General features: G+C 29.9%; 4 protein-coding genes and 1 long non-coding RNA gene across 10 annotated transcripts in view; 3 read left to right on the forward strand and 2 right to left on the reverse strand.

Annotated features, from left to right (window-relative positions):
- LOC118044483 (probable WRKY transcription factor 47) overlaps nucleotides 1-3,117 on the forward strand; it is a 3,533-nt gene extending 416 nt beyond the window's left edge. The window contains exons 2-6 of the mRNA XM_035052771.2: nucleotides 121-195; nucleotides 303-455; nucleotides 1,208-1,543; nucleotides 1,666-1,779; nucleotides 2,151-3,117. Of these exons, the coding sequence (XP_034908662.1) occupies nucleotides 121-195; nucleotides 303-455; nucleotides 1,208-1,543; nucleotides 1,666-1,779; nucleotides 2,151-2,762 (1,290 nt within the window). The 3' untranslated portion in view covers nucleotides 2,763-3,117. The remainder of the gene's footprint in view (nucleotides 1-120; nucleotides 196-302; nucleotides 456-1,207; nucleotides 1,544-1,665; nucleotides 1,780-2,150) is intronic.
- Nucleotides 3,118-21,090: 17,973 nt separating this feature from the next.
- On the forward strand, nucleotides 21,091-30,267 carry LOC118044484 (uncharacterized). Its single transcript, XR_004686793.2, has 4 exons — nucleotides 21,091-21,487; nucleotides 21,585-21,665; nucleotides 22,345-22,448; nucleotides 24,115-30,267. It is a non-coding gene; the product is annotated as an uncharacterized lncRNA (long non-coding RNA).
- A 3,290-nt stretch (nucleotides 30,268-33,557) lies between these two features.
- LOC118044485 (protein S-acyltransferase 18) lies at nucleotides 33,558-37,221 on the forward strand. Its single transcript, XM_035052772.2, has 9 exons — nucleotides 33,558-34,097; nucleotides 34,429-34,542; nucleotides 34,638-34,964; nucleotides 35,055-35,123; nucleotides 35,210-35,281; nucleotides 35,385-35,513; nucleotides 35,613-35,693; nucleotides 36,340-36,498; nucleotides 36,583-37,221. The coding sequence occupies exons 1-9, from the start codon at nucleotides 34,041-34,043 to the stop codon at nucleotides 37,093-37,095; spliced, it is 1,521 nt and encodes a 506-aa protein (XP_034908663.1). The 5' UTR covers nucleotides 33,558-34,040; the 3' UTR covers nucleotides 37,096-37,221.
- A 408-nt stretch (nucleotides 37,222-37,629) lies between these two features.
- LOC118044486 (probable polygalacturonase) lies at nucleotides 37,630-41,780 on the reverse strand. 4 transcript variants are annotated; one of them, XM_035052776.2, is made up of 7 exons: nucleotides 41,248-41,780; nucleotides 40,899-40,969; nucleotides 39,881-40,198; nucleotides 39,393-39,513; nucleotides 39,115-39,289; nucleotides 38,901-38,971; nucleotides 37,630-38,622 (listed from the first exon to the last, which is right to left on the reverse strand). In XM_035052776.2, exons 2-7 carry the CDS (start codon nucleotides 40,914-40,916, stop codon nucleotides 37,928-37,930), a joined length of 1,398 nt encoding a protein of 465 aa, XP_034908667.1. In that variant the 5' UTR covers nucleotides 40,917-40,969; nucleotides 41,248-41,780; the 3' UTR covers nucleotides 37,630-37,927. The 4 variants fall into 4 exon arrangements, with proteins under 4 accessions (XP_034908667.1, XP_034908666.1, XP_034908668.1 ...); XM_035052775.2 differs by having other exon boundaries at nucleotides 41,150-41,780; XM_035052777.2 differs by having other exon boundaries at nucleotides 41,656-41,740.
- Nucleotides 41,781-55,339: 13,559 nt separating this feature from the next.
- LOC118044487 (proline--tRNA ligase, cytoplasmic) lies at nucleotides 55,340-60,339 on the reverse strand. 3 transcript variants are annotated; one of them, XM_035052780.2, is made up of 12 exons: nucleotides 60,146-60,339; nucleotides 59,748-59,863; nucleotides 59,466-59,558; nucleotides 59,055-59,171; nucleotides 58,501-58,688; nucleotides 58,174-58,240; nucleotides 57,551-57,673; nucleotides 57,289-57,441; nucleotides 56,778-57,062; nucleotides 56,415-56,633; nucleotides 55,861-55,954; nucleotides 55,340-55,687 (listed from the first exon to the last, which is right to left on the reverse strand). In XM_035052780.2, the coding sequence occupies exons 2-12, from the start codon at nucleotides 59,838-59,840 to the stop codon at nucleotides 55,623-55,625; spliced, it is 1,497 nt and encodes a 498-aa protein (XP_034908671.1). In that variant the 5' UTR covers nucleotides 59,841-59,863; nucleotides 60,146-60,339; the 3' UTR covers nucleotides 55,340-55,622. The 3 variants fall into 3 exon arrangements, with proteins under 3 accessions (XP_034908671.1, XP_034908669.1, XP_034908670.1); XM_035052778.2 differs by having other exon boundaries at nucleotides 59,748-59,874; nucleotides 60,146-60,338; XM_035052779.2 differs by lacking the exon at nucleotides 60,146-60,339 and adding an exon at nucleotides 59,967-60,118 and having other exon boundaries at nucleotides 59,748-59,874.
- Between the last annotated feature and the right edge of the window lie 3,127 nt (nucleotides 60,340-63,466).

Here is a 63,466-nt window from a genome sequence, read left to right on the forward strand (position 1 = left end):
CATTTGTGAAAGGTTAGGTTTTAAGGGCATGGCCATGACGATACTGTATCTAACAATATATGAGCATAGTAGGTACGTATTTGTGTTTGCTTGTTACTGACTTAATTTCATGTGTTACAGACTGGATTGAATCTGTCAACTTCAAGTTCTGGGATTTCAATAATAGCAAATGCCAAAGAACCAAATGATAATGAAGTGAGTTTTCACGTTGGTACTTAATTAGAGTCTTTGGAGTTTCCGATGCTATTAATTCACATGCTTTTTTATTTTATTTTTTAAAGTAAGAGGATTTGATTTTGCAGCTGAGAGTACTACGAGGAGAGTTGGGGAGACAGCATGATGAGAATAAGAAGCTGAGAAGCTCGTTGGATCAGATTACCAAGAATTACAAGGACCTGCAAGCTCAACTACTCGTGGCAATGCAAAAACAGACACAGGGATGTCGGGTTCAGCAGGTGATTCATCGTTTGAGTTGCTTAACTGATCAGTTACCTCTCCACTATAGTATATATGTGTGTCTAGTGTTGGTCGGAGATAGATGGATTTTCATTCACCCTTACCAATCATACGAATTTCTTGAATAAATGGTCATGGTGTAATATAGCTACGGTAATTTGAAATATTTTAGTAATTAAGAAATGAGTAACGTGCTTCCCTGAAATTGGAAAGTGCGATTACTCGGCTCATTTTTACTTTTTCAATACCTTAATACACATTTTTGAGGCCTTTTCAGTTCCAAATCCACCAAGACAGATGACGGGAAAGTCCCGAGTTTGTATAATTTGAATAAGTAATTTCTATTTGACCACCATAGAGCTTGCTTCCATAGGATCTCGTGTTTGCAGGAGTGCTACTGCTTAACAAAGATTTGTCCCAAGTTTTTTGATGCAGGGATCACCAGCCTAGCTAAGCCTGCAATATCTCCTAGCTATTGCAATAGATCGTACAAGGTGTTCCATTATCAATACCTATAAAGAGAGCATATGCTACTATTCCTTTTTTTCTCTCTCTAGTTACGAAGCACGGCATTCATTGAATGTAATCAGATGGTCCAAAACTTGAATATTTCATTTAGATATTGAATTTATCTTCAATAGGATACGAAGGGATATGAGGATCAATTTTTTTTTTTTTTTTAATAAACGGTTGGCGGAACTCTTTGGTGTCTTTTTCACTGTATGGAATCTCATTTTAATGTTTGATGCAGAGAGGGGAGCTAAATGACACACCAACTCCAGTAATGTCAGCTCCACTCTTAATGGACCCACAGCCATCTGCAAGATTAGATGCCAATATTGAACCTTCGGTATCCGACGACAAGGCGCAAGAAATGCTGGTCTCTCCAACAAATACAATGGAAACAAAGTCTCAGATATTAGGGAAACGAGCTTCAATTGAGGATAGTAATATTGATCTAACATCCCAGAGTTTGGGCTTTCCAAAAAGTCCAAGATTAGAAGAAGAAAAGCCTAACGAGCAAGTCCCTGAGGTCCCTTTCAGGAAGGCTAGAGTGTCCGTTCGAGCAAGATCGGAGGCTCCTTTGGTGAGCATTAATTTACATGGATTAAAAAGAAAAACCACTGCACTTCTGTGCTGCAAGAGAATAATAATAATTTAAATGAATTAATGGCCGGATCAGTGAATTTCTTGTGTTTAATTTATTAGATAAGCGATGGATGCCAGTGGAGGAAGTATGGTCAAAAGATGGCCAAAGGTAACCCTTGTCCTCGTGCCTACTATCGGTGCTCCATGACTGTTGGATGCCCAGTTCGCAAGCAGGTAAAGAGTCAAGTGTCAATAACAAATACTACGCCTTTCAACTCTCAATATGTAATCTAATGTGATGATGGTGCTGGTTACTTCATGTTCACTTGTTAGTCAATAAATATTAATGGTCGGTATCGTTCAACTTCTTCTTTTTTTTATTATAAGATAAATTACAAACTTGTAGAAGTTTAATTAATCAAGCATGGGATCTTATTTTTTACATTTCCTTTGAAATTAAACAGATCAAGAGGTGAAGAGTACAATGATTTTTTTTTTTTTTTTTGAGGTCTATATGTATTCTGACTTCAAATTAATATTGACCAACCGTATACTTAGGTTTGATTGCTGGTTTACTGACATTTTTCATGTTTTTGTTTTAACAGGTGCAAAGATGTGCAGAAGACAAGACCATTCTCGTTACCACATATGAAGGAAATCACAACCACCCTCTTCCCCCAGCTGCTACGGTTATGGCTAATACTACCTCATCTGCAGCAACAATGCTCTTATCAGGTTCAACCTCTAGCAGAGAAGGCCTATCCTCAAGTAGTTGCTTCTACCCTTCTTTGCCCTATGCATCAACAATGGCTACCATATCTGCTTCTGCACCATTTCCCACTGTAACCCTGGACTTGACACACGGCCCAAACACTACAATGCCATTCCCCTGCACTTCTCCTTCTCCAGTCACATTCCCTCTTCCTATGCATGGCTGCCCACAATTCCCAGGGAATCCGATGTATGTCGCTTCTAAGTTACCTGCAATTCCATCAGTGCAATTAGGGCAGCGCCACGGTTCAATGGTTGAGACAGTTACTGCGGCCATTGCTTCTGACCCAAATCTCACTGCAGCCTTAGCAGCAGCTATCTCCACATTTATGGGTACACCAAGGAGCAGAGATGGGTCTAACGACCTTAGTACACCTAGTGTAATACCTGGATTGCCCGGATCTCCACAGATTCCTCAATCTTGCACCACTTTTTCCACCAACTAGGGCTGCGACCGTCTGGGGCTCTGGTCTTCATCAATAAGGTGCCTAGTCTGTTATTTCACTTTTTTCGCGAAAGCTAATTATGATTTATTGTTGGCTTTTGAGAGAGTTTGAAGAAACAGCGCTGAAGATGTTAAAAAGGAAGCTTGAAATCATGGGCTGTCCAAGGATGATGTTTTCCAGCAATCTTGGATATGTGCATTTTGAGTAGCTTCTAGCTATGGTTAAGGTATCGCTGATTCAGCTTGTTTGGAGTGTTATTATTACTCCTATGTAACTACAATTTGGGCTCAGAGATAAATTTTGACATTTACAGTTAAGCTGATAAAGGAGTTAAATATATATACACACATAAACAAAAATAAAACTCTAAAAATAGATAAAGTTTGTGATGAAGTATTAAAGAATAATATAAATTATATTTTAAGATTTTATTTAATAGCTTAAAGTTTTAGGTTAAGATGGTTCTGATCAAGTAGTCATGAATTCAAATCTTACTATCCTTATTTATTTGATAAAAATTCAGCATAATATAATGTGAATTCATGTAATTGTCAGGTTTAAAGGATATTTATTTAAGAGATATATTAAAAAATAATATAAATTATATTTTAAAATTTTATTTAATAATTTAAATTTTTAAATTGAGGTAATTATTTAATATGAAAAGAGATTCCATAATTGAATTTGAACTGCAGGCTAAGTCATTACAGCTTTTCAAAAAATGCTCTTGCGTTTAATTATGTCATAAGCACTAACCAGCTCAGTATATAATATTAAGGTAATAAAAAATTGTAAAAGATATATTACCGTGAATGATGATCTTTAATATTTTTTTAAGATATTGTATCAAAATAAACCTACCTGCCGAGTGCCGAAAAATCACAAAGTCAAGTTTTATGAGTTATTTTGATAGTTTTTCTACAATGTGCTAATTAAATAGCATTAATTGAACAATGACTTGCCATCCTTCCCTTTCAAGCACTTTAATTTATACAGAAACACAAAATCGCTACATTACTCTGAAAATTAGTGTAAAAAATAACTTTTAAATCTATATCTTATCTAATAAATATATTTAGGTGTTTTATTGAGAAAAATGATTTTCTCTCCACATATAGTTTCTAAAAAAAATAATAACTTAGCTTAAGTAATTATAATCTTACCGGTTTTTTTATTTTAACTATTTCCTTTTGGATTAAATTTTAGAAGCTTTGATCATATCCAAATTTCCGTTATAACAAAAACCTCAGCTACAAATTTAATTAATATAATTCCAGATAGTGCGTGGGCATGTTTTATTTTAATTTATTTTCTATTTTTAAGCCATGTTAATACTAATTACATAAGTTTGATTCTATTTTATACACATATATTAAATTGTTATTATAAATTAGTTTATAATTGATAATTTGATGTTTTAGGTTAGTTAACTATTTTACAAGGCAATAGTATTTATTGAGCCCGTTGAAGAAAAATATTAGGTCAGGAATTTATGGTTCTACTCACTTTCCTTTGATCAATTTGTTGGAAGTTTGGGGTTGATAGCAAAACTTATTGAATTAATATCGAGTACTTCATCTCTTGGGAGTTTAAGGGACCAGAACTTAATTAAGAGACAGTCAATGCTGAGAGCCAAATCGAAAGCCATCTCTAAGGGTATAGGTGTGGACCAGCTTCCCAAATTTCTTCTTGATTTAATTATGTACGTAGTCTCCTAATACATTAGGTGAGACGAGTATAAAAGAAATGAGAGAGGGTTAACTAATAAAAAAAAATGATATGGGAGAAGAATATCCTGTTATGGTGTTAGTGGCGTGCTTCCAAAACACAAAAAATAAATAAATCATGCACTTCGTTGAACCTTGTCTTTTCTATAATATTCAACATGAAAGATTTTTTAATTGGAATTTGATTTTTAATGGTTAAAGTACGAGTACTCAAGAAATATATATATATATATATATATATATATATATATATATATATATATATAAAATAAAAAGTTAAAGGGTGTGAAAAATTCACTGCTCATCCACATCAAATATACTGTGAATTACACTAGTAATCCACAATGTATTCCTTTTCTTTTTCTTTTTCTTTTTTTTTTCACTTTTGATTTTTGCACCTTTTCTTTTACTCTTTTCCTTTTTTTTCTTTGTTTTTTGGTTTTTTTGTCACTTTTTTATTTTTTTTTTTACCTTTATTTTGCACCTTTTCTTTTCATTTCCCCTTTCTTCTTTTTTCTTTTGTTTTTTTTTTCTAAAATTATCTTTATTAATTTTATTTTTTTAATATTGAGCAAGTTAAAAATTTTTCTTTGTAATTTTTTTCCTATAAAATACTGTGGATTGCTACGGTGTTTTCCCACATGGTTTTTTTTTTTTTTTTAAATTATATTTGTTGATTTTTTTTTTTAATATTAAGCTGATTGAGAATTTAGTTTTGTAATTTTTTCTTTAAAACATTGTTAATTGCTACAATGTTTCTCTATATAGTTTTTTTTTTTAATAATTTTATCCAAAATTATCTTTTTATATTTTATATTTTAATATTGAGTTGGTTAAGAATAACTGTTATAATATGTGAGGGAAACACTGTAGCTTTCCTTGCAAATTACTGTGGATTGCTATGATGTTTTTTCCCACATAGTTTTTTTTTATGTTTTTTTTTTCTAAAATTATCTTTGTCAATTTTATTTTTAAATATTAAGCTAGTTAAGAATTACAATTACAAGTAAATATAAAGTTAAATCATGTGAGGAAAACACTATAACTTTCCATACAAAATACTATGGATTGATATAATTTTTCCTCATATGGTTTTTTTACATTTTCTTTTATGTTTTCTTTTTTTGTAATATTTTTTTTCAAAATTATCTTTGTCGAGTAAGGTTAAATCATGTGGGAAAAACATTATAACTTTCCTCGCAAAATACTATAGATTGATACAATTTTTCCTCACGTTTTTTTTTACAGTTTCCTTGTGTTTTCCTTTTTGTAATTTTTTTTAAATTATCTTTGTCAATGATATTTTCATAATATTGAGCTGGTTAGAATTTAACTTTGTAATAAAGCTTAATCATGTGGGGAAAACACTGTAACTTTCCTCACAAAGCACTGTGGATTGCTATAGTGTCTCTTCATATAGTTTTTTTTTCTTATAATTTTTTTAAAATTATCTTTGTCAATTTTATTCTTTTTTAATATTGAGCTGGTTGAGAATTACAATTATAAGTCATTACAAATAAGGCTAAATCATGGGGAGAAGTACTGTAGCTTTCATCACAAAACACTATGAATTACTACAGTGTTTCCAGCATGGTTTTTTTGTCCCTATTTTTTTTGTGTTTTTTTTTTTCAAAAATTATCTTTGTTAATTTTATTTTTTTAATATTGAGCTGATTGAGAATTTAGCTTTGTAATTTTGTTTCTTTAAAACACTGTGAATTGCTGTAGTGTTTCCCACATGATTTATTTTATGATTTTTTCCAAAATTATCTTTGTCGATTTTTTTTTAATATTGAGTTGGTTAAAAATTATAATTACAATAAAACTAAATCATATGTGAAAAGTGTTGTTCTTTTCCTCACAAAACACTATAAATTACCATAGTATTTCTCTAAATATATATATATATATTCTTTCTAAAATTATCTTTGTCAATTGTATTGGGAAAAACACTATAGTTTTCCTCACAAAACATTGTCAATTGCTACAATGTTTTTTCTCATGGGTTTTTTGGCTTCCAAAATTATCTTTATCATTTTTTTTTAATATTAAGTTGGTAGAGAATTTAGCTTTGTATTTTTTTTTTCTTTTTATTAATGGACAAGCTAAATCATGTCGCAAAAGCATTGTATCTTTTCTCACAAAACACTATGAATTACTACAAATCATTTTGTTTAGTCTCTAAGTTTTTGATCACCAACACAACTTTTTTTTTTCTATCATGAAATATTTGATTCATCATACATTTAATTCCTATTACTTATATAGCACTGGTTCACAATTATAACACTATCAAGTATATTTATTTTATAAGTCCTATAGCAGTGCGCGGACATGCCATCTTGTATATAAATAAAGTATGTAGAACATTAATGTTTTCTTTAACACACACACACACATGCATATATTATACTATTTTATTTTTATATTAAATAATATATAGTATTCAAGTAATAGATATTATATGGATACTTGAAACTCAATAAATGCATATATCTAAATTTCTTATGAATATGTTGAAATCTAATCGATGGTTTTTCATTATTATCCAAACATGAAATGCACCTAATTTGTAATTTATGAATAATTTTATTAAAAAAGTATCATTATATATCGAAGTGATTTGTAAATAACTTCATGTGAATTTTAATGTAACAACTCTATTGTGCACACTTTATAAATATATTCCTGTATTTAACAATCTATCTATCTATTTTATATATTAAAATTATAGCATTTTCTTAATGCATCAAAAATTGATATTTTATTAAAAAAAATATTTTTAATGTCAATTATACAATTTTCTATCATCCTTCATTACCCCATATAAGCTTATCAAAATGAATGCAATTCAAAGTATTGCTATGATTATAACATGTGAATTGTTAATGTGTTAATATTTTTAAATTTTAATCAATAAAATTTTGACATCTACAAAAATACTAAATACACACTTGATACATTTTGCAAGGTATACAAATAAAAAAATATTGATAAAAATTTGAAAAGAGAGCAAATATGAGGAAATCTTTTAAATAAATATTTTGAATTATAATTTCTTAACATATTTTTAATGTAGGTTCTTTTTTTTAACCAATATAAATATCTTACAATAAGTTTTAGTTTAAGACGCATATTAAGTATTTTTAGTAAGATATAAAAGAAAAATCAAGAAACTCATCTTGTATGCTAAATCAATGTATATCAAGTCCTTTCAAATTGTTTAAAAGTATATGATAGTATATAATTTCACCTATATCATTTTATTTTTATTATATTTCAATTGACTATTTTTTTAATTAAAAAACTACATAATTAAATGTTACAATACTGGTTTTTTTTTTTTAATTGAGAATAATTGAAAATCTAATTTTTTTATGGATTGAGAAAATAAAATATGTTATATAGGTTTTTTAAAAAAAATTTAGGATATAGATTTTCAAAATTTATCTTCAATAAAAAAAAAGTTTAGAAATGAATACCAAGATGACATAGACAAAAGTAACACGAGAAAAACAACATGCACATAAACATACAATTATACCAAATGTGGATCACATAAAAACCTTAATTCAAAATTTTCTTTTATTTTCAAGTAGTCTATCTCTTTAAAAGGTTTGCAACTCAAATAAACCCAAAAACCAATCTAAATAAATTAGGCAGCTTGAAAATAAAAGAAAAGTAATAAAAGTCTTAAACAATCTAGGAAAAACATCTTAAATAAAGCTAGAAAAATAAAAAAAAAATTCTAAACTAAATAGTAAAAAGAATCCTAAATCAATTAGAAAAATATAATAAATCTCAAACAATAATTTTTGGGCATTATCGATAGACTTTTCCGATATTCGATTGTTGTAGAATTTGAACTCTATAGGAAACAAGGTCAATAGAATCTCTTAGAAGAATTTCAATTTGATCCAATTGTCGGATACAAAATTATGCTTAATAACATAAAACTACGTTTTAAGAAAAAATCTTGTGCATTGGTATTTCTAGGTTGGAAAGAACTCGTTCTCAGTGTTCTTTTCTCATTCCCATGCCATTAAAGACTATTCAACCTTTTTTTCTTTATTCTCTCCAAGTATATAACAATTTTAAACATTAACTTTAGTCTTATCATTTCTTCAATATATGTCATGTTCATATAACCCTTGAGTACATGTACCTTCATAATAACATTAACCTTGAAATCAAAAGGATAACATAGTTTAAATCAATATTTTTTTTTTTGTTGAGCACCTTTCGTGTTTTCTTTGCACTCAATCTTTATCTTATCAACAAGAACACCATCAATGATATCATCATCATTATTATTATAATTTATGATATCATTATTAGAATAATCACCATAGATTAGTGGAGAATACAAATCAACATATATCTCACCATAAACAGAATCACTAAAATCTCTATAATACTCACCCCAATCAAAAAGCTATATCATTTGTTCATACTTCTGAAAAGGGTTTTTCATAACTAGCCATGGATCCGTGATCACTCTTCTTATAATACTTCAAAATTATCCTTTTCATCTCCATCAATTAATAGGATAATTCTTCAATTTGTCTTCGCATGTTTATTGTTTTTATTCAATGAGTTTGTTGTACATATGCGGTGTTGCGATGATCATCCCTTTAGATCATAATCGTTAGGAATGATGTAGGTGGAAAGGACAATGAATTCTTGTTCTTCATTAGTAAAAAAGAAGATAGTATTTTGGTCATTAGAAACCCTAATTGATCTCAGAATCTGGATAAATGAACTGATTGCATAAAGAAAAGATAGTAACATCCTTAATACGTCTTACCTAAGTTAAATTGTATTATTTATTTGTCTGATGTAACTAAACTAATATTGTGTTTTCTAGTCATTGGTCTATCTAGGGTTTAAGAAAAATCGTTTTAGGTAATGAGGTCTTTATTTTATCAGGTTAACATCCTAACCATTCTAATGTTAGCATAAAAAAATAAAATTGTCTATTTATTTAATATCAAGAATATGTCTTAAGTATAAGTTTATAATCCTGTATATTAAAAAAATAAAAAACAATGACTTTTTTTATTTTATATCAGGAATATATCTTACGTATAAGTTCATATTCCCCATATTAAAGGAACCTTTTTTTTGTTATTTTGGAAATATAGGCCAAAATCCTTTGGAATTTTATGAACTTGTTATAAAATCGAAGCAATATTTTTTTTAAAAACATGTCAAAGTATTTTATTTATAAAAAATGCTTAAATAACTTTAGGATTTTTAGCCATATGCAAATATATATATATATATATATATATATATATAGGCTTTGCTTGGTAAAAAATTCATTTTTCTTTGTAATAAAACTATTAGAAAAATAGGATTAAGGGTGTTTGCAAAGCACAACCTTAAACCAAAACAACCTTTTAACAAAAAAAATATAGCAAACCAAACAGGGTTTTAAATCCTTTGATCAAACCCGATCAAGTTGACCAATCTGAGTTGACCTGAAATCTTTTGTTTGACCATAAACCAGTAAAAAATCATGGTTTGACCTGAAAAAAATTCATAAATAAAAAATAGATTAAACACCTAAGAATACCAAAAACTCAAAAAACCTTAAAGAAAATGGTTCAAATGTCAAAATAAATGAAGAACACTAAGAACAATCAAGAACACTAAAATGAACCTAGCAACATCAAACCCAAAATAGACAATATTTGATCAAAATAAAGGCACTTACATGTTGGAAATCATGCAAGGATCAATAATCTAGAATTCATTCACTTCAATTATCACTTATACATCACATTTTTGTTAAAATGAGTTTTGGTTCTAAACTAAAATCCTATGATTAAAAATCATTAAAATCATGTTATTCATGCAAATAAGCACTATATTATTTGTTAATCATGCATAATGAAGGGTTTTATGCCAAGAAATAAATCAAAATTGATTCAAATCTAGGGGTTATAGGAATGTTCTTCCCAATAATATAAAGAACATTGCCTAAAAACCCAAAAAAATTCTCAGCTAATACAACCTCAACCAAACCCAGAAATAGGTATTTTTGGATTCTAAACCATATATTTGTTTTTATCCCAACAAGTCATCATATCATACACAAACATGTTTGAACAAAAAACCCAACAAAAATTTAAAGCATCAAAATCAAGCATGAGATATCAAAAAGTTATCAACTTAAAACAACATATATGTTCATGCAACATGAATTCAAAACTGATTTTCTGAACCTATTTTGTGCATGAACATGCTTAACAAACCCGAGGTAAACATTTTCACTTTAACATGCATAGCTTTAGTTAAACAAAAACTAAAACAACATTAAATATTAAAAACAAACTGAAACAACAACTTTAATGTATCAAAAATATCAAATTAACTTCATTAAATAAAAATCACACCAACAAATTGGTGAATGCAACATCATTTGTTAAACATTTCAAACCTCTTTTCTATGCATGTAAACATCTATATATAAACAACAACAAAAGCAGGCAAAAAAAAAGACCTACTTTTGGATCAACAATGTATACCTAGGATAGCCACTCTCTCTTGGCTTTCATTTGAAATTTTTTGTCTCTCACAAACTTTTGATATTGAGATAAGTGTTATAAACCCTCAATAAGAACCTATTGAGGAGCCTTTATGTATGAACACGCGAAAACCAAATTGGTTATTGCATAATGGTTGCACTATCAAGGTTGACTGAGTTGTCCACTTTTGAGGTCTTGTCAGAGCAATTTTGACATCATCGTCGCCTGAAACCACTTGAAGTTGGTAGAAGAGGTACACACCTTTCATTTAGATCCAACTTTTCTCAATTTGAAAGTCAGTAACACTACATTCATTCGTTGTGAAGTTGCCAATTCATTTAACCAAAATTGTTAAAACAAAGATGTAAGCTGACAAATGACGAGTCATTCACCTTCTCTGCTTTAAGTGTAAAAAACACATCATTTAGGGTTTTTAATTTGGAATTTGTAAAACTTCAATTAAGTCCCTATTCTTTCAATTACTTTTAATTATACTTATAATTGCCTCTAAACTTTTAATTTCATGCAATTTCACCCTTGTCCAACTCAATTGTTTGTCCTAAAGTTGACCGTTATTTTCATTATAGTCTTTGGTTCTGAATTTATGCATTTTGACCCTTAATTTACCAACAAACTTTCAATTTATTTAATTTGGCCCCTAATTTGGTCAATTTCAACCCTTACATTCATTTGGCTTTTCGAATTTGGTCCTTAGTTTTGAATTTCTTAAATCAAGTCCTTAATTGCCCGCCAAACTTCGATATTTATGCAATTAAGCCCTTGATTTGATCAAATTAACTCTTAAAAATTGCAATTCGACCTCTAGACTTTAATTTCTTCAAATTAAAGCCTAAATTGACATAAAAAATCTGTTTTGAATTGGAATTAAGCTCTTAATAAATTCAATTAAACCTTGAAAAAAAATCCAATCGAGTCCTTAAACATTTAATTTTGAATTTTCATCCTTAGATTGAAATTTATTTGTCAATAAGGTTGTCATCAATTAAAGATACACTGCTAAATTTTTCAATCTTGTATATTTTGATATTTCTCAACCAATCTTCTACAATTTCCTAGGTGTTCTGGTATATTCTTCTCACAAATATTTTTTTTATCTTCTTTTTTTCTCATTTTTTAATGTGGGGCTCCAAAATGGGTAACAACATAGTTAATTTTATAACTTGTCTTTACATGTCTTCTATAAACTACTCCTAAAGGTTTCTCTTTAAAGAGAGAACCTTCTCATTCCCTCTTACTTAAACACATTCTACTCTACTACCTCTTCTAATCATGGTTATCCCAACACATAATAAGCAAATAACATGTGATTTGCAACACACAACAAGAAAAGAACTGGGAATCATTGAGCTCTAATATCAACTAATATAGATGGAAGCAATACAAGAAAGCCAATAAGCACAATAACCTAAAATTATACTGAATAGGGATCACAAAAAAACTCTAATTCAAAATTTTACTACTACATATTTTCTCTTCAAGTAGTCTATCTTTCTAAGATGTTTATAACTCCTTAAATAAATCCAAAAACTAACCTAAACATATTGTGTAACCTAAAAATAAATGAAAAGTAATAAATACCTAAACAAACTAGGAAAAAAAATACTCAATAAAGCTAAAAAAATAATTAAAGAGTTCTAAAAAAAATAGTATAAAAAATCTTAAACCAACTAGAAAAATATAACAAATCGTAAATAGTAATTTTTAGGCAATATCGAAAGACCTTTCCAATAACTAATTGTTGTGAAAGCTTAACCCTATAGGAAACAGGGTCTCTAGGATCTCTTGGAAAAATTACAATCTAATCCAACTGTCAAATAAAGAATTATGTTCAATAACTTAAAACTACACATTAGAAAAAAAATCTCCTAGATCACAAGATTTAAAAATAAAATTATATGAATTTTGGGTTAAATATTTATATGAGTATGAGATCTATTAATATTTTTATTCAAATACAAATGATTATAATGACTACAATAACATACAAACAAGATTATAATAATAAAGCCAAATTACTAAATAATTGATTATATATACATAATCAAATAACTAAAATACGAGATATATTATTAGTATAATGTTTTAGCAAATATAATTGTATTGTAAATGATATTTCTTTTCTTTTTTTTCTCTTAGGGTCATATAAATATAATTTTAAAAAGCTCAAACTTAGTGGTGTTTGTGATAAGGTAATGAAACTTTAATTATTTAATTAATGATTAAATTGTTTGAATGTATATAGTAAATCAGATGTATTTGGAGTATTTAAATGAATATTTTTTTTTTCTCATAAAAATATATTGTTAATTTTCTAGAATACAAAATTTAAAATTAGGTTTCATTTATATTAGGAATGGACTTTCTACTCATTAACATCTACAAATGAACTTGAGCAAACTTACGACAATGTTTGGCTCCCTAACTTTTTTAAAATTTTAATGATTTAATTTGCTTTAATGCAACTCATAAAAAAAGTATTTGATAAAGATTTTAAAAACCAACCATGGAACTTTTGAGATTGAAATATATTGTTTTTTTTAAAATAGATTAAATGTGTATTAGGTTTTCTACTCAAAACATATAGGAAGTTATGTTTTTTTTAGATGAAAGACTATTTATTTTATTATAAAAAATAACCTTAAATATTTTAAAAATAAAATAAACTTAATATTTTTTTATACATACCAATTAACTAATATTTAATTACATAGTTAGTAACCTTAAGTATTTGAAAACTAACTAAGCTCAATTACTTTATTTTAAGTACATTATCTCTTAGCTTTATGGATCCTAATTAAATTATTTACTATTTCTAATTACTAAAAAATACCTTCTAATATTTTCATTATTGTTTTTTTTTTCTTATGCTATTTTAATATACATGTGTCTTTCAAAGATATAATTTATTTTATATGTAATTATTTAGTTTTGTAAAGAAAATATTTAATTATTTTTAAGAAAAAAATTATGTAAAGCTATTTTCTTAATGATAGTTTTAATTTAGGTAATTTTGCTATCAACATAATAAAATAATTCATTACCAAAAATTTAATATGTTTAATCTTACAACACAACACAACAAACAACAATACAATATAACAAGAACAAGAAAGCACAACAAACATAATATGGTCCCAATAGTTTATAAATCGATTTCAACTTCAACAACCTATTAAGCAACTTAAGTACTTGTTAGAGAAAAAAAAATCGGTAATCAATCCTTGATTAATTTTTTATTTTAATGCCCAATCTTCAATTTTATTACCTTGAATTTTTCATGGAGAAGTCTCCATTAACCTTTATTATGCCTCCAAGTCCCTGCGACCAATTTTCTTCATGTCCTGATGACTAATTTTCTCTAGGTCCTTGTGACCAACTATCTTCAAGTCCTTATGACTATTGTCTCCAAAAGGATCATGAATCTCTCTCTATAAAACATTGACAATATATCTCATAAATTCAAAAAATAGGCAAACATTCAAATGCATGCTCACACAAGTAACATTTTTATGCAATCATATACTATAAGCATTTGTTTTCCCTTTCTAACTGGATAAAGTCTTCCAAATATGTATACTTACAAGACATCAAGGGAAAATTATAATAATAATACTAATAAAAGACATGTTAACGCTTGGTTTGGCATCCCACCCAAGACTCACCTCGACCTCAATTTGTTTATACTCCAACCAAGCTATTTTGTCTCAATTATGCCATGACCCAACCAAGCTCCACAAAGCTTGTCAAGTCAGGGCCTAACCAAGCTCGAGTTTTGGTCTGATCGAACTAGCTTATCTTAGTTTACTATACATGAATAGTATTTTTTTCACCAGCATTTCTCCATATATATTTTTATATATATTTTATAGATATTTTTCAAGATTATATATTCTCAGGTTTTGAGAAAGATAAGAGGGATTAATCTTAACAACACTACATAAAGATAACACTCAACGAGCTAAAGAACATATAAGGAAAGTTTATTTTTGAATTTCTTACATGCTTGCCACTTGATCAAACAATCTCAAATGTTGACTTAAGAATCAAAGCGCGTCGCATTCATTCCATGAGGGACTTGCTTTGAAGGATCAACATAAGCCTAAAACTCATCAATTAGGGAAAGTCCAATTGTATATAAACTTCTTCCATGACTTAATCACCACAGCTTGTAATTTATAGCTTGTATTTAGAGCTTGGAATAATGTATGGCTCCAATAACTTTAGAAAATTTAGTTATTTGCAAAAGTCAGATTTGGCAAATGGATTGGATTAGGTGGTTTCTTATTATGTTGTCTCAAATTAGGTTGTTAAGAATTTAGATTGTATTTGGGTTTGGGTTATCATGCATTTTACTAGTTGACCTTAATCCTAACCTATCGAGTTTACGAATGTTTGCGTTAATTCATGGGTTTGATAATTAGTGTAAAAATTTAATAAAATAACATACGAAATATATTTTTTATATTAATCTTTCTTTAAATAAAATAACTTTTTTTTTTAAGAAAATGAGAGAGAAAAAAAAAACCATGTCAGGTTTGTTGGCCAGGGTGGCCTAATGTTTTTTTTTTTTACCAAACAATGTGCCATCTGCCTAGTTTTGTTTTAAGAATAAGATGATGTGCTATCTGCTATTTTTGTTACAACAGACACGTTATATTTAGTTCATTCAAGCCTTCAAGTGGTCAAAAATTGGGCTTCCAACTTCTTAGACAAAAAACTCATTTTCAAGTTTTTTTTTCCACCTGAAAACATTTAAGAAACACTTCAAAGACCATAAAAACTCATTTATGGTCTTAAATATATAAACAAATAATTTCAAAATAAAAAATCAACCTGAATCTAAAAATTAACTTGAAAAATCAATTTCTTTTTCAAGCAAGATGAAGGCCAATGAACATCTCAATGGAACTCCTCTCTTCAAAAAGAACCTGTTGACTTCAAGAATGACTTTTTTATGGCTAAAATGGAGCCAACTAACAACTATCTCTCTCTTGTACTATTTTCAAATTACTCTCTCTCTCTCCCTCCCTCTCCCTCTCCCCTCTCAAACCAAGAATTAGGATATGAAAAAAAATCATTAAATAAAATGTTTGGTCTTTGAACTTAGGGACTTATAGTATATGGACGCGTAACGTCAGGGGGTTATGGGAGTCACCACCTAGTTATTTGGTTTAAGGTCATTAGAAAACTCAGGTATACCGGTTTTATTAGAGATTTCAAGGTTACGGGAATGGTTGCAGCTAGGGAAGGTATTAGCACTCTTAGCACACCCTACCTAAAATAAGCTGCACTGCGTGGTTTGAATGTGGTTTAAAGGTTTTGATAGATTTATAACCGGTAGTTAATCTATGGCTTAGGGTAAACATTCATTCATGTCAATAAATCTGGCTTTAAAAATTCATTATAGGCTGGCGTGCCTTGACATAGTTGACCTATCCTGGAAGACGAGAGTGTTTTCCACAACTAATGTGTTATGGTGAGAAGTACTCCCAATTAAAATTGGTGAACACTCAAAATAATTCTGAGAATTTTCAGGGCAGTTCCTGATATTTAAATATCAACCTACTTGTAGGTCCAATATTTATACCAAAATATTAATCATTAATTCTTATGAATTAAAATCTTAGTGAAGTGATTATTGGAATATTGATCAAATTCTTATGGATTCAATAAACTGATTATTAAATCCAAAATAAATGCTAAAAAAAACATACCATGCATTTTATTTTTTAAACAAGATATTATTTTTGTGTTTTTGAGAGACTCAGCTGTATATAATTAAAACAGTTGGATAAATTAAAATCCTTTTATTTTTTTATATTTTCTATCACAAAAAAATAAGTAATAAAAAAATGCAACACACACACACATTCTCCTTTTTTTTTGCTATATTTTACTCACACACACCCACAATTACACTTTTTACAAATCATCAAAATTCAAAACTTAACAATAATTTAAACCACACATTAAACATCTAAGAATTGCAAAATGAAACTTTTAAAGGTCAAAAATAGGTTGGGGAGATTGCTGGGAACTCAAGAAGCACACGGGGGATGAGGAACAATGATGGCACGTTTGCTTGACATGTTGCCACCATAGACAAAACCTAAAAAATAGGTGAATCTAAAGTGGTTTCCCTTCTTCTTACTCCCTATGTCAGTGATGACTTTCACTGGGAACTGAAGAAGAAATAAATCGTAACAAACAATTGATTTTATCTTTCTTTTTTTCATAGATCTGCTTTTCTATTACTCTTCATACAAATTTCTCAAGCTAGAATTGGGCTTTATTATTGATGGTGGAGGTTATTGGTTCTTATCGTTATGAAGAAGAGATGATAAGTAGTGAATTTGATAATGAGAGAGGTTAGTTTGTGAGGGTTCAGGCAGCTAACTTTGTTGAAGGAAATGGGGAGCTACTGTTGTCGTTCGTGGCTGTTGGGGTTATTGGACTAAGAGGTGTTGGTAGGGTAGGTAAGCTTGGGGGAACTCACCATCGTTAGTAGTGATGAGGGAGAAAGAGATGGGGTTGTCTCGTGTTGATAGCGGCTGAAGCAAAAGGGTCTAGAGTTTTGAGGGGGTCTATAACAGTGTTGACCTTGGACAATGAATGAGAAATGGGTGAAGGCTTTGGTTTTGTTTATATGTGTTTCAAGTAAAAGAGAGATTGGTGGTTTTCTTTTGTTTTAGAAAGGGAGAGGTTGTGGTCGATGATGTTGTTGATGGTGATAAGGAAGAGTTGTTAGTCAAAGCTCTATTGGGAGTGGTGGCAGATGGTGTGAAGGCTGATGGGAACTATAATTTTAGTGGTTCCTGGTGATTCAGTGGCTAATGGCTATAGACATAGGACTGTGATTTGGTATGTGTTTTAGTGGTGTAAAAGGTTGAGGTGGGTATAAGAGAAGCATGACTTGATTTATAAAAAAATGGTGACTGAGCTTCGGGTGGTTGTTAATAGGTGGATAAGAAAAACTATTTAATTATTATGGTGAGAAGGGATAAACCGATTGTGGAGAGGAGGTAAACTTTGATAATTGATAGTGAGGAAAATGGTTGTCATGGGTTGATGAAAGTGTTGTGATTTGGTGGATTCCTTTGATAACGGTGGCTGGAGGAAAAGAGGGAAGTTGGTGTGCAGGGAGGGAGGCTGGACTATAGTAATTGTTAGTGTGAGTGATCCATTTTTTCTTTTTGTAGCTAGAGACTAGTTTCAAAACAATAGGTCTATGTTTTTTTTTTTTTTTTATATGGGTGTTTTTTAGTTGGTAGATGGGAGAGTGTTTTGGTGTGTGGGTGGTTTTTTTTTTTTTTTCTAATTAATTCTCTCCTAAAATTCCACCTAAAAATATTCTCCTTAATTTATGCTCCTCTTTTTATGTGTGTATAACCACCTATTTATAAGTGAAAATTTTCTTTGGCTTGAAGACGAAGCAAACCAAGATTAACTATTGAATTTCAAGAATAAATCTTAACCATTTATTTGATAACTTGGAGACAAAACAAAGAAAAATGGACCTTTAGATTAAGAGAATGGTTGTAGACCATTTGATTAAGAAAATAGATTACTTGGTGAGAGGGTTTGCAATTTTCAAATTGGTCATCTCCCTTTCATAATTATAATTAGATCACTAAAAATTAAATGTATTTTTTTTTTCTTTTTTTTCTTATTTTATTTTAAATTCTTTGAAAAAGAAGCCATAAACAACTCAAATACATCAAGAACATATTTTTTGGGGTTTTTTTTGTTTGTTTTTTTTTGCAATTTTTGGTTTTTTTTTAAATGTTTTCAAAAATAGGGTAAAAATTAGGTCGCACCAGGACTACTAAGAAATATGACAAAATACAATTTAGCAAAAAATCGAAGAGACTAATTTTTTTTAATAGGCCTGCTAATTTACTTGTTTTTTGAATTTTGGTTCCTCGACTTTTAATCTTGTGCAAACAATAAAATGAAATAGATTTCTGCAAAATCGAGACCCAACAACGAGATTTTTTTAGATTACAGTAGCAAATAAAAAGGAGAAAAGGAACAAATAACAAAAACTAATTATCAATAAACATAATGTTAAAGGACTAAGTTAATAAAAAAAAAATTGGAGGACTAGAAAAAAAGAGAAGATACACAAATCATGATTTCTTTTTAGACTTTTGTTAATTCAACTTTTATTTATGGGTTGGATTAGGCCTCTCTAGTGTTAAAAGGCCAACTCATATTATGAAAGACTTCAAGTCTTTTTATTAACAACTTTAAATTATATCCACTGGAGAAATGAAGATTAGGCGAAGCCTTTATCAACGGCTATAACGTCAAGTGCTATATATTAGTATGCATATACTAAAATGAAATAGTGTCAATTTCTTTATTGTCACGGTGGTAAAATTGTAATTATCAGTTTTTTAAGAAAAAAAAAGTTTTTCTTATATTTTCTTTTTCTCTTTATATATGGAATTTATATCATTTTATATTTGGCCTATTTATCACTATTTTTTTCTTATCTTCATTTTTTGTAATATTTATTTTTAGTTTTCTTTTTTTCTTTACACTTTTTTTTTTTTGAAACAAAACTATTATTTTTTACACTTTTAATATTTATCACTCTACACTTGGCCTATTTATATCATTCTTTTTTTTCTTATCTTTATTCTTTTGTAATTGTTTTTATTTTTTTCTTTACACTTTTAAAAAAATTATATTATACAAAGACTAAGAAAATAGTGTTTCAATTGCAACATTGTTTATTGTTCTACTACGTGAAAAATTAACTTGAGAACTTACGTTGTTTTTATTAAGGCATATGAATTTTACTATATTTCATTATATATAATCATCAATTTTTTGACTTGCGGTTATATTTTTTATTTGATATAAAAAAATACATTAATAACATCTACACCTCAATTCTTTTGTGTTAAAAAACAATTTTTGACATGCAGCAAGACGAGTTGAATAGACGCATTAACACTTTATTTTGTATTTATTGGCACAAATGATTCTCGATGTATTTAATTAAATGCATGCATAAATTTTTTAATTTATAATTAGAATTGTTTTTAAAAAAACACATTTGATAAGGTTGCATGTTTATTTATTTTTTTCAAAAACATTATTCAATGGCTACCGCGTCAAGTGTTATATATTAGTATACATATGCTAAAAATAAATGGTGTTTTCATGTAGAAATGACATTATTGTATTTTTTTTCAATTTCTTTATTATAATGGTGGTAAAATTGTAATTATTTGTTTTTTTTTGAAAACAAGTTTTTCTTATGTTTTTTTTTTCTCTTTATATTGGCATTTATATTATTTTGCACCTGGCCTATTTATCACTATTTTTTCTTATCTTTAGTTTTTAATTTTTTTTTTCTTACACTTTTTTTTAAAAAAAAACTATTTTTTTTTGTATTTTTTACACTTTCAATATTTATCACTCTACTCTTAGCCTATTTATATCGTTCCTTTGTTTTTATCTTTATTCTTTTGTAATTTGTTTTTCAATTTTTTTCTTTACACTTTTTTTAAAAATTATTATACAATAACTAAGAAAATTGTGTTTCTATGTATCAATCACAACATTATTTCATTTTTCTGCTATGTTAAAATTAATATGAGAATTTACATATTTTTATTAAGGTATATGATTTTTATTATATTTTATTATATATAAACATCAATCTTTTGATTCATGGTTATATTATTTACCTAATGTCAAAACATATGTTATTAACACTTATACCTTATTTCTATTGTGTTAAAAAAATTATTTGACCTGCAATAAAGCGAGTTGAATAAACGCGTTAATACTTTATTTTTTGTATTTATTGACATAAATAATTCTTGATGTATTTAATTAAATGCATGTATAGACTTTTTAATTTATAACTATAATTTTTTTTTACCAAAAAAACACATTTAATAAGGTTACATATATTTTTTTTTTCAAAAGAAAATTATTCAACCCGTGGAAATCACGGGTCAAATAATAAATAAATATCTTATTAAGACTGATGTTTAAGATTACACTCGGGTCAATTGGTACGAGAACCAGTAGAGCCAGAGAAAATGTCCAAGTTCAATGAATCTAGTACGAGGGGTATCCAGAACCAGATCGCAACATGGGCTAGGTTCGCCTAAAACGTAGTTTTATCACGGTTGAAAATAAACCATACAGTCCTAGACAGATCCAGAGGCATTATATATATATATATATATATATATATATATATATAGGAGGAGGAGGAGGGCACAGCAGGAGGCATATATATGTTAGCTATGTCGACAAACTGAAATATTATTCATCGGAAGTCGATTAGAAATGGGCAATGGGTTTGTTTGGGGTCACCCTGAGTTCCTCCTAGCTTCTTCAGTGCCCGTGGAAAGCTAATGCTACAATTATCTTGAGCTGGTAAGACCGGCAGGTATCAGATTTGGATGTGTTAAAGGTAATATTATTGATTATTTACGGTGCCACTCAAGTATTTGTTCTAGTGTTAGAGGATTTAATCAAGTATATGTGGTATTACTCCTGATTTGCTGAAGGGTTTGGAGGAACTCTAGGTGCTGCCAAACTTGTTACCTGTCATGCTGTGTGGTTGATGCAGATCTGAATCGGATAATTTGGTGGGTTATTAAGATTCTTTATTACTTTGTAACTTGCAATTAATTAGTTCTGGACTGGTTCAACGTTCCTAGGGTTAATCTTAATCTTTCTTTCTTTCTATTTGGACTTATTTTAACCACTCTTCAACTTCTGCTAAAGGGAGGATCAACTTCTCTCCCAGAATAATGAAGATAAATTGAAACATGATCAACAGATGTTATGCATGAAAATGTCAAAACAGCTGCACTAATGATGAGAGTGTAGCACTGCAAGGCCTTTGAAGGCTACAGGATCAAAACTCCACATTTGTTAGTAAAATGGAGGTTGTGGAAGTGCACACCTCGACCTCCTCTTACATGGCAGCCACAAATTGTACCAGTAATCGCTTCAAATCTCCTTAATTCTTTGTTGCTGCCAAGTTAAAGATTCCACCGCAAAGAGGAAAGCAAAATTATCCAAACATACAGATAGCATAATTGACTTCAAGAGTGGATCAAAAAAAGAATTAGAGGTAAAATAGAAAAGCAAACTAGGCGAGGGGGCTGCCACTGGTTGCAGATGTGAGAGCGGCACTTATTTTCTTTGTTTTTTGTCCGATCCTTGGCGAAGAGTAGTTATATAATTAAAATTTTATTTTGCTGCTCAGAATGCAGAAAGGTCCCTCTGGTCTAACAAGAAAGCTTGTCATTTCTTCATCAGGTGCACAAATTATAAGGACTTGGAGAGGCTAGACAAAATACTTCTCAATTTGGTATTTGTGCTTTTCTCTCACAATTGGAATCTAATTATTACTATGAGTAGAGGTATGTGTTGTTGGGCTACAGCTTTTGGTTTGTTGAAATTTCATGATGATATTGCTAACATTTTGGTATCAAAGCAATATCTCCAGCCTAGTTTTTTTATTCCATTTAAAGATCTCTTTTATTGCATAATTTATCTGGTTTATCTATTAAATTATGTAAACTACGTATGTTTTCAAGTTTGCTTTGTATTTGAGACTCTGTACAATGTGGGATTCTACTGAAATTCATGCATGTGTGGTGTTTTACTTTGTATTTCAAAACTCTATTCAAACCGGAATTCTACTGTAATTCTTGCATCTGGAATTATACTGGAATTCTTACATTTGTGATGTTTTTTTTTTTTATAAATTTTATTTTTGAAAAAAACTAATTGGATAATCAAATTCCATGTGAAATTATGAGAGAGAGAAAAAAGCCCGATGATGCTGCATGTTCTTATCTTGTATGGATCATGAATAACATTATGGGTCTGTAACTAGATAAAGAATCCTTTTGCTACACTTCTTCTGCATAATTGTCATTTGTATAAAATAGATAAATTTATATTGCAAGAATGTGTAACAAATAGTAGGCTAGTCTAGTGGCACATGTTAGTTAGTGTGTGTTCGATATTATGATAGTCTTTGTGATAATACATTTATAAAAAAACTCATTTTTAGTTGTGGTTTTTTAAAAAATAAATTTGATTAAAACTGTAATGGGTAAATTTTTGCATGAAAAATACATGAAAAGCAGGTGTTTATGAATAAAAAAACAAGTTATTTTAATTTTTATAAATCCAATGTTTAAAACACAATTATATACGGGGTTCGATATAAAAAACAGAAGCTATTCGACTAACCATATAATTTTTTTCTCTTTAGTAAGGTAAAAAACACCGCAATACCCAACATCCTTTTAAGGCAAGCTGGGTTGGATTCACTTGTTAATATTTTGTTGAATAAAACCTAACATTTAACTATTGCTTTTATGGAGAATCGAACTCTTGGAAAAATATGAGAAAAAAAAAAAAAAAAGCCACCATTAGGTTGTTATTGTTGTTAATTCATTAATTACGTGTGTGTATTAGGATTTTTATGCATACTTAATTTTTCAGTGCATAGTTTTTTTTTTTCTAAATATAAAGAATTTGCAATTGACATAAAATTTAGTCAATAATTATGATGCCATATTAAGTTTATATTAGAGAAGTTAAGTAATAGCTACAACATTTTTAATTATAAAAATATATAGTAACATTAAGTTTAGTTACATAAAGTTAATACCATCAATAATTATAATTAATCATAGAAATCACCCCCCCCCATATGGTAATTTTTATATTTAAGTGATAAATTAGGATGAGATAGAAATAATAATAAAATATATTAATCTAGTTGCCTAGAGGCTTAGAAAATTCTTTTAGAAATAAATGTTAGTCCCATCATAATCATAAAGTAATGTAAATTGCTTGGATGTTATAATCTAAGCTAATTTATTTTTTTAGATTAACTTACATGAGTAAATATTTTGTGTTTGGCTTCATCACCTGTTTTATTTAGTAAGCTTTGTTGTTTATTTATAATTATTCAAACTTTATTTGTTATGAATTTTAATTCATTTAATGTCGCTCTTACAAGTGTTCATAATTATGTTGACTGGAAGGAGAAATTTTTTTTTACATTAGGTTGCATGGACCTTCATTTAGCACTTTGGGTGGATGAACCTCTAATTAAAGCTCATGGAATCAAGCAAGGGAAAATGCCTCTTCATCAAGTTAATAAGGGCAATGTCAGATTTATTTATTTTTTGCAAGAAGAAAGGACATGTAAAGAAGACATATCCCAAATTCCAGCATAGACTTGAAAAGAAAGGTAATATGATTTTTTTAGTGTGTTTGGAATCTAACATAGTTCATGTTTCTCATAACATATTTGGTGGATTGATTTTGATTTTACAATCAATGACAATACCATGTTTGGCTTCTTAAAAAAATGGATGAAAAATGAATGTGTTACTTGTTCAGGAAACACTACCTTCATATGAAGATGCGGTTAGGACCTATAGGCTTGTCCTAATTTCTTGTTTTGTTTTAGACCTTCAAAAAACCTTTTATGTTTTATCTTTTTTAATAAATTTTATTTCAGTTTTAAAACTTTTATGTTGTGCCTTTAATTTTAAATTCATTATAACTCTCTTCATTTATATAAATACAATGTTTTGGTTGGTAATGGTATTATGGATTATGAATTCTTCAAATTTCATTTAAATCCTACCCTTGATTATAGCTTTATGATTTTGCATGGTAATAATATTGGCATTAAACATGGGGTTATAAATGAGAGATCTTTTATATTTTGGCATATAATATGAGGTCATATCTTCATTGATAGAACTAAAAGATTGGTAAATAATGGAGTCCTTGAGGCTATTGATTTTATTGATTTTAGTACTTATATAAATTGTATTAAAGAAAAGCAAACTAACAAGTTCACAAAAGGAATAAGGAGTTTTGATTTTTTTTATAGATTATGCACATTGCTATTTCAAGATGCATGCTTTAATAGTCAGAAATTTCTCATTATCTTTATTAATGATTATACATGTTATATACATCTCTATTTTTTTATAAAAAAAAAAAAGTGAAGCATCATATTCCTTTAATGTTTATAAAGCAAAAATAGAGAAACAATTATTTAAAAAAATTAAAACGAGAGGTCAAGGAGAAACTAAATATTGATGGATATGATAAGGAATATGGTTATTAACTTCGAGCTCCCATTATCTTAATGGAATGAAGCTCTAAAAATAACATATGTACTAAATAGGGTTCCAACCAAGACAGTCACAAAATACCATTTGAGTTATAGAAAGGTTGGAAATTGATTTTAAGGTATATTCACGTATAAATTTACCTGGTTGAAGTTAGAGTATACAATTCACATAAGATAAAATTAGATTTAAGAATAGTCAGTGAATATTTCATTGCCTATAAGAAAATTCTAATGGAAACAAATTTTATTGTCCATTTTGTGTAACAAGAGTTATGGAATCTAAAAATTCAAGTTCCTTGAGAATGATGAGATTAGTGAGATAGTCAACCTCAAAACTCGGTTCTTAAAAAGGATAGTAATTTTAAACCTACTCCTACATCTTCATATAAATTGGTTTTGTTTCATAATAATTATCAAGATTTGATAACAAAAAAAAATTAATCATTAAAGAACCACATCATTTTAAGGATATTTCTATAAATCTAGTTACTTAACATTCTTAAGTTGAATATATTGATGTAATATTGAGAATATATTTAATAGTTAGGAAACCTATAATTTTCTCAAATTATATTGTACCTATAAGAATATAACATGAACATTGGTGTTGGTGATGACCTTATTATGTTTTAACAGGCTATGAGTGGATATAAACCTATATTATGGTATAATTCTATTAGGGATAAGTTAGATTTAATGGTTAATGACCAAGTTTGGGATCTTGTTGAGTTGCCTAAAGATGGAAAAATCATTGAATGTAAGTAGAACTTTTAAAACCAAAAAAGATGTTAGGAAATATAAAAAGATATAATACAAGACTCTTAGCCAAGGGATTGATTATCATGATACCTTCTCTCATGTTTCAAAAAAAGAATCATTTTTGAATAATCACAATATTGGTAGCTCATTTTGATATGATTGTATCAAATGGATATAGAAATGACATTCCTCAACAAATACCTAAAAGAAGAGGTTTAAATTAAACTAGAAGGTTTCATTTTAGATATGAACAATCACTTGATCTGTAGACTTAATAAATCAATATATTATCTAAACAAGTCTTTTGTTATTGGTATTTAAAATTCTATAATGTATATACCGTAAGGTCAATGAAAGAAAAATAATTTTCTTAGTCTTATATATAAATGATATTCTACTTGCTTTAAATTACTTGGGTTTACCTCGTGCAATTGAACAATTTTTTGGTGTAATTTGATATAAATAAATATTGAGATAAACAAATCCTAAGGGATATTAGGATTGTCTCAAGAAGCCTATGCTAATGAAATTTTTCAGAGATTTCATATAAAAGATTGATTATCTAGTGTTGCACTTATTTTCAAATCTAAAAAAATTTAGTTTGGGACAATATTAGTTGGTTATAAAGGATGGGTTTGGTGCCAAAGATGTCTTTGATTTTGTTTTTTACTGTCTTTTCTAGGGTAGGGCAGAAAAGTTGGTTTGAGTCTTCTTGAAGTATATCACAAGTTAGAAATGTGTTTTTGTATCAATAGAAATCATTAAATTTTTTGCACTTAATGTTTGAAAGAAGTTCAGTATTTTCATATTTTAGATGAGATGAATCTCCTATGAAATGTAGAGAAATAGTTAGTGTTAGGGTTGATATTGCATCTTGGATAGAGTTGTCAGATGGTTTAAGATTGGTGTTTGGTCTTCATATGTTTAAATGAATTGCAGAATCTCTAATCTTTGGGTATTAGTGAGATGGTAATCCTATTATCCTTTTAATTGGCCAAAAAATTCTGCAATTAAAAGTTCAACTATGGCTTTGTCTGAGTTTTCAATATGGGTTTTGTAAGCATTGGCAACCATAGTCATTTGTTGTAAGGTATGGACGATATTGTATTATGTCATTCCATCAAAATTTCATTTATATAAGGAAAAGGCATTGAACTTGTATTGGTTTGTAATGCTTGGCTCATTTTGGATTCCCATGTCTAGTGCAACATGAGTTGTTTTCAGTGTAGTGTTCGTCCAATAAAGTTTGTGTATTTCAGGAATTTTTTTTTTGGACGGTTTATTCTTCAACAAAAGTTTGGTTTTTGTCAAGTTATATGGTGTTTATATGGCTTGTAGAGGTTTGACGGTTGTTACTGAGTTGGGGTGTGTCAAGAGTAGTTAAGGTGGAAAATAAAGCTTTAATGTGGTTAAAATGTCCTTGGTAGCTTTAAGAAAATTTTTATTATTATTTTAAAGTTTAGTTTGGGTAGCTTTAGTGACTTGGTATGGTTTGAAAACTGAGTTTTTTTAGCTTTTATTCAACGGATTTGTAGTTTCAACATGAGAAAATAGAGCCTTCTAAATATGTTTTTATATTCTAGTCAGTTGTTTTCTTGTAGTGTTGGGGTTTTTGTTTGTAAAGTTGGTTTGTTGTGTAATGTGTTTGGTATTGATTGTAACATCTTTATTTGGGGATTTACAAGGAGCAACTTCAATTGTTTGGTCTTTATGAGAAATTTTGAGGTTTCTCTAATAAGAATGTTCAGATTCAATGGGAGAACTGCTTTCTAGTTTTGAAATGGTGTTTTTGGTTCCCAATTGTAATGAGACATGCATCTTTTATAAAAAGGTATGCAGTATGATTTTAAAAAACATAATATAACTCAAACCAATTGAAAAACAAAATTTGTATTTTATGTAATGCAACAAAATCATTAAAATATTTTTTTATTTCTAATCTTTGTTTTAGAATTTTTTTTTGAAAAACCAAGATCTCTTTTCAAAGCTATGGTTACTATATAAATCATCAATAAAATATCTTTTATTAATGATAAATTCTTTTTCTAAAACATTTAGTTTATTTTGGATATTCTTTGTTATATCAAAGAAAGTTGAAGTGGTTGGTAGAGAGGGTTGGTCATTTTCTAGGTTTGTATATAAAGGCATGGGTATATTTGTGATATAATCTGTATTTTGAAAATTGGTACGAGAAATATCAAAGGTTGATTTTCTAGAGTGGCTTATATGGTAAGGTATATTTATGACAGATGGGCTCTCAGAGATTTTTCCTGAATTAAAAGTGCTGGACAAAAGGATTCATATAAGAATCTAAAACTAGTTGAATGTCTATAAAAAGTTAGTTTGACCTTGCCATCGTTGAATGTGTTATTTGTTTTAGTTAGAAATTTGGTTGTTGGGGTTATGTAGGTTCAAGTTGGGTTACTCCTTTAAGGATCTAGTCTTCTAGTAAGGTTACATCATTTCATTGGATAACTCTAAGTACAATTGAAAAGTTTATTTGTAAAAGTAAGATTTCACCTTTTTAAAATTGAAATTTATGTTTGTTGGCAAAGGTAAAGAACATAGTTTTGTAGTGGATTTTGAAGATCAAAGCTACTAGAATTGACCTTCAAGTATATTGTAACTATAGGTTTTTGTTTGTAAGAGTATACTTTGTAGTATGCTTTTGTCTTTAAGAGATATGGTAAAGTTTGGATAATAGTTAAAAGAGACAGGACCACTACATAAACTGGATTCTATAGAACTTAATAATGAATCTTGGAAATTATAGAATTTGGCATCTCTAAGAATCTGCAAGGACATAAGTGTCTAGGCTTTCTTTGGCGAGGAGCTTTATTCCTACTTATACAAGCCTGATTTTGACATATTTGTAGTTTATGTCTTTGTGTTTTTTTAAGGATTTTTGGGATAGAAGTTGGATGGTTTTAAAAGGTTTTGTGAGTTGTATATCTCTTTCTTCAGTTTTCATTATAAAATTAGTTTTGAATATTGAATAAAGAAGTTTGATAAATCTAATTCTTTTAGACTTTTGGTATTTTTCAATCATCAATATTTTTTGTAAAATCTTTAATAGTAATTTATTTACTATTAATAATTATTTTGTTTTCAAAAGAATCAATTGTAAAGGAGGTTGAAAGAGAAGTAGTTCTAAAGAAAATAAAATCTATGAAAATAAAAAGATTGCTTAGACAAACATGTTCCAAATTATATGGCTTTAATGCCCTACTCAACTCTTATTCAGGACTTACACCTTTTTGTAGAATTGACTTAAGATTCTAAGGTTTTTTCTTTCTCATAGGATCTTTGAAGTTTTATACAACATTACTATTCCAAACTCGAATAGGCTTTAATACCAATATGATTTCAAAAGGTTTTATAAGTTGTATATCTCCTTCAATTTTAATTGTAAAATCATTTTTGATAAAAAGACTGATATATTTAATTGTTTTAGACTTTTGGTGTTTTCCAATATATCTTTTTTTGACAAGACTAAAGATTTTAGAAGAAAAGAGTAGAATGCATGAAATTTTCACAAAAATAAAAAGGTCTCTAGTCTAATAAGAAAGGTTGAGATATCTTTATCAAATGTACATATTAAGGAATCAAACAAACTAGTTAATAGGCTTCTCAATTCTTTTCAACAATTTGGTATTCATGTTTTCCTCTTATAATTAGAATCTGATTGTAATGGAGGTATGTGTTATTGAGCTTTAATTTTTTAATTTATTGAAACTTCATGATAATATTGCTAACATGAAGAAGTCCAACAGAGGAGTAGGTTTGGACATTTTGTACATCTAAAAGGCGTGAATTCGTTATGGATAAAAAGGGATGTGCTGCTAGGAAAGGAGTTGAGGATTGAAATAAGATAAATCAATTATTTATTAAAGTATGCAAAGAAAAAGAAGAAGATTAGTGAAATCAGGAAACATTATTACATTTTATCCTAATTTATTTTTTCTATTTTGAAGAAATTTGTTGTGTAGAGTTGGTAGATTACCTAAACATTCTAAAAAAAATGGGGTTTTTTTTTTATAGTGAATTATTATTTATATGAACAATAAATCACTTTAATGTATATTTTATATATTCTTATGACAATTCTATAAAGTAGCTCAGTCAATGGAGTCATGCATGGGGTGGGTGCAAGATGTGGGTTTGAGTCCTATTAGAACTAGTATTTTATTCTAGATGATATGTTATTTGTTTTTTTTTTTTTTAAAAAAAAAAGGCAAACAACAATAAAGAAGGGCCAAGTGCGTGAGCCTAGCATGCTACTATGGGCTATGTGCTGGACTTGAACATTTTATATCCTTTATTTTTTCTTTTTTTTTTTTCACTAAAAAAATTACTAGATTCACTTACTCTACAATTTTGACATGGTTCTTTAATAATATTATAAATTTTTATTTGAATTTTAACAAAAAAAAAATCAATTATTATGTATTTGATATAAAAATAATAATATTAATAATAAATTGTTCATGTAAATTCAATTCATTTTTTTATATTCTTAAAATTTTTAAATAAATCCTCAACATGATTTTATCACATATTTTTTTGATGTATTTTTTTTAAATTGCTTTAACAATCATAATATATATATATATATATATATATATATATATTGAAACTATGATTCCAATTAAAAACCTTATGCTCGTTAAGATATACAAGAGATACATTAATAAAACAAATATCTTAATTAAGAAAAAAATTCAAAACAAATGTATTTTTTGATTTAATAACTGTGTTAAAGAATTTACTGAGACCTAAATATATATTTTCTTGTGTTTAAAACTTTTTTGGTTCCCCCATAGCATAATACTCAAACAAGCTTGTTCAATTTATTTAGTTTGTACATTGTATTTAATTGAGTAATATAAAAAGGTGAATTTCTCTAAATCTTTCTTCTTTTTTGCCCCACTTTATGAATCCAACCCTCTTGTCTTTCTTCAAACAAAGAAAAACAATTTGATAGAAAAACAAACTAAATTAGTTGTAATAGCATAAGTTATCCTTTTAAAAAATAATAATAATCATAGTTATAAAATTTAGCTAAAATTAGTAGATTAAAAGGTTGACTTATCTAAAATTGAATGTAATCCAAGTTTGAACTTGTCGCACCTGACATCGCGGCGGCCTTAAAAAATAATTTAATCTTTGGAAAGAACAGATTTCTGGCATCCTGTTCTTTGATGGGAATATTCTTGTTTAAGGAGTCGCCACCTAGTATTATGGTCACTAGGAACCCTAACTGGTCAACAGAAATTCTATGGTTCGGGACTGGTTACATAAAAGGGAAGATATTATCACCCCTTAAACGTCCTGCCTGAGGCAGGCTACATTGTTGGTTTCGTCTTAAATTGCTAAATTTTTATTAATTTATGTTATGAAAATTTTCTTATAATATTCCTGACTCTGGCGCTAGTGAATATTTAACTACGAATATTTCCAACTCTGGCATTGGTAAATATTACGTATCTATAAAAATAAATTTAAATTAATATTTGTTTTTATTCCCGACTCTGGTGCCAGTGAATAAATAAATAATAATATATTTATTTTTTTTAATGCACATATTTCTTATTTTTTTCTAGCTAAATAAAATTGAATAAACGAATAAAAATAATATAAATTTAAACCAGTATTTTTATTCCTGACTCTGGTGTTAGTGAATAAACCAATAAATTTATATTATTTTTATTCATCTAAATAAAATAAAATAAAACAAATAAAAATAATATAAATTTAAACCGGTATTTTTATTCCTGACTCTGGCGTCAGTGAATAAACCAATAAATTTACATTATTTTTATTCATGCATACATATTTTTTTATTTTTTTCTATCCTTTTTTTTCTGTTTTTTTTTTTTGGCTGGGCTTAGCCCAGCATGTATTTTTTTGGCTGGGCCAAGGATTGAAACTAAATCTCTTCTGTGTGTGCACAGTGCATGTGTAATTAAAATTGCATGTGCACAGTGCTTGTGTAATTAAAGATGGAAAAAGAAGGAAAGATGCAAACTTACCTAGTGCAGCTGCAAGTTGAAGACGAAGACGATGGTGTCGATCGGTTAGCTCTGGCCGGCAGACACTACTTCCTCTCCTCTATTCCTTCTTCTACGTTTTTTCTTTCTTTTTGTGTTGGATCCCTTTGCTCTGTCTTTTCTATGCGTCTTCTCCCTGCTCGTTCGTGCTCTCTATTTTTCTTTGTATTCGTCTGTTCGAAGGGGAGGGGGGTGGCGCAACCGGAGACGATGCCGATGCTCGTGCGTTGGCTAGCCGATGCTCCTCTCCACTTTTGTCACATTTTCTTCTCCAGTTTTCATGTTCTCTCTGCTCTCCCTTTTCTCCGTGGCTTCCTCTGTTTCTTTGAGAAGAAACAGGGGAACGAAAGTCTGCTCTCTATTTCTCTTCCTCTGCCCCTCTGTTTCTTTTTTTATTCTTTCTCTCGCTCCTCGTGATGAAGAACAGAGGTCTCAGTTCTCTCCTTCTCTTTTCTTCGTTCCCTGCTCGTTCCCCTATTTTCTGGTTTTTTCTATGTGTTTTTCTTGCGTTCCCCTGGTTCACTTTCCCCCCCTTGTTGGCTGCGACTCCCTCTCCTTTTATAAGGCCAAAATCGGTGGTAACGGCTGGCCTCTTAAATGCCCTGTAACCGACCCTTTAAACGCCTTCAATGATCAAACTTAAGTGTTGGCTGGAAACTGATGAAACGGAGAAAGAAGACAGTGAACAGTTGTGTCGAAGAAACGACTACGTTTCCCATTCAACTGCTATTTATGATTTGGTTCTTGAAGTTTTGACATTTTTGTAATCAAGCCCCTGGATAAACTTTAATTGGACTTCAACATTTCAGCGTATTTTTACAAAATAGTCCTTGGACTCTAATTTTTACAATTTAGACCCCAATTAAACTCTAAACTTTGATACTTTTTCGATTAAGTCTCTGATTCCATTAATTCAATTAAATTCAAAGTTCAATTAAGTCTAAAACTTATCAATTCTTCAATTAAAGCCCTAATTGGATTAATTAAATTAATTTCAAGCTTAATTAAGTCTTAAAACTTATCAATTCTCCAATTAAACCCTTAATCGGATAAATTAAATTAATTTCAAGCTTAATTAAGTCTCAAAATTTATCAATTCTCCAATTAAACCCTTAATTGGATTAATTAAACTAATTCCAAGCTTAATTAGATTAATTCTAAAGTTTAATTAAATCTCAAAACTTCCAATCATATTGCCCTTAACCCAAATTTTAATTCATTCTTTATTTTACTTGTTTTTTCATCATTATTATTTTTTTCATAACAATAATAATTAAAATAAAAATGGTCAAAAATTAGGTTATGACAGAACTAAAGGTTAGTACTTAATAGTAACAGATTGGAAAGAAGTAGTTTGGGTTAACAGAAAATGGAAAAAAGGAAAGATGAGAATTTTGTTTTTTGTTCTTCATATTTTATGAATTGATGATTTGTGTTCAAGTTAATATCAAGTTAGTTTAGGAATTAATTTAATAAAATCTGATCAATCCAACAAGTTATCACGAGATTTGATCTACCAATACAAGTGAAACCACATCTATTTTTTTTATAAAAAAAATAAAAAATCTTGAAACCACCTTGTTTTGAGTTAATCAAAACCCATCCACCAAGCTTGTAATCCTAGCCTAATTTTAGGTATTATAGCTTTTGTAGCAATGGCATTAGCTCTGGCGGCCCAAACATGTGAAAGTGATTTCTATTGGGTCCCACATATTTTTTTGTTTTGGTTTTTGAAGTTAACTACTGAGGGCCGTTGATCTTCCTAGTTCTAAAAGTAGCCGTTCAAATTTCAAAAAACCCTCCCCCATAGTCGACCGTTGGACGAGGGAGGGGATAGTTGTTCAATTTTTTAACTCTCAGCGGCGACTTCAAGCGAAAGACTCAAATCTAAACAGCACTTAGCTTTAGCTCACTAAGGCCAAAAAAATTTATCAAAAATTCTATGGATTGCAAGTAAAATCATACCCCCAAATTCTCTGTGTTACTTCGGAATCGGAAACTGCAACAAGAAATACACTCAAAAAACAGAAATGATATCCATGGCCACGAGGCGCCATGGTTGGCAACGCCCTCTCCACCCTTTACAGGTACGCCCCGCATTCTTTTTTTCTTCTTCTTTTTTTCTTTTTTTCTTTTTTTAACTTCAATCTCTCTGTATATTGAAAAAATGAACTGTTAAAGCTATGTTACCTTCTAATATTTTCATGTTGGGTCTTTGTATGAATATAGAAAGGGTCTTTCTTTATTTCAATCACATCTTAAGTAACCCATAGCTTGCTAAATTTTTTGTTTTTGTACTTGAAAAACGAAAAAAAAAAAGGTGAATATCATATCTGCTGAATTCTTAATTTTTTTTAATGTCATAGTGTTGTTTGAAGTTTAAACCATCCATCTGTTCTGTTCATTGTTGCGATGCAGATGATGGGAATGGCAATTTACAGTTTTCTGGTTGTGACCTTCTATACATTCCTTGGACTTTTCCTTGGAAGCAGAATTGCTGAAATTACAGTCACTGCAATCTTTACTTTTGTGGTAATGTTAATGTCAAAACAAGCCTAAAATCTGTTCTTTCTTAACCAATTAGCCAAGAAAACTAACCCATGACTCAATTCCTGTTTTTTTTTCAGGCAGTTTCAGTTATGTTCCTGTTTGTTAGGTGTACTGCCATTGATCCGACTGATAAGACCAGGTTTAGGAAGAAGAAAAGAGCTAAATCAGATGGGTTTCCAAAGTTAAATTATTGGTTTATATTGAATCAAATAATCATGAGGTTTTTTAGAAGGATGGAAAGAAAGATCCTTAAAACCTTTATAAGGAGAAAGTATTTGGACCCATTGAAAGCCAATGCTCAAATGGAGCCATTGCTTCCATTTCCACTTGTCATGAAGGATGGTGCAGTTTCACCTGACCCAAAAGATGATGACATCTCTTATTGTTCGCTATGTGATTTTGAGGTCTAGGCATTACGCTTTAATTACGCGTATCTTTAACAGTTTTGCTAAGATTTAAAGGATACATAGCTGACTGCAATATATATGTCTCAGGTAAAGAAGCGAAGTAAGCACTGTAGAGCCTGTAACAGGTGTGTTGAAGGGTTTGATCACCATTGCAGGGTAAGAGTCTGGGTGTATCTTTGTAGGTTGAATTATCGATCATCTTCTTCATTAGTTTCTCATGAAGTTCAATTTTTGTGATCCAGTGGTTAAACAATTGTGTTGGCAAGAGGAATTACACAACTTTCTTTCTTCTAATGATATTTGTCTTGTTAATGGTCAGTAGCTTTGTTTCTTTAGATTTTTGAGACCAACTATTTATGTTTCCTAATGGAAGTTCAGTTCTTAACTGGAGTTTTTTTCAATCAAATTGTTGTACAGTTAATCATAGAAGGAGGAACTGCCATTGCCATATTTATAAGGTGCTTTACTGATAAGAAAGGAATAGAAAGGGAGCTGGAGAGGAGGCTACATGTGGAGTTCCCAAGAGGGGTTCTTGCCACAATATCAGTAATATACAGCTTATGTTACGTTCAGTGGATGTTATCATTTTTTTAATTTTTTTTAATTTTGGGTATTCATTGGCTTCTACTTGTCACAATGTTACAGGTTTTGTTGGTTTTAATGACAGCTTATAGTTCAGCAGCCATGGGGCAACTTTTCTTTTTTCATGTGGTTCTCATACGCAAGGTAATTATAATGGTTTGCTAATATCACCAAAAACATCAATTATGTTGGGTTAGTGAGGTAAAGCAAGGACTGGATGGCTACGAAACTTCGGCATCCAGCCATCTTTGTTCATTTCAACAATTACTTCAACGAGAAACAGCAGTGTCTATTCCGTCCATGTTAAGGATTCCTTCTGGCAACGGGAAAAGGTGGACATTGAAGCCTAAAAAAACAGGCACTTGCCTTGCTTGGTGTTAGGAATACAAGGAAAATGACAGTTTCCTTCAACCGCAACTCTCTTTCTTTTGGCAGATTCATGAACCGCTCCCCTCGCATGATAGATGTAGATACCTTGAACCATACAAGGATACTGGAAATCAAATCTTAATTTTTCTCTTACGGGGTGGCATTGAGTGAGAATGATGTCAAATATAGGATTAAAGTTTATGTCTCTTAGGATGACATTAAGGATTAATTTATTCAATTATCAGTATCTCAAGTGACAACATCTTTTGAACACTAAAGGGTGCTTGCAAATCCGTGCAGGTTTAGATTTAGAAACAATAAAACCAAAATATTTTGTATGTCTTCCTCTACTGCACCTTAAAGTTTTTCTATCAATTGCTTCCCTAGTCTAAGTTAGTATTTCGATTATTTATTGTTGCAGGGAATGAGAACATATGATTATATCCTGGCCATGAAAGAGGTAAACGAATCAATGGAACTAGATCCTTTCGAAGATTCAGATCTCTCTTCAGACTCGGATTTTGACTCTCCTGAAAAATCAACAATTGTTTCGCGGTTTTGTGGCCATAGAGAAAATGAGGTATATTAGACTCTGCCTACCTTATATTATTGCACTTTGAGAAGAGATAATACTAACATTACTAGATGGTTAATTTATTTTCAGAACCCTGCAAGTCTGTCAATAAAAATTGATAGGGGGGATCCTGAGTCTTCCAACTTAACCAAGAAACAAGGCTTTCATGCAAGCATCAATCCATGGAAACTAATCAAGTTGAGCAGAGAGAAAGCTGTGCTAGCAGCCGAGAAGGCCAGAGAAAGGATTATGAAACAGAAACCAGTCGAGCAACCAAATTCATTAAGGCCCCTACCGTCGGAGACTAAATGTGGACCATTGATGAACCAAAACAAGAATATGATCAATGTGGAATCAGGTTCAACACCACTTATTTCCAAAGGGAGGGTTCCAGTGTCACCTGGAAGCCTCTCAAGTCCAAGAAGGCGTTTTTCTGGCTCCCAAAGCATGTTTTCTGGCTACATACCGTCGCCAAAGAATAAATACAATAGCAGTTTTGATTTGAAGTTGACAGAAGTTTCCAGGGAGCTTGAAACCTATATTTCGAGGCAGGTTTTGTGTTCTGTAATGAAAAAAGATGCCCAAGAGGCTTCCCCAAAATAATTATTGCGCTTGAGTTTTTGAATTCTCAACCTTGGAGAAAGTTTTGTACATTGATTTTTAGTGTATACATACATGTGTTTCCTTTGTTCTTTTTTTTAACGACAAATACCTGGAGCCCTCAGTTCAGATTCTTTTTTCATTGGAAAGCAGGTCAGCTTCTATCGAATGTGTTTCGTAGTCTGGATCTGGATACTTCAGCATACGGATCATAAATGTTGAAGCGTAACATGAAAACTGGACGCGCTTGGCTCTTCTGTCGACCAAAAGTAAATTCATAAATGGTTCAAAAGGAAATTCCAAACAACCGTGCAGTCGGCATTAGGCTTTTTATCAAGCGTAATTGAGATGGTTCTCTCTCAACCCCCTGTCCTTATGCGAGAGAGAGAGAGAGAGAGAGAGACCATCCTAATCCCATCATTTTCTTCAACACCAACAGCATCACAAAACGAGCTGCATCCAAAATGGTGTAAAATGCTCTTTCTTTTTCTTCCTTTTTGCTTCCCACAGACACACACGGACACATTTGCACGGAGATAGTTTTGAAGGTATAAGCTCATTCTATTACCACTTATGATATAAAAAAAAAAAATTGCACTCAATTATTTGTTACTGCACACAGCTACAGGAAAAATCATCTCTCAAGACTATTTTCTCAAGTCAACAACCACAAATCAGCAACTTCACTCAACTATATATGTCAGGCGACCATTTCTTCTGAAAGGCAATGAGCAGCGGTGTGGATAATGGCAAGAATCAAATCTTGAACTACGTTGAACATTCACAGTAGAGGATGAATTAATCACCGAACCAATGCTATTATGCCTCCATAAATTTACCAAGACAACCAAGCACCACCTCTGTTTTGATTACTTGAACTTTGCAAGTGATGTGATAGACAGTAACAATCTGAGTAATGATCAGGGAAGATTCTCTCCCTGAGAGGCTCACAAATTTCTGGGGAAACCGTGTCAGAATACCCTTGGATATATGAACAATTCCATGGAGACTTCGAGGTCACACTGAGGTTAATGTTCAACAGGCAAATGTCAAGAAAAGTATCCCCTTCTATGCCCTCCAAAAGGCCAGCATATTTAACATTCTGCCCCGCAACATCCTCAATGGTTATTCGTTCTATTAAAGGGAGAGCCGTTGGATCATAATACTCATCTGGGTGCTCTCCATATCGACCAGTGAAACTTATAGCTGTTTTGACATCAGTCAAGCTCATATTTGATATATAAATGTTCCTCACATATCCCCCCCTTCCAGGAGATGTTTTTATCCTGATACCTGTAGTTGAATTGTAGAACCTGAGATTTTCTGCATGAACCTCTGAAACTCCTCCAGACATCTCACTTCCAATTGCAATCCCTGCACTAGTAGTTTGTCCAACAAGCCTGCGAATGGTAATGTTTTTGCTAGGACGACCATATGAAATGCCATACTCATCCCACCCACTTTTGATGGCAATTATATCATCACCAGTGCTAATGTAGCAGTCCTCAACACAAACATCATCAGAAGAATCTGAATCCATTTAAACACATGAATAAGAACCATATGAAGTATTTACAGAAAGTAATTGAAAATGGGTTAGACGATGAGAAGAAGTTAACTTGCATCTTGCAGAGATGCTTCTCACTTTAAAAATCAAGCAAGTAGTAGCCACATTCCATGACAGTGCGCATGAGTTTGATTTTTTCCAAAGAGAAATGTAATTTTTTTTAATATATATTTGCATCTCAAACCATAGATTTCTCATTCATAAACTGCATGAACATTTTCCAGCCTTAAAGAGAGCTCACCTGGATCAATCCCATCAGTGTTTGGTGAATCAAGAGGAGCAAGGATTGTGACATTCTGAACAACAACTTGGCTGTTCATCCAGAAAAACAGTCTCAACTCTCCCCCTAATTCATAAAAGCTTCACTTTTGCACAGTTTTATATGATAATGTAAACACTTCAAGTCTAACAATAAGGAAGAGATATGCAATATGATTGATTTGGAGAGGACAAACCTGCAATAAACAGGGTGGATGGTCCAGAACGGTGAATTTATGAAAGTCAGGTTTGAGATGACTACCCCAGTACTGTTCATTAATTCAACCAGATGAGGCCGGGTATAGTTCAAGGTTTGATTTCGAAACCAGTCCCACCATATGCTGCCTTGGCCATCAATAGTTCCATTGTCACCTGCATGGTGAAACCAGTACCATTACAAAAACAACATACTTAACTACAAACAAGTACTCACAAAAAATAAAAATAAATAAAAGACCTTATAGATGTCACTGACCTGTTATAATAACATCTGTTAAATTACGACCATAAATAAGGCTTTTGTGCCTCCTCCCAGGTAACTCCCTCCCTCGGCCATATGATGGCAGTGGATCAATAACCGGCCAATCATCAGAGTTCTGGAATTTTCAGGTAAAGTTATTCAGTATTATGAGCTACAATGTCATACCAGTGGGAAAAAGAAAGGTTGCCCAATTACACTGGGGGAAATTTGCACAGATGAACTATCATAAGGAACCAAAAATCATGTGTTAATAATCACTTGCATCAATCAGTAAGTGAATCCCGTGGAATATAGATTTTCACATATTCAGATAAAGATAACTTACTTTCATGCATGTATGATCTATTTTATCAAAAACAATAGATTTTAGCTTCTAAATTAACAGAGTCCAAACTTTCCAGATAGAATAACTGCAGATAATTGGCAAAGATTTTAACACACATTTTGTGCACATATTCTCTGGCATGTAAGTGAGGACTCACAGTTGATCCAAGGATGACAGCATCCTTATCTAACCACAATGTCAGATGACTGATCAGATCAAAGCTTCCTGTCAACCAACGGCCAGTTGGGACAAAGAGCTTGGCCCCGCCCTTGTCAGCAAATGAATTGAGATAGAAGATGGCATTCTGGAATGCCTTTGTGTTGAGAGTGACCCCATCTCCAACTGCTCCAAATTCAGTAATAGTGACACTGTGAGGTCGAATCACTGCCAGGTTGCCCTGTTCGCAAAGTAAGCTGCACTTGATAGCCCATGGAGCATCACCGAATATCGCAAGTAACAGCAGCACATCCACCAGCTGAAAACAAAAAAATATATATTCAAAGATGATTAAGTAGAGTAAGAGATCTAAGTTATGTCTTTTTGTTTCTTTACTTGTGTTTCTAGTTAGTCATAATGAGCGATGGTGAGTTCTTATATACAGGTATGGTAATGTTGATGACCTTGATCAGCTTAAAAACTCAAAAGCTAGCCAAGGAAACAGAATATAAAGAAAGGCAAGCCATGTAAAGTAAAATGTGAATCAAAACTGGAAGAAATACTAAAATATATAGAGAGTGAAACACTTTAAACTAGCAAACATGTAGTTTTATACCAATTCATAAGCAATAGATCACGGATTTCATGCCATATCAGTTACTGATAGATACAAATGCAAGCCGCTTGAGCTACATTTTGCCAGAAAGATGTTAAACTGAACAGGCAGCCATGGTTTTGACAAAGAAAAGGAAACTAATAAACATTTCTCCATCAACATTTGGTAACAGTGAAAGAGAAGAAGTAATTCTTTTCAATCAGATCCCCAAGCAAATTGTTCGCATTTTATGTATGTACTTGAATTTGCGACTGTAATTCTGACTGAAATAAGCTGAGTCAGGGCAAGCTTTACCATTTTCTTGAAACCATACACTAATTTTACTTACCTAGAGGGTAAAAGAGAGCGAAAACAAGGAAAGGGGAGCAAGGAGTTAAAATACGAAATGATCAAAGCAACTCACAGTAAAAGATCTCCTCATATGACTAAGATCTGCTATTTCTGTTTTGAGCCCAAGCAGCTTAACCTTTCCACCTTGTTTGCCAATAAGAAAACCCAACAAACAAATTCCCTCAAAGTGAGAGAGGTTGATAAAGATTGGGGTAGGGATCTTGCAAATAAAGATCTCTCCCTATGCAAGAAAATGCATGTGTGTGTGCTGTCTGTGAGTGTGATTACTGATTAGATATTGAGACAAACAACCACCAACAATACCATCCAAAGAAGAAAAGAAAGAAATATCATTAAAAGTGACCGTTGCTGTCAGCCAAAAATTAAGCAGTAGGTCCCTCTTAATTGTTCCTTCACCTCACCTGCTGCTCCACTGTAATTCTCTCACTCACTCACTCACTCCTATGATCTTCTTCAAGAATACAAATACACTATGAACTAAAGAAAACCCGAAAAAGCAATAGGGACTGAAGCACTCGATGAAATCGAAGTTGGGTTAGTGTTTAAATACTGATATTTGAGCTAAAACAGTGGTGTCTGTGTGTCCCTTTTGAGGATTTTAGTTTTTCTATGTTTCCCTTGATTGGTCTCAAAACTAATCAACACTGATGGAAGTTGATTTTGAGAGAGAGAGAGCATGGGACGAGGAGGGTATCTCTCGCTATCTCTCTCTCTCCCTCCCTCCCTCCTCTCTATAGGTTGGCTTGCCTTCGCATGTGACCATATCACGTTTTCAGTTCAAGGTTTGGAGAATCTAGTCCTAAACTAACCTGCCCTGTAATTTTACTTCTGCAATCATCATTTGGCCTCGTCTTTTAGGAAGCCTTTTCGTTGAGAGCACGGGCAGAGGGGTATACAAGGCTGAGGGGCGCTGTAGCCTAGGTAAAAGAAATAAATCCTAACCTCCAAATACAGCGATTAATAGTTTGAATGAGTTCTGAGAAAAGTTTTTTCCAGTGATAATAGATTTTAATTAAATTTTTTTAAATATATTTCTATAAAAAAAAGCCCCGATTTGACATTAGTATTCCATATAATATTATTTAGAATTACAAAATATTCTTAGCAAACAACCAAAACGTATTACTAAGTAAATATCTAGTTCAAATATTGAATTTTTTTTATTAAATTTTTATATAAATTATCTATTTTTAATCCAACAAATTAATAAGAATATCTTCATGGATAACCCCAACAAAGTTAATTATATTATTTTCTTTATCTTTAATATTTTAAAAAATATAAATTCATTTTGGATTTCACAAATATAGACTAAAAGATTTTAGTGGATATATATATATTATGATGTTAAAAGCAAGATGTTATTAAATATATTAATTTTGATTTGGTTAAAATTTAAAAACTAACCAGTTTTCTCGTGACATCCATTAACTAAATCTTGTTAATACATTTATTAAATTTAATTATTTTATATGGTAATTTATGAACTTTTACAATAAATTCTCTTACAAAATAGGAAAGATAAATATTAATTGGGAAGATAAAATTATTATTAACAAATAACCTAAATAAGATACTAGTGAAATCCTAATTAAGAAAATTGAATATTTTTCATTAAATTTAGATATGAATATTCTGTCTTTTATTAGATAAAAAGAAAATATTGTCTTTTTAAAAAAAAAAAATAAAGAACTCCTACTTGCAAATTTGAAAATTGATTTAATTATATTTTATTTTTTTATCAAGTAATAAAGCATTGCTTCGAACTTTGAGAAATGCTGAATTTGATTTTTTTCCTTATATATGTGCATTCTATTTACACACAATATGAGATTGACATACCACATATGAATGCTTTGTATAAAAAAAACTAGTCATTTATGTCAATAATAAGAATTAGTAACAGTTTACCAATATTATTATTATTATATATTTAACTCAACAATAATTTTTTAGGTTAATAATTAAATTCTAGATTCAGTGATGGAACAATAAAACTTCTTGTACTTAACTCTGTTTTAGAATCTAAGAACAACTTTAGGTCATTTAAAGTTGATACTATTTGCAAGTTTATTAAGAAATTTTATCATGAAGATTTCAATGAATAAGAAATGTATTATTTGAGATCTTATATAGAGCATTATTAGATTGATGTAATTCATCATAAGAGCTTTTAGAATATATCTATCATTTTTGAATTATGTCGAGGATCAATTGAAATAAATAAATCGCAGCACCATCATTTAATTGATAAGTTGATTCATCTTATTTTGACTTTGTCTATTTTTTTTGCCACCATAAAATTAGCATTTTCAACAATAAAACATGTAAAAATTGTGTTTTGTAATAAAATAAAAAATAAGTTTTTAGTATATTTTATGATGTTTTACATTAAACGAGAGCTTGCTAAATATATTGATTTGGATTCAATCATAGAGAAATTATATTCCACAAAACATGAAAGGGTGCAATTTCAATAATATAATTTTTTTTTAGTTTTATTTACTTTAAACTCGAATTAAAACTTTATTGTTAACTTGACAAATTTATATATATAAGTTAATGATTGATCTTAAAAAATAATTTATGTATATCTAGTTGATAGTCCAAGACAGAAAAAAGTCATGGCTATGCCCTTGATTGAGAGGGAAACTTTAGTAAGTAATGGAAGTTCCTGAATTTATCTTTTTTCTTTGAATTTATCCTTGATTTTTTTTTAAATGTAACTAAAATTATGATATGGTATAATTGGAAATTAATCAATAATTTTGCCTTTTTTTCTTTTCAAAAAAGTAGGATAAAACGTTATAGATCTTAGGTGGGATGGGTTATAGTTTCATATTTTGTTTTTTTATTCCGACAATTTCATCAAGTGCTTAAAATTTTATCACAATTAAAATCCTAAATAATATACTTACATCGTTCGTCTCCTGTAAGGCACCTTATTAAAATTTTATTTTCACCATTAAAACTTTTAAAGTGCTTAAAAACAAGCCTATAGAACTATTAGTGTTAAGATTCAAAAATAATAAACATATATTAAGATTTATTAATTAAATCGGAATACAGGAGTTTTATTATAATAATGATAATAATTGTAGAACAAAAATAAATTTCTATTTTGTAATAATAAACATTAAATATTAGTATCTACGATTCTATGATTTATCAAGTTTTATTTTCTCTCAAACTTTCACTAGAGTTTTCAGTTATACAATGTTTGTAATTAATAAAGATTTTTAAAAAAGTATTAAATAACTTATTATTTTATTTATATTTTAATATTTGATTGCATTTATTTTGATTGAATTTCATTTCAGCTTTAGTTACCAAGGCATTGAAGGAAATACATTCTTAAAAAAATATGTATGATGGACGAAACTTTTAGTATAGGTAACATGGTCATATAGAAAATACATTATCAGGATAATTTCCAACATATCATATTTATATTTTAATACTAAAAGAGTTATTCATGCAATTAAAATATTTGGTGTTTTCCCCCTTATGCTTTATTATTGTTCATATATGAACAGTAAAATACCTCCCTCCTCATCCTTATTCATTTTTTATTTTCATCCTTTTAAAATTCACGCTCAAATTTTTTTATTTAATCCTTTTATGACTTAATTTCTTGAGATAAAGTTTTAAATTGTAACAAAAATAATAAAAAAAAAAAACTCAAAGATACCACGATGTAAAACACAAAAAAAAAAATATATGATTAATCTCACAATTTTTAGAATTTTTATCTGGTTCAGATCATTTGTAATTTTTAGATTTGAGAAAAGATAGAGAAAATTATTGAAAAACATCAGAGAAGAGAGCAAGTTGTTAGTTGATCATATTTTAACAATAAAAATGATCAATTTTGATGTTAAAGAGTTTTACTCAATGAGTGAAATTTGATAGTGACATTTTCCTCTATGAATATGCCTGGAAAAAAAAAATTGATCAAGGTACATTTAGATATTTGATTGGGTTGGTTTTTGTTTTTTGAGTGATTTTGGAATGTTGTAAGGTTTATAGAGATTTCTATTATGTTTTTTAGGTGTTTTGTTTCTTTGTGAAAATGGATGGGAAAATGAATTTTTTTGGTCAAAACTCAAACCCTCTAATTATTAATGCATGTGCCATTTGGACTAATTACAAGGACAAGAGCCATGAAAATCATAAAGACATTCAATGGAATGATTTGAGATGTTTGGTTCGAGCAAGCTTCGAGAATTCTTTCTAAATTAGTGTTAAACATGAAACTAAGTTCAAAACAGAATCTGACTTTGATCAATGCGATCCAAACAAGAGATGAAGTTGCTTAACATGATTAAAACTTAGTTTCACAACTTTATGTAATGATCATGCTTTGTTATTTTATTTTAAAACATTTTAAAACTAGTTTATATCTGCGTTTTAATTCCTACCCAATTTTTTAGTAGTATTTTTTATTTATTATATTGAACTATAAATACTCCTTTTGGTTTATAAGCTGCCACAACTTATTGATTATTCATATATAAATTTCTATATGAGAGATTTCTCTTACTCTTAGTTCTTTATAAAACTTTCAAAACATATCGGAGATCTCTTCTTTGTAGCATTCATTTTTATAGCTTTGGTTCTTATTTTGTTATAATCATTGGGTCAATTTATTTTCAACTTAATTTTAGTTTTATTGGGTTGTATTTAATCTTGATTGTGAGTTCTAAAGTTTTTACTTTTTAAGTTTGCATCACTCCCCCCCTTAATTTTTCAACCACCATAATGGTGGTTGAATTCTAGGTAGCAGCTCAATAGGTAACCTGTAACTCATATTTTATCCAAAAAAACTAGGTGTAAGCTTAGGCGTCTAGGCCTACCCAATCACCGCTAGGTTTTTTCAATTAAGACCATGTGCATGAAAACAATAAAATAACTATATAGTTTGACCAAAACAAATTTAAGATGATATTATTTTTTAATATTAAAATAACAACATATTAAAAGAAAAGAAAACGACTAAAATACTCTTAGAAACAAATTTTTTTTTGAATAAAACTAACCTCAAGAGGTATTTTTGTATTTTTACAAATTTGTTTTATAATATTAGCTAAGGGGCAATTTGGTATTTGACCTTATATAAAAAATAATAAACAATTTAAAAGTATAATGAAATGGCTAAAATACCCTTAAAGGGCAAAAATTTTAAAGTTGGAGTCAATGAGGTTTTTTCTTTTTTTATCATTTCACAATAGTTTTTTTGTTATTATTAAATTAGCTCAAGGGCAATTCGATATTTGAATAAAAATTTTTAAAAAAAGGTGGGGCGCGTGCGTGACATTAGTAGGCACGTGCAGTGCCTTCAGGTGTCAAAAAAAATCTTTTCACCTTGTCATTGGAAGCGCAACCATGTTCTCTTATCTGTAGAGAGGCATGTGTTGTGTTAATGGTCTAGTTTGTCGTCAGTTAGTTTTTTTTTTTTTTTCTTATTTTCTCCCCCCTAAAAATTACAGTATCCCCTTTTGTTATTATTATTTCAACTTCATTTCTTATTCTTATGATTTTTAATTTTTGTTATTAATCCTTTTGTAGAAGTTTTACTTATTTTCAATTTCATCCTTTAATTCTAATTGACCAAATATTATATTTTCTAATTTGGTCTTTATTTTTTTTATTTCTAATTATTTTTCTTGACCCTTTTGTAAAATAAATTATTGGTTTCTAATTTCATTCTTCAATCCAAATCGATGGTGTTATGTTTTTCAATTTGTTCCTCATTATTTTGATTTCTAATTTTTTTAAAAAAATTATTATTCTTTTTAATTTCACCCTTCAATCAATTTCTTTTTTATTTTTTTATATCAATTTTGATCCATATTTTTTGGAATTCTTTTAGGTCCTTTTGCTAAATTGCTTTTTTCTTCTTATCAATTTCACCCTTATTTTTTTTGGATCCTTTTGCTAAATTGATTTTTCTTTTCAATTTCACCCTTCAATCAAATATAAAATTTATTTTGTATTTCAATTTTGATATTCATTCTCTTAATTTCTATTTTTTGAATCCTTTTGTATAATTGAAATTCTTTTTTGAATTTAATTCTTCAATATTTGATTGATTAATAATTGAACTTTATGATATATATATATATATATATATATATATATATATTGATTTGGTCTAATAACTCCAGTCATGAGCTTGAAAAGTTAACACAATTATTTTTTTAGAAAAAGGGTTTTACAATTCTCTTTATTTTTATTGGATTATTTTAATTTTATGATCCGATTCGTGAGTTTGGCGGGATATCAAACATTAGCTCAATCTTGATTACCGAGGTTATAGGTTTGTCATGCTAACTTGAGTTAACTAAGACTAGTTTTTTTTGTCTTTTTTTTACACCATTGTGTACTCCCATATTTAATGAGTTTTGAATTGAGATACATTGTTTGTCTCTTTTTGAAAAAAAAATCCCCAGATTATCCTAATCACTTTTCTTTTTAAAATTGATTCATCTACTATTGTTTGCTTCATTTTTTTCCCTCTAATTGAAATGAACCCAACATAACTCAGACAAGTTTATAACCCAAGTCACATATTTGTTTTAAACAAAAAAACACTTGTTGCTACTAAATATCATTTCTTACACAAAATAGTCTGGCCTGTAACAAAAAGCAGATATCAAAGCTATTGTCGGGCTAAGTCCAAGAAGTTCACCCTATGAAAAAACTCCCCTACCCCGTTGGCATTAAAGCTTGGGGCACCTCATGCTTGTCACATGTTTAGAACCCAAAAAAGAAGACATGTAATAATTGGGAAATAGTGTAATTCATGAGTTATTAAACTTGTTTTGAAGTTTACCTATGCAAGGCCTAGATTAAGTATAAACCATGATCAATAAAAAGAAATTATAAAAAAATTAAAAAAAATATTGTTTTGAAAAATTAAAATGTCAAACCAGATTTGACCAAATTAATTAGATTATGAGCATCAAATAAGGTCAATTTCAAATTGACTTTTTAAAAACACCTAACCTGAACTAGGGGACGAGTCAGTTAGATTTTAGATCAACCCACTAAATTGGCCAAAGTTCAACAATAGTAATATAAATTAAGAGCAAATTAGCAATAATATGATGCTATGGTAGATATACTTCTACTTCTATTATAGATTAACCCTATATTTGATTTACTTTTAGGTTGTGCTGAAATCTACCGAATCATATTTTGAGTTTTTAAAATTTAAAAAGAAAAAATGATCAAAGTTAATGAGAAAACAACTTGCATCATAAAAATAAATGTTATGATGGGTATCAGTTATATCCATTGGACTCAAGATTTGTAATTTTTGCATAGATATGTAGAATTAGTCCAAAGATTAAACCTCTTGATATCATATATCTAAAATTTTCAAACATCATAATGAAATGATAAAAAAAAATAGAGACAAAGAAGTAAAATAAAAAGAGAACTAGCTAAGGGCATACCAGACAAGAAAGACCTAAACACTAATTAATATATTAGTTATTAGTTAGGGTTTACGTGAAGTATTTGACTAAGTTCATGTTTATGTTTTTAGGTGTTTTTAAAAAATAATTTTAGTTTGAAAAAATATGAAATTGATGCTTTTTATAATATTAAAAAAATAAAAAACATATTATAGTACTAAATTGAAAAAGCATAAAAAAAATCATTTTAATATCAGTAAAAAACAAATATTTTAAAAAACACATTACACTAAAGTCCCATGAACCTCCAAAGTGCTAAACTTAACCGACAGAATGCACCTTCCAAAACACCCCCAAGATGCCAACGAGTTTAGGACCATTTTCAAAGAGCAGAGGAGCACCAATCCATCAAGTACAAACAGGAACCCAGACCAATCAAGAAAATTAAAAATTTGTCCAAACAGATGGGGACAAAGTACAAGGAAAAACACAACGCAAAGGGAAGTCTCGAATCTGGAGCAGTACTGTAAAAAGAAGAGGTGAAGGTTTCCAAGGTCGAGTATCCAATGACACCAAACACAGCTAGTAACTGTGTGGAAGAAGAGAGAACAGCTTACTTCCCAGCATTTCCATGGATGCTCCGCCCTGCATTGGTTCATTCAACGAGTTGACTCTCCGTTTTAGGATCAGTTTACTGCATTTTTCTTCTTTCTTGTGCCCTATTACTTGGCAACAACGTCTCTTAGATCTTCATATTCTCATTTTGTCTCACAGGGCACGAGTGATGTTTAGGTTTCGGCAACCTCTTGATTTGTCTGTACTAATCCCATGTCAGAAGATTATGATGAAAGCTAATAATAATGTCTCCGGAAAAAAACATTGCTTATGTCTGATATCTCTTTGTTCTGATTTTTACTTATTTTATGATAAAATAATTTTGCTTACGAACGTGAAGATGTATCTCTTCTAATTTATTTTGTATCAAATTAAATCATGACATTACTTTAAGGGGCTGGCTAGGTTCTTACAATGGTTAAGGGATTTTGCTCTCTCCATTAACCTTTTTAGCTTGTACTTTGGAGATGTATCCAAGAAGATTAATTTATGTTTTAATTTTAATTTTTAAAATTCATAATGTTTTCTCGTTGTTTAAAAAAATTAAAACCAAAACCATCCAACAATTAAATACAATAATTTTATAATTAACTCAAACCCAGATAAAGCAGAGTGTGAACATGTTTTACACAAAATTTATATTGCCTAAGTCATCTCTCTCTAATAACTTTGATGTTCGACGATCTAAACCCAATACACTTTTGTTCAGCTATCAATTAAACCTAATGTATTATGAATTTGATGAACAAATATGCTTTTTTTTTTTTATTATCTAAGTTTGCTTATATGCCAGGTCTAATTTGGTTTTAGAAATCTAGAACTATGGGCTCTACTATTATATTAATTACATGAATTATTTATGTAAGAGGTAAAGATGATCTTCCTACATTTATAAATGTACAAAAGGTCTTTTAAGGGTCCTACTGCACTTACCTTCTCATTAATGTAATGTAAAAATTATTTATCTTTTATTAGTGACATGTATATGAGATATTTGTTTTTCATTAATAACATTAAAAGCCAAGAACTTTCCAAGTCTTTTCTTTTTTTTTTTAAAACGACAAAGTTCAAAGGTTATAAATACTTTCCGAATCATTCAAGTAAAAATATTCAGAACATTTTCTACTCTAAAAACTTACATATATTTTAAAGTAATAATCATCCTAAAAAAGAAGAACAAAAACTATTATTTTTTAAATTTAAGACTCTTTTCTTTTTATTTGTTATCTTACCCCTAAAAATCACTAATTTTATTATTGAAGAGTTTTTATATCTTACTGATTGGAATTTTTTTTTTGGTAAATATTACAGTTTTTATCATTAATTCAGTACTTCTCGAAAAAGAAAATTATATACTTGAACATTTTAATTAAAAAAAAAAAAAAACTTGTTCCTTAAACATTCTAGGTTTCGGACATCATCATTATGTAAACCAAGTAAGAAGCATGTAATCAGCAAAATGGTATCTCACCTAATGCAGTGGTTATGCTTTACTTTATGAAGATTCTTTGAAACAAAATTATTACGGAAGTTTGGTAGAAAGCAGGAGAATAATTATTACATATCTTTCTCTTCCAGGTTGCCACCAACAATAGCAGCTACCTTGCGTTGATAGAACATCAGTTGTCGCTGCTGCTTGTTTGCCGAAGAAAGACAGCATCTATATATATATATATATATATATATATATATATATATATGTGATAACACATATATTCGCAATTTCTTGTCTTGCACATATAAAGATTAAATGGGTGAAAAATAATCATTTATAAGATGATCCACTTATAAGAGTTTGAGAGTAAAAAATTTAATTTTTTTTTTTTAGGTTCGAGCCTTGTAATTGTTTATATGATGGTCATTGAAAGCTTATATGATCGTTAACATCAGAATTCATGAGATTAATTGAGGTACACATAAACTCGCCCAAACACCCACATTAATAATAAAAAAAATAAGTGAAAAATTTATATTTCTGATGTCCGATAATTAGTAGTCACATGTTGTTGATTATTGATTGGTGCAGATACATCAAAGATAGGGATTATCATGATAATCTTTATACACAACATCATTTTTGGATCTATCACACCTTACCTATTACTCTATATTTAATTTTCATGTGCTCGTTGGCCGTATATATCCAAGAACGCTACAAACTTAAATAGATAGGAGGACCACATTCCCAGTTCCATGTAAATATACGAAACCTAAGCATATAAATACTTTTTAACGCTTCTATCGAGTTATTAATGGTACTCTTTTGGCCTCCTCCAAAGTTCAAACAATAGTAAACCTAAACAAACTTGCTAGGACCAGCCTAGAACTAGGGAGAGACCATCTGATCTGTGCGTGTGTTGGTGTTTTTTGTTTTTTCTTTTTTTCATTTTAGGATGAGCATCAATTGAGGTCCAAGTTGGCGTTATAGTATAACGCGAAAATGGGCTTCAAAGTTCTTATTGAGCAATCATGCGAAACAGAAACGGAAACGGAGCTTCAAAAGACTCGGTTACTCAGGAACAAGAGTGTAAGCTAATTCCATATCTTTTCTTGATGTCTTTTTACTTTTTCTTGGTTTTTAGTTCCTTTTATTTTGTGGTGTTTTCTGTGTTTTTTACGTGGGGTTGGTTGCATGTAGTTGCTTTGAAGGGGAACGTCTTGCTCGTTTGCTCAAATTAATTCACAAGTAAACATTACACTCTCTTTTTCCATTTTCTTTTTCAAATCATGGAGTAATGATATCTTCCATTAAACTTTTGTAGAAGGGAGATAGAGTCAACCAAAACTTTGGAAGGAAACTCACTCCCCGAGAAGTTTATGTTCAAGTTGACGTTTTTTGTTTTTTTCGTTGCTAGTTTAGATGTGTAATGTAATGCAATTAACATGGGTGATGATGGTGGTGTCCTTTTGGCAACAATTTACTATTGGGGTCAATGAAGTCACTCGTGTTCTTGAACGTATAATGTTGTCGGCGACCGACAACGGAAGCTTCCCTCAAAATTTTCCCGTTGTGTGCAATAATCACAAAGTGTCCTACGTTAACCTTCAGGTTCTATCATTTCATTACAGCATTTAAAAGTTTTACAAACGAATATTATTTCTCGATATAAAATTATTTTTTACTTAGTAAAAAGTTTATTAACTAAATTATCGATGAAATATATCTGTTAGAATAATGTTTGTCAATAATTTTATGTTTTGTCGCTAATTTTATTGGTATAAAATAAAATAAAAACCGATGATTTTACAGACAAAAAATACACGCAAAAAAAAAAATTCAACTGGAAAATATATTGATGGAATTTATTCCGTCTGTATTTCTATCGGTAAATCATCGACGGAATAACAACGTCGGTGATTGTGGCACATGCAGTAAATATTTTGCAACTCTCTGTAAATTATGAACGACATAATTCCGTCTATAAATCCATCGGTGCTGTTTTAAAAATATTTTTTTAAAATGAAATTGTATAGAATAAATAATATAAAATTGTATAGAATAATAGTAAAAAAATACCAATTGAGTAAATAAAATTGTATGAAATATTAAAAATAAAATAATATTCATCCAAATATTAATTACAATTTTAGAGTGTTTCTAAAAAAATTGAACTATAACAATGACGGAGACGGAGGGAAGGGGAAGGGGAAGGAGGAGATTGGTCATTCTCGAAACCATACAGCCAAAGAAGGGAGACACACACGTACCACCCATATGTGATCTTATGTCCATGATGATCTGGTAGAGCTTTTTATAATTCGTCGAGAGTTGCTTATATTGCTGGATGAGATCAACCATGTGTTGTTTCAAGGCCACAATCTTCTCAAACTGGATGCTTAATACTGATTGAAAGTTTCCATCAAAATCATCTCCAATAACCATTCTTAAATGTCCTAAATTTGATGTTTTTGCTCAAGAAATTTCACCTTTTGTTATTTTCTTTTCACAAAACTTGCATGTAATAATGCGATGTGTCTGGAAACTCGGGATCATTTCAAATAATTATACTTCCACTCAAGATAATTCTTGTTGCCCCTTGAAGACTCTTCACTTGTCATTTTCTATAAAAGTAAAATGTAAAAATATTGTTAAATATAATCTCAATCTACAAAATATATACTAAATAACTTATAATTATTGTAGGTTCACAATATCAACTTTCACAAAGTTAAAATGCTAAAGTTTGGAAAAAACTAAGATGATTAAAAAAACAAAATAAATTGAAGTTTCAAAAATAGTAAACATGAGAAGAAAAAAATCAATTGTGAAGTTTGAAACTAAAGTTTCAGAAACAATAAACATGACAACAACAAAATATCAATTGTGAAGTTTAATGAGTGATGAACTTGAGATTTGAGAAATGTTCTTTTATTTAAAAAAACAAGTAAAAAATTTAGTAGCATGTCACTATGGATATTTAAAGAGAAAGGGAAGAATGCATATAAAGAAGAAATAAGATGTAGAGAAAGACCACATAAATATAGAAGAAAAAAAAAAAAAGATAACTAATGAATAAAATAATAAAACACTAAACAATACATGCAGATGGACTTGATTCTTCAATGTTTTTTATTTTTGGAAAAGCGTGAATACCATTAACCCACAACAAGCTTCTCTTTAAATGTGACTCCATCTCTATTTTAATGATTTTTTTTTTCTTTTAAAATCATATTCTTTATTTTTACAATTATACCCTTGAATTATTTTTTGGTGGTGAATAGAAAAAATATTGATAAATAGATAAAAACATATATCAATTTTTTTTAAAAAAAAAAAAAAAAAGAAAAGGAAAGGAAAACAACAGACATTAAGTCAGGGCAGAAGCGTAGGAGCTACAGAACTGAATTGGGAATTGAGATACCGCTATCACAAAGTTTGGATCATGGGCATCTTTCAATTTGGGAGCTCATGCTCACTCTCCCAAGATGATGAACAAGGCTTTCAGACATTGTACAAGCTTGCTGACGTGCTTGCAGAAGAAACCTCTGTGGTCTTTGTCGGACACAGCAACACATCTGTGGTGTTAAAGACGATATCCAATCGATTCATCATCCATTGTGTGCACGAGTTGACTTTCCAGTAGATAAGTTAGTTTTACTCTCTGGTAGTCTGTAGTTTTATAGACGAGAGAAAAATTCATCAAAAAGAAGATGAGAGAGATATCTATAAGATGGTTAAATTCTTTCCACCAATAACTCTCAATCCGCCGTTTTTACCTGTAATGATGTCTAAAAAAAATAAATTGGGGTTAAACAAATTTGATTTGATTTTGAATTTTTAGATCGTATTTAATGATTGAAATAGGGTTTTGAAGTTCCATTGGGAATTTTTTTCCATGTTTTTAGCTGGAAAAAAAAAAAAACATTTTCAGGTTTTTAGAATTCAAAAACTTAAGACTTTGATTTTTTTTTTTTTTTTTAAAGGTTATCAAAAACAGTTCTAGTTAAAAACAAAAATAAAAAACCTGCTTATAATAATAATAATAAAAGCATATAAAAAATATATCAAAAAATAACATGCTTATAATAATAAAAAAAAACTCATCAAAATTAAAAAAAAATACTAAAAAGAGAGTTTTAGCTAAAGAATATATTTTTTAATGAATCTAAATCAATTTAAATTTATGAATATTTATTTTAATTGCTTTAATTTTTTTACTCAAATAACCATGTTGTAAATAAAAGAACCATGGTACTTTTGTCAAAAATGAAAAACAAATGCTTAAATAAGAAAGATAATCTTAATTGAAGATATAAACTTTTTTCTTTTAAAAATCTAAATCATTAAAATTTTTATAATATTTATTTTAATTATCATAGCAAATGTTTTAAAAATAGCTCCACGAATCATTCAGACACTATGACCGAATTTTGAGGTATTGAAGACTCAAGTGTCCCTGTTTCCAAATCGACTGCCATAAAATAGCACATTTTGTTTTCGAGGGATGGGTCGGTTTCTTCCTTAAACCTGCTTGATATTGAGGGCGAAGCTTAGCCAGCCATGTATGCTCTCTGATATCGTACCGTATAGATTTATCTCAACCATAATCTTAAAAGTATTAATCAACTTAGGTTTAGTATAAATCTTACTAAAAATCCTTTTAAACCTTATTTTAAGAAAAACACAACAATTTATAATTTTTAAAAAACCATAAAACTACCACAATATTAAATATAAACATCAAAACTAATGTTTCTTTTTCTTCATGATTTATGCAAATTCTATTTTGAAAAAATTATTTTTGATATTAATATATCAAAACAATTTAAAAATATATAAAAAAATTATTTTAAACAAAAAAAAATAAAATTTAAGGTAACGTCCCAAACACACCTAAGTCTGGCCACCATCTGTATAACCACAGTTGAGCTGCAAGTATAGCTACGGTCCAGCCTTCAAAAATGTATCCTTCAGCTGTTCGGAAGTCAAATGAAAACGAAGAGAAGAGGCAGTTCAAAACACTGGCAAACTAGGTCCATCAAGGAGCCCAACGATATCATCAACAAGATTGTGTAAATTATCTGGCAACCTATTTGTTGTAGCAGATTTAAGCGTTGCAACCCAACATTTCAAGTAGAACAATCGATGTCGGAAATGGATTACAACAAAACCTAGTATGTTACCTTCATTTCCTGTTGTTCTGCTGCCAAATTACTTAAATGTGTGCCCAAACTGAAGAACATAAGCACCTGATATTCGAACTACATGAAAATTGAAGATTGCACAGGGACCTGATGATCTAGTAACTCCTGCCCCAGTAGGTCCATTTCTTTGCTGGCTTTCCAGAAGCAAAGCATGCGGTACCTGCAATTGTTTTTTTTTTTTAAAAAAAAAAAAAAAAAACAGTATTCAGGGAACAACATAGAATCAAAACCTAGTTGATTCATTGGAAATGTTTATTTTAAAGTTACGTCAGTGAGAAAAGGAATACCAATAATGACTCAAGTGACCATGACATGAAACGAGAGGGTTAATACCTTCAGGAAGCTCAGGCTGGTCAAATGGGGAACAAAGACTCTTGGCTGCTCCCATTTCACCTCTTGTTCGTTCTTTCACATCCCTTTCCACCTCCTGCAGAATTCAAGCAGAAAAACTGTCAGTGAGAGATGATCAATAAAAAGAATGGAAAAAAATAACATGGCAATGGCATCCATCTATGACTAAAATGGAGTTTACCAAATTTATTTGACAATTACAGAACAAAACCCAAACTTAACTAGACAACAAATCCAAAGCAATGATAGAATGCATCCTTATACTGAACTAGCATTCAATAATACAAGAATTAAGTAGTTCTGAAAATATGAGGCAATCAACCATAAATTTATGAACACGGATGATCACCTTTTGTAACAATACTCACGTCATAGTAATTCAGACTGGGACAAAAGTGAGAAAACAAATGCACACAACATGACACCAACTAAACAAAAGCACACCAATGGAACCTCATAATGAAGAAGGAATTTTACAGGAACAAAAAATTTAAACCATACACATTAAAAAAGTTTGCAGTGATGAGATATCATACCTCCTCATCACACCAAGGAGCTAAGATCATTTTCCTTTGACTGAGAGCTTCCTTGAATTCATCCCAAGTTTTCACAACTTTAATGCAAGCATCTCGCTTTTGTTTAGCAGCATCAAACAACCTCCGTTGAATACCATCCAACATATCTTTTACTTTCTCCATCAAACTGTCACGACTGATATCCACTTTTGCTGCATTGTCACGGCGAACTGCACGTACCTGTGAGAATACTTCCAACCAGGTGAGTAATTATACTTGGCTTTTAGCTCTAGCAACAAACAGAACAAGATACACAAAACAATATCAGAAGAGCATTGTGCAAATGGAAGACAATGAAACCAGTTGGAGGAATGGGATGCTCACCTGATTATTTGCCAAATCTTTGGGCCCTATTTCAATCCTTAGAGGAACACCTTTCATTTCCCAGTGAGAATACTTCCAACCAGGTGAGTAATTCTCTCTAAAGTCAGCCTCAGCACGAATACCTGCTTCACACAAAGTATCCACAGTTGCAGCACAGGCATCAAAGATTCCTTGAGTATCAGCATCTTTGTAAGGCACAGGAACAACAATAACTTGGACAGATGCCACTTTAGGTGGCAGAACCAAGCCTTTGTCATCTCCATGAACCATCACCATAACTCCAATCTGTAAAAGGGAAAGAATGGGATAAATAGAATCAGGATAAAGGAATATTAACAACTTATGAAGCATTAATGTAATAGCTAAGCAACTCTGAAGTGTAAAAGGGCCAATACATTGGTAAAAATATACACTGTCAAGTGCGAATGGATCATACCACCCAGAAAATAAAATAAAGAATACACTCTAGATAATGAATACAACTCCAGGTGATAAAAATCAGAAAGTTTACCGTCCGAGTACTATAGGCCCAAGAGTTCTGCCAGGCCATTCCCTTCTCTCCCTTCTCATTTTCAAAGTTTATTTCAAACATCTTTGCAAAATTTTGGCCCAAACAATGAGAAGTTGCACCTTGGATACCACGTCCAGTGTTGGGAATAAATGCCTAGTGCAGACACACAAATTTGAAAAAGAAATGATTCAGACTAAGACATGCTAGTAATTCATTAAATATTACAAAGGATAAGTCTTTGTCTGCTTTAATTTTTATGTACCTCAACACTAGTAGTGTAAAGTCCACCAGCAAACTTTTCCATCTCACTTTTCTTGCCCTTTATAACAGGAATAGCCAAGAATTCTTCATATATGCGTCGGTACAGTTCCAATATTTGAAGCACCTGATGCATACAAACAGGTACCAAAAGTATAAATAAAAAAAATGAGGAAAAGTGTAATGACGCTGGCAATATTTATTTTATAAATTATGAGATTAAATTATCAGCATCCAAGCAGGCATGCTATCAAAAAACAGGAGGAAAAAAAAAAAGCCTGACGTAAATCTTTGTATAAAAACAATCTTGATAAGCTGGTTAGATTATTCATTACGTCCCAAGCTTATCTAGCTCTGTCATAGTCAAGGGCCATGTGAATGACTAGATTCACCCCCAACCCATTCCATAATATATACACTTCTAGATTCGTAAAAATATGTGCTTCATGTGGACTATGATAAAATGGCAAAACTAAAAAGATGTTTTTTCCATGAAAACGTGATCTTGTGAATTACATGCTCCAAACAAGAATATGACAGACTTGTCTATGGACTGACAGGCTCCTCTATACAATTTTTAAAATGTTTTACGTCCACAAGGACAAGAATAAGTTCACAGATTCATACCTCTTCATCTGCTTCTTGCTTTGTTGCAAAAGCAGTGTGTCCTTCCTGCCAAAGGAACTCACGGCTCCTAAAACAAAAGCATAGGTCATCAGTATGGTCTAATATCAGTTAAAAATCTATGGCAAACAAGACAAAAGCTTCAACAGATTAAAAAAAGTGGTTTCTTAGAAGAATGAATACAAAAATCAATATTTCAAGAATAAATATGAAGAGCTTTGCATAAGAAAACGCAGACATAATCACATTTTTACAATATAAATCAAATAGCTGACATCAAATTCACTGCAGACAAAGCAGTTAACCATAAAGAAATCCAAATCAAACTACCTGATAAATGGTGTAGGATTGCTGAACTCCCATCGAACAACATTACACCACTGGTTGAGTTTCAAAGGCAGGTCACGGTGTCCCCTGATCCACTTAGAAAAATAGGGATACATGACAGTCTCACTAGTTGGTCGAATAGCAATAGGAACCTCCAAGTCAGATTTTCCTGATTTTGTCACCCAAGCAACCTGGAAAAGACCAAGATGATACAGTCAAAACCTCTTTTCTTCTGTATTTTTAAAATTCATTCTTGCAATGGAAAAAAAGTGCTACATTAGATAAAATATTGTTGAAAGCTGAGTAACAGCAAAACTTTTAAGTCTATTATCAAGTTATGATCCCACCAATATAGTCCTGCAATGAGAGTTTGGAGACGCTAGCCTACAAATTTTTCAATAAAGCATATTCTCTAGCATTGAAACTGCACTCTCATGGTTAGGCAGTGACCCCAAACCAAGCAACACCAATCTAGGAACATTAAATTAAATAAGTTCCTGAATCTGGTAAGGAAAAAAAAAAGCACCCCTTAACTCAAATTCTTTAACAAATCTCACCTCTGGAGCAAAGCCCTCAATGTGATCCTTCTCCTTTTCCAAAACACTAGATGATACAAAAAGAGGGAAGTAGCAATTCTTGATTTTTATTTTCTTGATTTCCACATCAAAGAATGCCTGCAGATTGACATCTTAAATATTAAGAAATCCGTTACCTAGATGACCTATAAAATAAAAGGAGCAAGGATTAATCAAAATGATATAATATAGAAAAAACAAATACAGCTTTACAAACTAAAAACCCTGCGTAGAAGTCAACTGTCATTACTGGGTGCAAATTCCTATATTCAAAAGTACCTTATGTAAAACGAGAATAGATTATAGAAAATCAACCACCGAAAGACTTTGTATCACAGAAAATACTAAAATGAAGTAAATAAATAGAAGATAATATGGGAAGGACTAACTTACTTGCATAGTCTCCCATATTGACATTGACCATGGCCTCAGAATATAACAACCAGAAATATCATAATATTCAATCATCTCCCCATTCACAACCACCTATAGAAGCCAAAAAGAAAACCACTTCACAATGGGAGCCAGGGAATTTAAATATTCGCTATGTTATTATGCATTACCGGCTAATTCCTAATGCAATCATCAACAATTTGCGATTACATTCATAGAATTTGTTGCATATACTAAAAAAAAAAAAAAAAAAAAAAAAAAAAAAAAAAAAACCTTGCTCACCTCTGAATACCATTCCCCGAAATTCTCTTCCTTTTTGAAAGTGAGACCTAACCCAGTCTCTTTCTTGACCTCCTTCTTTTTACCATCAGCCATTTTTCACAGCTTAAAAACTACACCTGATCAAATACTATTAACAAAAAAAAAATCAGACAACAAAAACAGATATGATAAACAGTAAATTCGCATGCATTTCACCCAATCCTAACAATAAACCTTTACCGAAATTGAAAACAGAATCCCAAAAATACAAATAAAAGAACTAATCTCCGATTAGTTGCTAACAGTCTGACACAATTGGAATTAAGAAGTGAACAGATAAGCTAGGCGTTTCGTATCTGGAAATATGAGTTTTAGGGGTTATGAAACACAATTCACGTTTTCATGGAATGAATTATTACCTCTTTGTTGATAAAAAGATAGAGAGAATACGAATACCAATATGGTTGGCGCTGGAGGTGGCGTTGTTGTCAATCCACAGCAGAAGAGAATAAAAGCAAAAGAAGTGAAGGATACAAAAGAGCGCGCGCGCGCTCTCTCTCTCCTGTCTAAAGTAAGAACCCGAGCCAGCTTTGAACAAGTAACGACTTTGCGGGTATTTTTTTTTCTGTAAAAGGTAACTGAATCGTGGCTGCCGTTATTTGCGGGTCGGATTAATTGTAATTTGGGTTGGAAGCTTATTTTTTTCTAAATTATATTCAAATAGTGTTGGGACTTGGGAGTGTGATAGAGTTATTCTTTAAAATATTTTTTATTTTGAAATTATTTTAAATAATATTTTTTTATTATTAAAAATTATTTTAAATATTAAAATAAATAAAAATTCAAAATTAATCCTTCTTATTTAGGACACAATACTAAACACTAAACGGCGGCTTAATGTAATTCGTGAAAGAGAAAAAGTAACGTCATCATGTTCGTATAAGTGCACAAGGCCGAGTTATAATTATCGGAAATAAAAAAAAACAAATTCTAAGATATGTTTAATATATTACTGATCACGAATTTTTTATTTATTTATTTATTTATTTTTAGAGAGAATTTGTTCGAACTTCGAAGGGTTTAATGTAACAGTAGCAAGGAAAAAAAAAAAAAAAGGCGACATTGATGTCTGGTGGAGAGGAATGCTAGCAGTAGTGTTTTTTTTTTTTTTTTTTTAATATTTGATAATATAAGTGGAAAATAATCTGGTGGTATTCGACTATTGAAGTTTCCTTTTCAGGCACCACATGATTATTTTAATTTCATTAACTTTATCGTACATTAAATATTTTTTTAATAAAAAAATTATATATATACAGGTTTTTTTAATATATTTTTTATAATTAAAAAAATTCTAAGAAAAAAAATTATACATAAATATAATCGAGAATTATGTATATTAATAAATAAATAAAATCATAAATGATAACTTTAAAAAATAGAAAATTTAAGCGATAGGATAAATCAAGATATTTAATCTTCTAAAATAAGATATTTATCCGATTGTATTTATTAAAATAATTTTTTTATTTAATCAAATAATAATAGAAATAAAAAAATATTAAATTGACTGAATAAAATAAAAGAAAAACAATATTATGCAAGGCTACACATATTAGAAATATTATTTAAAAATAAATATTTTTTATTTTAAAAATAAAGTTCATCTATACAAAATATATAAAAAAATTATACATGATTGAGAAAAATCTCTTTAAAAATCAAATGCATACAAAATAATCATCATTTAAAAGAGATTCTCTAAACAATATAAAAGAGAGAAGGGGTATTAATATAAACAAAAAAATATAATTTTGAAAAAAAAACATATAAAAAAGAATTAATTAAAAATAGAAAAAAAAAAACTTAAAAAGAAGAAGAAGAAGAAGAAGAAGAAGAAAATGCCAGGCGCTACTGGATCTGGTAAGTTAAGCCAGCCAACCTAGCCCAGAGAATTAGTTATTTAAATTATATGAATTGTGGTTTTTTTGGACAGAGAATTAATTGTAGAAAAAACTGTCTTATGATATGTCTCTTAGTAGAGTCGTAGATAACATTTGCAACTTAAGTATCACAATTGGCATTTGCAACTCTTGAGTTGCAAATAATAAATACGACTTGCATGTCGTAAATGTTATCTGTAACACTTATATCGAAGATACTATTTGCAACTTGATCAAGTGTGACAAATTCCTAAATATTTTTTCGTCTATGCTATTTTACCAAACAAAAAAAATTATTGTGCTAAGTTCCTAAAAAACTTGAAATATTTTCCTTTTTACATTTTGATTTCAACATGACATATACCTATCAATTGATAGCAAATAACATGTTACACCTAAACATGCACTAGAAAGAAAAGTAGTGATGATGATGTCGCAACACTGAAAAACCAAATGAGTACAACATTAATAGAAGACAAAAGCAAAAGTGCATGGCTAACCAACATGTATAGCAACAAATTATATGCAACCCTAGCCCAAGTTGTCCTAGTGACCATTCCAATTGCTTTAATATGTTCCAAACTTAATGAAAAAAAGATATAATTTAGGGATATATTGTAAAATAACAATCAAAGCAAGGGCATTGCTCTTGTGATCAATTTGAGAGTTTTCTTGTTGCTGATATAACAAACTAGATGATAATCTGCAATAAATTTCAATCAATTATAATTTTTTTTTTTATAAGTTGAAATCATGAAACAGAGACAACTAAAATATTCAATGTTTATTGACTAATTAAAACTAGCAGATAGTGCAAAAGTGGAGCAAAGCATGTTTGTTTTTCTAAAGTGAATTGAAGTCTAGAACTAAATCTGATAAAGATTATACCTTACCCATCTTGTTTAACTATGTGATTTTTATCAAACCAATTTAAGATTTTTTTCATACATGGGTTCCTCAACAATAGCAAGTGATTCATTATTTGCTACAATATGTAAGATTGAGATACGAGGTTTCTAATAGAAATGGTGATTAAGATCCTAACCATATCAAAAATTTAAATTCTTGTAGGATGAAAAGTCCATCTTAATGTATTTCTCTAAAGACTCGTTAATCCTCGTAAAGAAGCACATCGACCACACATAAAGAGATAGAAACATGGTGGGGAAAGAAGAGATGTAAGTTAGGGTTTTTAAAAGGAAATAGAAATAGGTTATTTAAAAAAAAAAATTCAATGTCAATTAGAATTGAATTCCTTAAGCAAATCAATTGGTCTCCCATATGATTTGCTTTTGGTCATTTTTAATAAAATTAAATTTCATTTAGAGTTTAAACCAATATCATCAAAAGAGTTCCGAACACACTATTAAATTTAACCTTTTAAATTGAATTGAATTGAATTCTAAATGTTCTAAATAGTCTATAAAACAATGATTGAAATAAAATCTTTAATATATTTAGACAATACTTTTATAAGATTGCAGCCTGTTAGGATTAAACTTGTTAAAAAAGTGATTGTTAATGAAAAGGGAGTTGTACATATAGCCATTTGGTATTGTTAAACACAACCACTTTTGTTCACTTTAGTCTAAAAATAATATTTGATTAGGTTATATTTTGCTTTGAGAATAAAATACACACACACACATATATATAAAAGTAGTTTATTGTAAAAGTATAGTTTTATCAAATTGAATTGTTATGTTAATTTCTTCTAAAACTAAAGCAAAACATAGTACAACATAATAGCTGAAGTATAATATAATATATTATAAATTATTTTTGACCCCTCATAAA

Source organism: Populus alba, chromosome 2, assembly GCF_005239225.2.
Source record: "Populus alba chromosome 2, ASM523922v2, whole genome shotgun sequence".
Classification (NCBI taxonomy): Eukaryota; Viridiplantae; Streptophyta; class Magnoliopsida; order Malpighiales; family Salicaceae; genus Populus; species Populus alba.

Excerpts from the sequence above, each read along its gene's own strand:
- LOC118044485 (XM_035052772.2), top strand. The coding sequence starts at position 34,041 with ATGATATCCATGGCCACGAGGCGCCATGGTTGGCAACGCCCTCTCCAC. Across the intron at positions 34,098-34,428 it reads GCCCTCTCCACCCTTTACAG|ATGATGGGAATGGCAATTTA; the intron begins GTACGCCCCGCA and ends GTTGCGATGCAG. Across the intron at positions 35,124-35,209 it reads GGTTTGATCACCATTGCAGG|TGGTTAAACAATTGTGTTGG; the intron begins GTAAGAGTCTGG and ends TTTGTGATCCAG.
- LOC118044486 (XM_035052776.2), bottom strand. Across the intron at positions 39,514-39,880 it reads CTGTCATCCTTGGATCAACT|AACTCTGATGATTGGCCGGT; the intron begins GTGAGTCCTCAC and ends TGAAAATTCCAG. Across the intron at positions 38,623-38,900 it reads CACTGATGGGATTGATCCAG|ATTCTTCTGATGATGTTTGT; the intron begins GTGAGCTCTCTT and ends AAATGGATTCAG.
- LOC118044487 (XM_035052780.2), bottom strand. The coding sequence starts at position 59,840 with ATGGCTGATGGTAAAAAGAAGGAGGTCAAGAAAGAGACTGGGTTAGGT. Across the intron at positions 59,559-59,747 it reads TCGGGGAATGGTATTCAGAG|GTGGTTGTGAATGGGGAGAT; the intron begins GTGAGCAAGGTT and ends TGGCTTCTATAG. Across the intron at positions 58,241-58,500 it reads AATCCTACACCATTTATCAG|GAGCCGTGAGTTCCTTTGGC; the intron begins GTAGTTTGATTT and ends CTTTTGTTTTAG.